Source organism: Liolophura sinensis, chromosome 1 (genome assembly GCF_032854445.1).
Source record: "Liolophura sinensis isolate JHLJ2023 chromosome 1, CUHK_Ljap_v2, whole genome shotgun sequence".
NCBI lineage: Eukaryota > Metazoa > Mollusca > Polyplacophora > Chitonida > Chitonidae > Liolophura > Liolophura sinensis.
In genome coordinates, this window is record NC_088295.1 from 54,765,811 (window position 1) to 54,837,899 (window position 72,089).

General features: G+C 39.7%; 3 protein-coding genes and 1 long non-coding RNA gene across 4 annotated transcripts in view; 3 read left to right on the top strand and 1 right to left on the bottom strand.

Moving 5' to 3' along the window:
* Positions 1 to 2,592: 2,592 nt before the first annotated feature.
* Positions 2,593 to 10,645, top strand: LOC135481965 (amidase-like). The gene is made up of 10 exons (XM_064761762.1): positions 2,593 to 2,722; positions 4,032 to 4,142; positions 4,611 to 4,737; positions 5,385 to 5,557; positions 5,993 to 6,132; positions 6,457 to 6,657; positions 7,380 to 7,454; positions 8,421 to 8,577; positions 10,028 to 10,090; positions 10,456 to 10,645. The coding sequence occupies exons 1-10, from the start codon at positions 2,707 to 2,709 to the stop codon at positions 10,584 to 10,586; spliced, it is 1,194 nt and encodes a 397-aa protein (XP_064617832.1). The 5' UTR covers positions 2,593 to 2,706; the 3' UTR covers positions 10,587 to 10,645.
* On the top strand, positions 10,640 to 12,155 carry LOC135481966 (uncharacterized). The gene is made up of 2 exons (XR_010446198.1): positions 10,640 to 10,748; positions 11,184 to 12,155. It is a non-coding gene; the product is annotated as an uncharacterized LOC135481966 (long non-coding RNA).
* Positions 12,156 to 18,356: 6,201 nt separating this feature from the next.
* LOC135462133 (amidase-like) lies at positions 18,357 to 27,305 on the top strand. The gene is made up of 11 exons (XM_064739505.1): positions 18,357 to 18,372; positions 19,152 to 19,262; positions 19,507 to 19,633; positions 20,286 to 20,458; positions 21,646 to 21,785; positions 22,352 to 22,552; positions 24,369 to 24,443; positions 25,323 to 25,479; positions 25,894 to 25,960; positions 26,672 to 26,961; positions 27,109 to 27,305. Exons 1-11 carry the CDS (start codon positions 18,357 to 18,359, stop codon positions 27,303 to 27,305), a joined length of 1,554 nt encoding a protein of 517 aa, XP_064595575.1.
* Positions 27,306 to 68,175: 40,870 nt separating this feature from the next.
* Positions 68,176 to 72,089, bottom strand: part of LOC135482317 (E3 ubiquitin-protein ligase parkin-like) — a 16,159-nt gene continuing 12,245 nt past the window's right edge. The window contains 3 exon segments of the mRNA XM_064762241.1: positions 68,176 to 68,279; positions 69,270 to 69,387; positions 69,630 to 69,710. Coding sequence (XP_064618311.1) covers positions 68,176 to 68,279; positions 69,270 to 69,387; positions 69,630 to 69,710 — 303 coding nt within the window.

Genomic DNA, 72,089 nt, shown 5'->3' on the forward strand with positions numbered 1-72,089 from the left:
TCGTACACAAAAGTGTAATATTACACTCTTCATTATATAGGGTCTCAGTGAGATCAAAGGGTCACAATGAATACAGAGTGTATTTCAATACGTTATCTCCAACCATAAAATTATAGACCATACCAGCCGCCAGAGTGAAGTTTTTTGTACGCCGCTAACACCAAACTTATGTCGACATTCTCCTTAAACAACATGGTGTAATATTTCACACAATATAATGTGTTAGTAACGCTTTACGTGGGCAGGAGTGCAATGCATTCCATCTCTCATTTATACTAGAACACCAGAGTTTGGTAGTGATACCCTGAAGAGGAAAACCAATTTTCGCAACTGATCGAACGAAACCAAAGAGTGTTTGTTTGCACTTTATTATGTCGTCTGACAATTTTCTTTGAAAATGTTCAGGCTCGAGAATGGGGAAAAGTCACCCTTCCGTCACAGTCTCAAACTGTGCTTCTATATGTGGCAGTGTGAAGTCACATTTGCAACTGCGGTAGAGGGGAGGCAACTGTGTAGTCCAAGTCGGGTTGGGCTTCACTCATTCTAACCCTTCTGGCCACAATCCACATTAAATCTGCCATTTATTTACATGTGAACATCTAGCCATACAAATCTATACCAGCGGGCCCCAAAGGTTCCGGGCCTGATAATCCTGAGACACCACTGTACTCAAACTCCTAGAGATAGGATTTGACGGATGAAGTTGACCAACAGCTTGTCCAAACGACTCCGCGTGAGGCTGGTAAAACGACTTATCACTTCTTTTGTCACGAGTCCATCCATTCCTGAAAAAAATATAAATTGTCTGTAATAAAACTTCGAAGCCTGTTCCACAAAATGATACCACTCAAGAAGTAAAGGCAATTAAAATGCAAAAGAAAACACAACTAAAAATTAATTTAATCTCGCTTGAAAATAGAACGTAAGTTCACATTTAAACAGCATTATCGTGCAATTGACTGGTCACATCAGAACGCAAAGACAATTGATTCAATAAAATTAATGTTTTTTTTGGTATTATCGTAATACTATCTCTCATTCTATATTCTGCTACACATTCTGCTTTCAGTATAATGGCTCGGGCGGGACGGCTTACTTGCCTTCAGTAAGGCTCTCAGTGAAGCAGCACTAGATAAAAGAGCGGTCCTGCAACATCGAGGCACATTACATTCTAAGGATTCCTTCGTCGTCATATAACTGAAAAGTTGTTAAGTACGACGTTAAACCCCAAGCACTCACTCACTCACCAAACCAGAACAGGCCAAGCGATACCTAGATCTCAGTCAGAAGATAGACACAGTGATGTCATATCTTGTGTATGGTGCGGAGAGAGATTAAATAAAGAGCTAAGGGAAAGCAAGTGTAAAAAGAAGATAAGCATGAGTAGAAAAAACACTGACAATCTATTTGAAAACTAATTTTACATTTTTCTCTTACTTTTCTAGTCTGTTAAATGCTGCCAAATGTGTTGATTGTTGTGAACAGCGTCTATATCTTTATTATAACTGATTCGGGACTGCCATTGCATCAGTGGTAGTTCATTCGGCAACGAACTTTACAGATCTCTCTATTTAAGTACAATTGTGTACAGAGTAATTCGGGGATTAGGTAATGTAACATAATTATGTATGGGCTATCCCCATTTTAGCGTTGCAAAGGCATCAACGGCCACCAACCGTGGCTGGCGACAGGCAGCCGACGCAAGTAAAAAACAATCATCCATAGAACACACGCATATATACGTAAGTTCAGACCAGACACCTTGATTGTAATATTTTGTAAATGCCATTGTTATAGATAATTTATAAGGTTAAACGGGCATGTCCATCTTCAGTGGCCAGCGCTGTAGGAGAAATTCTACTACTAATCACCACATGTGTCATGCCTTGATCTGACTTGCTCTACTTCCATTGCTTGTACGTCGGTATGGCCGCATAAGCTCTAAGGCCTATAAATACAAGTGGATCTGTTTTTTTTTAATTGTCGGAGAGCACCTAACTTTATTCCACCCTATAAATTTAACTTTTATAGAGATTATGTATCAACAAACGCCAACCGTTAATATAATATAATATTATATTATTATATTTTTGAATTTCCAAAGTGTCGAACACATTTTTACTTAAGCATGGCAATATTTATAGTTTCATATGTACTTTGGGTATTTGGTATTATTTTGTGCGTCGCCACGATAAGCCGATGTGGCTTAAAGCCATAAGCATTCATTCATTCATTACTTTATGCGAGGTTTGGCGTGAGTATAGAGTACAACGTGTGTGACGGGGCCTGGCGGGGAATTTGGGGAACCAGTAAAGTCCCAGCATTCCCTGTGCAAATAAATAAATCAATGCAATACAAATGTATAAATAGACCCGCTTGTAGCCACAGGGTATAGCTCTATAGCCTGGCCCACAGTGACTGTCGTGTATGAACCGAGAATATGCCTATACACAACCCTTACCTTGCGATTATTGGCTGGCCTGCATATTACAGGGTCGCTATTAAACCATATACAGTTATTTAGGTCAGAAACCAGAACAAAGTACAGCCTCTAGGTCAACATCAACAACTTTGTAACAGCCATAACGTTTACAGAATAACGCGACGGACTCAGCTTCTCGCTCAACATCGGCAAATCTCACTCGTTCCTGCGGGAATCTTACGCTTGGCTTCGGAGATCGGTGTTGCCTTGGTTTCACGTGTGAAATGGCGTCAGAAGAAGGTAAGTGTATACGCATGTATACAACGAAGGGAAAGAGATCTTCTGCGCATCAGAACGGCTCTGCCCGGTTTCCTACCACCATAATGCTGGCCGCCATCGTATACGTGAAGTATTCTGAGTATGGTGTAAAATTCATAGGGAGACGACTTGCCTGCCAACATTATGAAGCTCACACTTCGATTTTGCTGCGAGTGGAATTCTGTCATTCACCCGTGGCAAAGCTTGGCTGTTTATCAGTCACGCCTGTTTCCTCTGTCCAAAAAACTGACCACCTCCATGCATGTGCTTGAATTACTAACGAGTATGGGATTTGTCACGCACCTGTGGCTGTGAGTGTGGGGAGGACGGAGGTGTTACTCTGGTCTTAACCTAGGTTTGTTAAATAAACCTTAAGCGCGATAACGCATGGCCTGATTCACTGATACCCTAAGTCATCCGAAGTGTAGCTATGACACAGCTAGCATCAGTAGCCTAAATCGTCTTTTAAGAGTTCCGCTTCGGGAACGGTAGATCCAGGATCAATCCTGGATCGAGTCACACCTAAGACTATAAAAGAGGAAGTTGCAGCTTCCTCGCTTGGCGTTCAGCATGAAGGGGATAGTGCAACGACTGGTTGACCCGTATCAGTATAATGGCTCGAGCGGGACGCCTTACTTGCCTTCGGTAAGTCGTCTCAGTGAAGGAGCACTAGATAAAAGATCGGTGGAAATCCGTCCTGCTACAAGGAGGCACTTTAAATATAGCCTAAGGATTCCTTCGTAGTCATTAGGTTTTGAGGAAGAAAACGGATTCAATAAGCGATACGGCTGTGGGCAGGTTATGTAATCTCACAGTAGGTGCTATGAAATGCATAGTCCCAAGCCTCTGTTTTGTGTGGAGCTTGCTTGTACAGGTATCTCATCCTCACCAACAATTTCTTTTCAGAATGTCAAAATAAAAGATAGAGTCTTAGCATTTGACGCATTTGTTTGAAGGTGTCAAAATTTTAATATTTATTTAGTACTTTATTTATACCGTAGGCACTACAGAAACTATTGAATCGTGTTTTAAATTTTGTCTTCCAGTAGAAATGGTTTTATGAAATCGAACCCTGTTCCGTTTCAATGTATCCTTCACACTCGTGTTTCATTTTTCTGTATCCTTATATCTTGTTTTACTGGATTGTATTTTGAACACTCTTGTTTCAATTTGTTCTATTTTGAAGTGTTGCTTCAACTTGCTGTGTTTTGAACAGTCTTGCTTCAACTTGCTGTGTTTTGAACAGTCAACTTGCTGTGTTTTGAACAGTCTTGTTTCAAATTTCATTCAGAAAAACTATGGAAGGCTCCGGCGGTGCATCCCATGTCACGCGAACAGGTTCAAGCAATATCCGATCAGCTCAGACTGGAGTGTTCTACAGAAGAATTGGACACATATACGGGTAAGTTTTCTAACAGATCCACTTAAAATAAACAAAAATATTCGGTGCAGTCGGCGTGATAAACAAAAATGGGAGAAATAGATGGAATCATATCAGACTGTGGTACTAAGACTTTATGTGTATTCAGCTGGTTCTGGTAGAACTTTATAAAAGGCAGGTTTGTATCATGCTAGAGAACAGTGTATAAGAACAGTTTTGGAGAAACAGTCTGATTTCATTTGTAGCAAGCCACGAGTTTGAAATTAGATTTGGATATTATACTTAGAATATCATCTGCCTTCCATGCTTCACTGGGAGTGGACAACCACTTCTGACTTACATGGCACCAGCTTTATTTATTATTTATATATTTCGCCCTTTCATGGTTTACGAGTGGTAACGATTGTCAGACTTGACCCTTAGATTCAAAATGTTGGCTAAAATAGTCACTTTAAACCCATAACCACCAAAGTTTTTCTCCTATTGCAGAAAGTATTGTAGAAGTGTTGAAATCGTACCAGCGAATAAACGAACTGGTGGAACCAGCACTTCCGGTCAAGTATCCAAGAACCCCCGGCTACAGGCCACAGCCAGAAGAAAACCGTCTGAATGCATGGTATGATGAAAGAATTGAGAGACTAAATAATGTGCTCGCCTATAATTTAAAAATGATACTTGTTGCTGCGTCGCTTGGCGCTGAGCACTGAGAGGTTAGAGCAGGGACACAGGACTGGTTGGCCCGCTGCCATTGTAATGTGACCTGGTGGGGTGTCATGTCTGGTGTCTACCGCATGCTACTAGTACTTCAGTGGCGGCAGGACTTTGGCGGTATGGACTCGCCCTGCGACAAGAAGTCACAGTAAATGACTCACATCTAATGACTCCTCGTGGGCATATGACTGAAAAATTATTAAATACGACGTTCAACTATAAGCATACATACAAACTTACACACACATACATACATACATACATACATACATACATACATACATACATACATACATACATACATACACACACACACACATACACACTTACATACAATCTTTTACTACAAAGCATCTTCTTTGTTTCTAGTTTTTATGAGAGTTTGATAGCTAAGACCTGTATTTTTATCAGCTATCTCACCTTTATCAATTCTCTACGATTGACAAGTTTTTATATTCTATAATATTTCGACATATCTCTAATGTATATCGACGGCCTATACAGTGTTGTAGATAATTGTCGATATAATGTATAGCATTTATGTTTGTTAAGGTATTACCGCTGTGACATCAAAGGAGCGGATAAAGGTAAACTGGCAGGTAAAAAGATTGGCATCAAAGACAACACGGCGGTGGCAGGTGTCCCTATGATGAATGGTTCAAAGATAATGGAGGGTTATGTACCGGAGTATGACGCCACCGTGGTCACAAGGATTCTCGACGCAGGTAGATTTAAAGCCATTTAAGGAATCCTCTGGTCTGTATACGTATGAGTAAGAAAATCTGGATGTTCAACTAGTATAAGACTGATATACAATGCTGGGGAATCATTTATTTTGTGCATGATGGATAAATGATTTAAACGAATAAGACTTTCGTAGAGCAACAAGCGGACTTTGATGTCGTACACTGAAGAATACGTGTTTCAAATGTTCTTCTATGATACGAGCCATGTGAGTAATAAGTATCACGCTGCAGTCGATTGAACACGGTTCAATTTGTCATCTGTTTAATCCAACTTCAATAAACTATTTTGATCTCAACATCTTGAAGCCAGAGGATCAAACCAGTCAAAGAATAAAAATCAACACATGTTTTTTTTGTATCAATCGCTTATCCACAACAAGTATAACTTGCTTTTGACCTTCTGTAATTCTTCAGGTGGGCATATTGTCGGGAAAGCTGCTTGCGAAGACATGTGCATCAGCGGAGGCGGATTTAACAACTCCATTTCTCCGGTTTTGAACCCAGTCAACACGGAACACGTGCCTGGGGCTTCCAGTTCGGGCAGTGCGGCTTTGGTAAGCTGTCATAAACTTAAAAAATGCTTTGGATTTGAAATTGAAAGTCATTAGAGTAATTATCATGTGAATGCCAATGAATGTTGTCGCTATTCCTCTCTGTTTTGACGTCTTCAATTCATCCAGGTGACATACATGATGTATGGAGCAGGTGTTCCCTCAAAAGAAAGTACTTTCGCAAAACACTTGTTTCATACGGTTTCAGAAACGCTTTAATTGGCGTTAATGTTCATTGTTAAGTGAATTAAAATTATACGTGTTTTAAAAGGGGTTGTGTTGATTCTTCAAGACAGTTGTAATACCGCCTAACTTCTGTCTTTTTAGCTGGCTGCTGGCGAGATAGATTTGGCCACAGGTGGTGACCAAGGCGGCTCTATCCGCATCCCCGCCTGCTGGTGTGGTGTGGTCGGACTGAAGCCCACTTTCGGCCTTGTCCCTTACACGGGCTGTGTGCCTATTGAGATGACCCTAGACCATTGCGGACCCATGGCCAGGACCGTCCGCGACTGTGCTCTCTTCCTGGAGGTAAAAAAATGGATGTTGTCTTACATTTAGGCGTATCGTAAAGTGAATGGTCCGTGGTAAATGATAGAATGTCAAACAAACTGTCTGGCAGAATGAATTATTGGGTTAAATATAAAGTTTTATATTAAAGCAACGACCGGTTGACCCGTATTAGTATAATCGCTCGGGCGGGGAGGCTTGCTTGCTCTCAGTGTGTCGTCTGAGTGAAGCAGCACTAGATAAAAGAGCGGTGGAAATCCGTCCTGCGACAAGGAGGCACATTACATACACTCTAAGGACTCCTTCGTCGTCATATGACTGAAAAGTTGTTAAGTACAACATTAAACCCCAAGCACTTTCTCACTCAACACAAGGTAGTTTGCGACATGTATGACAATGTTTGTGACAGTCGATTAGCAATACAGCGATGCTGTTATATTAATTTACAGAATCCACATGTGGAAATCATGAAAAGCTAACCAGGCAGTTCAAGTGCATGTAATTGCCCAGTTATTGTCCGAGTCTACGTTAAATGAATGGGCTTAATTTCTATTTCTGAAATAGGTGGTCTTTTAAACACTTCTGGCGAGAAAACTATTAATCGCAGCTGAACCGTATTCAGGTACCACGGAAAGTGCATAGCTTATGAGATTATGACTTTTTCCAGTGAGCAGATAATGACTTGTATCCAATGTTTGAGCTGCACTTAATTAACGCATTTGTCTGTTTTTCTGATTGTTTAGGTGCTTGCCGGTTATGATGATGGTAGTGACCCAAGGCAGCCCCCGAACATTCAGGTCCCGGAATACAGTAAAATGGTTTGTACTGTAATGTACGCTATATTTATACGTTCTGTTTGCTCCTTAATGATGGTGTTGGATATACAGGTGTATTAGTCAATCCAGACGCCTTATTTATTGACGGACACCATATGGTGTTGAAAAAACAACGTGATATCACCAGCCTATATAACCATGTAAAGCATGTGTACTTTGTATTTTAACTCCTAATTTAATAAATTTATTTATTTATTTACATATTTGATCGGTGTTTTATACGCCGTACCCAAGAATATTTCAATTATATTACGGAGGCCAGGCTTAAGGTGGGAGGAACCCACGACCATCCACAGGTTGCTGAAAGACCTTCCCATGTACGGCCGGAGAGGTAACCAGCATGAGCTGGGCTTGAACTCACAGTGACCGCATTGGTGAGAGGCTCCTGGGTCATGCCCCGCGCTGGCACGCTAACCGCTTCGGTAACGGAGGTCCACCTGGGCGAAATACAAAGTAACCATATGTACCTTATTAGTAGTACCGTCTCATTACGCCTTTTCGCATGGGAAGTGTGAACACAATTAATCCTTATCATCTTGATGTGAATAGGGCTTTTAATTCCCCGTGCATTCAGCTTGATGTGAATAGGGCTTTTAATTCCCCGTGCATTCAGCTTGATGTGAATGGGGCTCTTAATTCCACGTGCATTCCCCTGGAAAGCTTTGCCGACGTCGCTTCAGTGAACATATTCTAGAATAAGTACTAAATAGTTGTAAATAAAAGATAGAACTAAAAAGATACAGTTGTAAAAGCGCTTTTAGTAACCAGCTCTTAAAATGAAACACTGTCCAATGTTTTGTACCTTTTTTCCTGAACTCAAGCAAGGCTTTTTCCCCTTCCTTTGGCACTCCAAGGTTTCATGTCACCCTGCACACAAACACAAAAGTTGTTGTTATCCTGTTTCTTGATTTTAGGTCTTGTGCTGATAACCTTGAACTTTTCTTTTAGCTGCCAGAAAAACTGGAAGGAAAGCGTATAGCGCTGTTACAGGAAGGATTTGAGAACTGTGACAAGGACGTGGTAGATATGGTGAAAGCTGCGGCTCATAAACTCAAGCAAAGAGGGGCGGTGGTCAGTGAGATCAGCTTACCCTGCCATAAAGACGGTAGGTGGAATCTGACAAGTGGAACCAACCTGATTTGCTGCAATCTTCACTAGTGCACGTGCGCTTGTAAAGCGCAGAGTCTCTCCTCACTGACAAACTCTCAACTTACAGAACTGCGTTTTGAATGTAATTCTGAGTGTCACCGTGTGAGTTAGCTTTTAGGTTACTCATTTATTTTCCTTACTATATACGAGGTAAACTTCAACCTCAAAAATATATATCCCCTAACTTTCGCGTGATACAATGCCATACTACCCACATGGAGCTTGCATTTTTCTCTACAAAAATATCCAAAAATCATTGTAGCATGAACACTGTTTTTTGAGCTGTGGTTGCTGGAAGTGAAGTCATAGTATTTTGTTACATTGATAGAAGGGTAGGAAGTAACACTGGCAAAAGTTCGCAGTTCTATGCAAAACTGGCAAGAGTTCGCAGTTCTATGCAAAACAGACAAAATTCGGATGTATTTCAAGTAGGTGCCAAAAAAGTGCTGAAATTTATAGTGCATCAACAACATAAAGTGTCTTTGTGTCAGTGTTACCCAACTAGTGCCCCTTCACTCTTCATTTCGGAGGTAAATCTTGGATCCCATTGCCTGAATTGCGCATGTGTAACCTTTACCACATTACGTCTTCCGTGGACTCTACAAACTGAGAAGATTACGACCTAGACAAGCTTGACGTAATATCAGACTAACGTAGAGTTTTCCCGCGTGGGACCCTTGAACAGAATAGGCCCTTCAACCGTGAACAAGAATAGGCCCTTCCTGAACAGAATAAGCCCATCGTGAACAGAATAAGCCCTTTGAGAGCAGAATTGGCCCTTTGTGAGCAGAATAAGCCTTTTTGAGCAGAATTGGCCCCTTTTTGAGCAGAATTGGCTCTTTGTGAGCAAAGTAAGCTTTTTGTGAGCAGAATAAGCCCTTTGTGAGCAAAATTGGCCCTTTGTGAGCAGAATAGGCCCCCTCGTGAAGAGAATACGCCCTTTGTGAGCAGAAATGGCCCTTTGTAAGCAGAATAGGGCCCTTTGTGAGCAGAACTGGCCCCTTTAGGAACAGAATGGGCCCCCACGTGAGCAGAATTGGCCCTTCGGGGTCTTGGGAGATGCAGCATTAAACATTCAAATGGATATTTTTAGACATTTTAGGGTATTGTATACAAGATATATGATTTTCGATTTATAAATGATTTCTGAATTTGTTATTGTTTTTGTAGCTGATTTTAAAAAAGTCTTGTTTCCTGTCTGTTCGGATTATCATTGTCATGAAGGAAGATGTTTTCTGATTTCAAAGTTCAGTTTCTTTATTGTTTTAAGATTATGACGAGCTATCTACCAATAAAACATTCACAATCGTTGTATCAGTCAAATAATATGTTAAATACGACATAAAAAAGACATGTTACTCGTCTCTTCCCTACGCTTATATGTTTTTCGTTCTTTTGTTTGACAGCATATCACATCTGGTCTCCAATTATTATAGAGGGCATGCATCAGACAATGGTCAAGGACAGCGGTGAGTCGTGTGTAGTTGGTGACCTGTATGGCGTCTGGATGAGGTGCACGATGTGATGACGCAGTGTACGGCATCACTGTTTTGCCTTTATTCACACAGTTTATGGGCTCCATGGTATATTTTGCTCTCCTTGTAAATCCCTAAGACTGTAAGAAACACTCTACTCCATTAATGATCTCAGTGAACACTGTGTGTTCCTATTGGTTTTGTTTCAGTTATCAAAGAAGCTTTTAGCATCAAAATATATTTCAATAAAATTTCGAATTCCGCAGGTATTATAATCAATATGAAATCTTTCCTCTGCTATTATTGCTTTCAGTCAGAAATCTTATAACAGCTGTTTTTTTTTTTATATTTTGTTTCAGGTCATACTGTGGGGTGGAAGGGCCAGCATTTCCCCTCCATGTTAGACAAATTGGGCCAAGGTTACGCCAGCCGTCACCTTGGACATTTCAGAGGTCATCCGGCTGTTCATGATTGTAGGGGAATACGCTAAGACGTCTTACCATGGCCGCTTTTACGCTAAAGGGCTCAGAATCTCGCGAGATCCCCTCACCAGAAAAGTACGATGATGCGCTAAAGGACCATGACGTCATCATCATGCCCACGCTGCCGTTCAAGGCCCTGAAAATCCCCAAGGCGAATAGTACAGTCGCTGGTATGTCATAATTTTAGGGGTCATGAGTTGGTTTATCTTTAGCCTTCTTTTTCCAAATTGTTGAATTGACTAAAATCCGTCAGACGACCGTTGGCGAATAAATTATGGGTGAGGTCGATGGTTCAAATCCCACCGGTTCCGCTGTGTTCTTTTCCCTGGGGAAGATGTCACGTATAATTATATTTCTATATACAAATGAATAAATGAATCAGGTGAATATGATGGTTGTTGTGGCATGTAACGTGACACAAAAGTTCAACTTGTCTATTCAGAAACGTTTAAATGTTTTGTTTCCCATTTTGAGAACGAAGAAATAATATCTATCGATTATATACTTTGTGATAGGTCTTTGATATCCTTTACCTGAAGAAAAGTGAAATGTTAGACAAATAAATTTTGGGGCATCACCTGCATTCTTCTCACTCTGTGTTGTAGAGAGAATCAAAACAGCTATATCCATGGTTCAAAACACAGCGCCGTTTGACGTCACAGGTCACCCCTCTCTGTCCATCAGCGTGGGAAAGTCTGAGGGACTTCCGATCGGGATGCAGATCACTGGGAACTGTTTGACGATCTCACTGTTCTCCAAGTGGCTTCATGTCTTCGAAAGTACTCGAGGATCAGAAGTAAAATGGGTGAGAACGATGTTTCACAGAATATTACAGTACTTTTTATGCATAAACATTATTGAAAAGGTCAATATCTACACTGAGTAGCCATCACGTTGTGTAGGTCATTTTACTTAATACCAAATATAGGTTGTAGTTAAGTACATTGGTGTAAATAAGCGTAACTTTTTTTGGACTTACCTGAAATATTGTAGAATTAATTCTTAGAAACTGGAGAACGATATTTCATAGAATATGACAGTACTTGTACCCTGTTAATGGACTTTTTACCCTGTTACTGTTAATAATGGACTTTTCTCTTTGTATGGTGTTGTTTGGTGTCACAAGTAATTTTTTAGAAAAGGTTTGTTAAAATGTACAACATCCTTTTGTGTGGTTAGAAAATTTGATATCAAGGTAAATCATAAAATATGAGTTAGTTCAATTTTATCCGGGAAAGCCACATATACCGAAAGTATTCCCAGACTTGGTAATTATCCATCTGTGTTATTTCTTCTTAGAAAAGACCAAATGTCTGGTTTTAAGACTTTGTTTTTGTGTAGTTGATCATCTTCTCTGTACAGTTTTTATAAGCCTTTGGCTGGCATTATTGCGAAACTGGCGTTAAGCCATTATCATTATCATCCATTCGTTCATTTTTAAAAGCTTTTGAAATAATAATGTCGACTTAGTTCAATGTGAGATCTGTTTTTGTGTAGGATAGAATGCTAAGACATACTCAAGAATATTGTTTTGATTCAAAAGACCTATAAAATTCGTTCTAATGAAATTTTCCAAACTGGCCTTATATTTTTTTATTTATTACCCATCAGTGAAATCCCTGTATTCCCCTCACTGATACAAATGATACCTTCACTAGTTAGATATCAGTTTTGTTATTACATTTAGCTATTACACTGCTGGAGACCTTGACCCATGACATCATGCATCACAAGGCCGTGCACTTCCGCGCAATATATAGTTCGCCAAACAAGAGGTAGAAATTCTTCATGTGCTTAATTTACGTAAATCCCTATATTGCATTTGCATTAAGCACCTTTGTAAAATGTGTAATTACTTACAGGCAGCATTTAAAACTGTAAAAAGGCTTTGTGAGCGAAATTGCAGCGCGTATTTATAGAATCAGAAATACGACGAAGATGGCACATTGTTTATTTTTTCACGCATGCAACAGATAAACTGATACGCATTTATATACATGTAGAGAAAATGTCACGATATAAATACTAAATAGAATATTGCACAGTGAATGATGAATACAATAAATATTGTTCTTGTGAAAGGTAGAAATGATAACCACTGACTCGAACAATATTTATGGTATTCATCATTCACTGTGCAATATCCTCTATTTACTTTACTTGGCGGCGTTCAAGTTTATGGGTCTCAGGTACTTTTCGTCAGTTTCCTGACAAACATCCGGGTATTCGTATCAAGACATTAAAATATTGAACTCATGGAATTCTTAACTTTTTCCACAAATTTTTATTTGCACTCTCGACTTTGGCATAGTTTACTTTATACACCTACTTTCACATGTCTGCATTCCTAAAGTAGGAGCTAAATACAAAAGTTAAATTGCTTCCAGATGAAAATTGAATGAATTTGTATGTTTTTGCGCCTGAACTTTTCCTCATGATTAACATCGAAAAGTAAAATTTATTTATTTCATTGGTGTTTTAAACCGTACTAAGAAAAGCACAAACATTCTTGGACCCAGTCTTTTCGTTTGATAGACTGGTATTTCAGAGTCTTTAATTTCGTTTAACTTCTTATCTATTATATACATTGGCAATCCTTACCTGCTCTTAACTTGTGGCATAGATTACATATGTTGACAATTCCGATATACCTACGTCATATGTAGTGCTGGCTATAACCTTCAATACATGATATTTTATGGAGAAAACGTCCCACTGACCTTTCCAATTCACACAGATATTCTTTTCACGCTAGGAATCAGCACTAACCACAGCCTATATTGACGCCTGTATATTACTCTTGGAAAGAAGAGCGAGTATTTCACCACGGTAATGAGATGATCAATATGATCACAAACATAACGTAATGTTATTCGACAGTGAATTATGGAAATTCAAAAGAAAAGTTTTCTGATGTCTCAGTGGATGAATGTGCACAGTTTTGTTCTTAAACACAGAAAACAGATCCAAAAGAATGTAAGATCTTTTTAATTTCCTCAGCTCGTGTCATATTTACATTGGGCCGGGGGGGGGGGGGGGGGGGGGCGCTCGGAGAGGAGGACTTTACTTCAAATGTTTACGCAAACTTGACAATATTTATTCATTAATTTGATTGCTGTTTCACGCCGAACTTAAGAATATTGCATTTACACGACATCGGCCATCATTATGGTGGGAAGAACCGCTCAGAGCTCCGAGTAAACACGCGATCATCTGCATGTTGCTGGCAGACATTCCAACGTACATTCAAAGAAGAAGTGAGCAGGCGCTACATTTGAACTCACTCACTTACAGGAGGGCGGCGAATGCCCTTTATCGGTTTCTGCACCTGAACTCTTCTTCCAACATACTTATGAATTTTTAATTTCGGTAGATTGTATGAAATAATCACCACAGCATATAAAGTTAACTACTGTTAACTAGCTACTGGTGTTAACTACTGTTTTCTGTGGGTTTTGGGACTGTATTGTGAAGAACCATGCAGAGTAATGGCGTAATATTGGTACAGAGGAGCAGAGTCATGTCGGCCCAACTCTGTCCGAGTTAATGGACACTTACGAGGTCATTTCGAAATCCAAATCTAAAGAATTTAACTGGTGTATATACTGATGAGGAAATAAGTGCAATGATAAAACAATATTATTATATATTTGATGTGTATTATATACCTGGTGTGTATTATAACCTTACACTGTGAAAGGTAAAGTAACACGAAGACCAACTATTTTTATTTTGACTGTTTTAATGACACAAAATAAATGGTTCGCTTATATTAGTTAAAAATAACACATATGTTCAACATAAATTCAACATAAAAATTCCAATAAACAAACAGGACATCATGTTGAATATAACACATATGTTCGACATAAATTCAACACAAAAATTCCAATAAACAAACAGGACATCATGTTGAATATAACACATATGTTCGACATAAATTCAACACAAAAATTCCAATAAACAAACAGGACATCATGTTGAATATAACACATATGTTCGACATAAATTCAACACAAAAATTCCAATAAACAAACAGGACATCATGTTGAATATAACACATATGTTCGACATAAATTCAACACAAAAATTCCAATAAACAAACAGGACATCATGTTGAATATAACACATATGTTCGACATAAATTCAACATAAAAATTCCAATAAACAAACAGGACATCATGTTGAATATAACACATATGTTCGACATAAATTCAACACAAAAATTCCAATAAACAAACAGGACATCATGTTGAATATAACACAGTATTATGTCATAATAACAGATTATACACTATAGTATCACTCAGGCAAGAGACTTCCTCTTAAAATTAACAGATTAATTCTTTTCAGTGTAGTAAATAAATGGAAAACGTTTTGTATTCGATAACAAGAAAAAAAATCATTAAGCTATATTTTAGTAACATGAGCAGAGTCCCAAACAACAAAGAGTTTGACTACGCTCATAGTAACACAGCAGATAAACCATCGTAAATACTGGTTTTAGATGCATGTGATATTGCTCAGAGTTACGAACTGAAATTTATTGATTATTGGGTTGATAGTATGCTTTTGTGTTCTTTTCTTCAACCTTTTATGGGGGGGGGGGGGGGGTGCTGCATATTTGAGGATTTTTTTTTACTTAAAAGTAAAGGATTAAACATATGTATCTCATCTTGTAAAGGCAGCACTCAACGATCATTGAATCACGATAATTGCGCGCTTCCACCTTATTCCCCTATGTGTTTAATCAAGTGTACCGAATTCTCCATGATGATATAGCTTTCTTGAGTTGGTTCAAAAATAACTGAAGCCAAATCTGGAGATTTTACAATAACAGATCACACTGTGACAATCACATTGGGCATTGTCCTCATTAGACCTGATTTTATGATCTGATGAAAGTGATGTACGGTTATACTTACGCCTACGTGACAATGCATTTCACGACATTTGAACCTTATCTAGAGGGTTCAGATTTCGACCTTACTTCGAAAGATGTAGGTCAGTAAGGTCAACGGACAGCCAGATTTGCATCATACTCCACGAACTAGCTGATTTTTATTGTACTGGACATTACTTCACCTGTCCAGCTAATATCTGTGGTAAGATTTATGTCAGTCTTCGACATATGCTCTGCATCTAGTTAAAAAACAGAGTGTACAAGAACACTGAAACATACCTTTAGAGACCTTTTCAATGAAGCTGCTTTTTCTGACTGCCCCGGACCGCTTTCTACTGGTATTGAAACACAGTCCCGTCCATCTGCATGGACACTCTGAAATCACCAGGGGTTTTTGGATTTTCGTCACCTATAGAATCAACGTCTAAGATGAACTGCGGGGGAGGTAAATACATAATTACTATGGTATTTTGGTAAGTGGGAAGGTCTTCCAGCAACCTGCGGATGGTCGTGGGTTTCCTCCGGACTTCGCCCAGTTTCCTCCCACCATAATGCTGGCCGCCATCGTATAAGTGAAATATTTTTGAATACGGCGTAAAACACCAATCAAATAAATAAATCTATGGTGTTTTGTACCCTATTCACTTCATGAAGTGAAGTAGTGCCGCGTTTTATTCAACCTATATATTAATTTGTCCTATATATATAAAGTATAACGGTAATTTTTGATGTATGTAAATCTTAAATAGCCATGACATGCGATGGAGCTTTCGCGTTGAATTACTATTAGCTTTACATAGCTATTACATAGCTTTTTCGCAATAGCCTTTTCGTCATTTCCACAGTACAACGTTCGCTGCAGGCCCCTTGCCCACTAGCAATATGGTATGAATATCTCTACGTGACTGTGGCGGGAAAGTTCTTCACTAAATTGTCAAAGGGCTGCTTACCCTGGGCATTTTCACTTTCATTCACATGAAACTGACCCATACTGTAAAACTGAAAACGTCTTGAGAATGGCGTTAAACAACAATGAAATAAACAAACGAATTTGTCACTGGGAGAGTTAAGACATTATAAAACTGATTTATGGTGTCATTTCACATCCATGAGGTTGTTCAGCTATATTCCACATCCATGAGGTTGTTCAGCTATATTCCACATCCATGACATTCTTCAGCTATATTCCAACTATTCGTTTCAGGGATATATTTAGGTTAACAACTTAGTGGATCGCACATTATAGCATGCTAATTGTAACGAATTCCAAATTCAGCGCAAAATTTCAGTTTTTTTATATTTAATGACATTTTGATGTATAAAATTTAATTAAATTATATATTACATCCCAGGTAATGGATTGCTCACCCAAAAATGTGGCCATTTCGTAGCTATTGTGTGATGGTTTAAAAAATATGCCGTTTTACAAAATTTCGCCAAAACTCCAAAATGGCCCCCCAAAATACTCATGTGACAATATTTTGAGTCGAGAACATCAAAATTTGCAATAAGATGTTTTATTTAAAACATGTTCAAAAATGGTTTCCTCCCACGTTGAAAAAAACCATAAGATTAATTTAAATTTCACTGTCTCGCCAGTCAAGTTGTGTATCTTGTGGATGTCACCTGCTCTGCCTCTGCCCCTCACTTTGTAGCTGAACTACTTAAAGAGCATGCTGGAGACTCTTGGTATATTTTATTTACTATTATACCATGGGACAGGTACAGCTGTGATAAAAGAGTTAAGAGTAAACTCGTCTTAAAAAACATACTACCAAATAGAGAGAGTGAGTGAGTGAGTGAGTGCGTGGGGTTTAACGTCGTACTCAATTTTTCAGTCAATTGACGACGAAGGTATCCTTAGGGTGCATGTAATGTGCCTCCTTGTAGCAGGACGGATTTCCACCGCTATTTTATCTATTGCTGCCTCACCGAGACGACTTACCGAAGGCAAGTACGCTGCCCGCCCGAGCCATTATACTGATTCGGGTCAACCAGTCGTTGCACTAGCCCCTTCATGCTGAACGCCCAAATAGAGAGAGGCTTGGAGAGAGGGTTTTGTTCCTTGACATAAGCACCTGTGAGATCCCCTATATTGTCTGTCCCTATAACCCTATTTGTGAATTATCCTTGCCAGTTCCGAGAATCTGATTGTCAAATGGTCTCAGACAGCAATGTCTACTTCAACGCGGCTAAAAGTACACTCATTACCTGAATTAATCACTTATCTGACGGATTCATCTCTCGATCACACTACGAAATGTCACGCGACGAACAAAACCCATGCCTAAAATAATGGTACCGCAAGAGTTTCACATCTCCAAATCCATGCCAGCCAGAAACCAATCATTGTTCTTCACACCTCCGATATTACCGCCATTATCTGGCAGCAGGGCTAATGTTTGTCGTCTCCGCCACTGTCTGTCAGCTCCGCCATTATTGGTCAACTCTACCATTGTCTGTCAGCTTCTTCATTTTCTTTCAGCTCCGCCATAGTCACACGCCACCAATCATCCTCCTCCACCAGGAGGGCGCGACGAGCCATGACCAACCATGACCAACCCTAAACAATAGCCCCTACTTAGCCTATGTTGCACCGTCCGCTCATATATATGCTAATCTGGCTACGCCCGCACAACTGCAGACAGTTATGTAACGTATAACTGGGGGCTATTTACAGTGTCCAGTTATTTAGGTCAGCCATTCAGCATAATTGTATGGCCTCCATCCAAGTCCAGAGGGCAAAAGGTTGGTACCATAGGCGGCGATAGCCTTCTCATAACTGCTCGTCTGATCGATCTGCTCTCTCAATAGTGCATGAGCAAATCTTACGCTTATCGTCTTAACCCCTCGTAGCCTTGGTTCAACGTGCACAATGGCGTCAGGAGAAAGTAAGTGTAAAGATGGAGCACAGGGGGTCACTTGCACAAGGCTTTTTGAAAATGAAGGCAAACTTCGATAGACATAACTTATAATCAGAAATTACAACCCTGTTGTCAATATTTAGTCACCGCTAACATGATATTAAACCCGGTACAAACTCTTGATGAACTTAGATGAACTGGTAGCTAATAATTTTCGCAAGAATGTGCAGTTTAATTGCCTCAAAAAGATACTACGTACAACAGCTTCTTCGCAGGTTGTTGTTATCTGATGAAATCACTTCAATGTAGAACTCTTTAGAAAATGAAGGCATGGAACGCTTATCCCTTGTACAGTGTCAATTAATACAGACCACATTTATGTACCGGTTCGAATGAAGTTTGGTCTACGATCACAACTCCGAATTATAAATGCTCTTGTTTTTAATAGTCTTGTTTCATCTCTCTGTATTTTAAATATTCTTATTTCCATTTTCGGGGCCTCCGTGGCCGAAGTAGTTAGTCTGCCAACACGGCGCAATGACCCAAGAGCCTCTCACCAATTGGGTAGTTGTGAGTTCAAGCCCATCTCATGCTGGCTTCCTCTCCGGCCGCACGTGGGAAGGTCCACCACGACCTTGTGGATGGTCGTGGGTTTCTTTTCTTCCGAGATCTGCCCGGTTTCCTCCCACCTTAATGCTGGCCGCCGTGGTATAAGTGAAATATTCTTGTATACGACATAAAACACCACTTAAGAAAAAAAATAAATAAATAAATAAATAAATAAATAAATTTCCACTTTCTTGAAGATGACCTGTGGAAGGCACCGGCGGTGCATCCCATATCACGTGAACAGGTTCAGGCAATATCCGATCAGCTCAGACTGGAGTGTTCTGCCGAAGATGTCGACTCATATACGGGCAAGTTTTCTAACAGATTCACTTACAATAAACAAATATATACGCTGCAGTTGGTCAACACAATGAGAGAAATTATATCTGATTGTTCCGACCAAGACTTGTTTGTATTTTTTCGATTTTGGTTGACTAGACCTAAGTAATGAAGTGAATGTATAATTAAGCAAACAAGGCATTGAAGCTGCCTGACTTCAAAATGTTTATCACAAGACTATAATCGCCAAATGTTTTTTTTTTCCTATTGCAGAAAGTATCGCAGGAGTGTTAAAATCCTACCAACGAATTAACGAGATGGTGGAGCCAGCACTTCCGGTGAAGTATCCCAGAACCCCAGGCTACAGGCCACAGCCAGAAGAAAACCTTTTAAATGCATGGTAAGATGAAAAGGTTGTCAAAATATAGGTACTCGGTGAAAGAGAACTTCTTACATTCTTTAACGTCAACTATATATATATATTATAAATACATCTGAAATCAATGTCCTCGTTGAAAACGCGACGTTGGTTGATGTGTTTGCGAATCAACCAACTCCGTATTCTCGGTATCCAAGCAAGAATAGTTCTTTGCCCAGGTTGTTCTCTGAGATTTAACTAATACGCTTGAGAATTGATTCCTGGATGTACGACGATAACTTGAGAGGCTCAGAAAGTTCAGCTCGATTTAAATATCACAACAAACATATCTGAATTTATAAATTAAAATTTGACTAAGATATTAGAAATATTATGATAGGCCTATACTGTTAGTTCTGCGGAACAACTGTGTTGTTTCTAATTAGAAGTCGTGTCGAGAAAATGTTATTTTGGTCATTTTAGCTCAATATACACTTCACTTCATGTAAAGGCTTGTTTTTAATTTTATTACTCTTTTGAAAGCGAAACCTAGAACAGATTGTTAAGCCTACTTTACCTGCTGTCTGTCCCCACATCTTCATACGAAACAAAAAACTTCAAAAAAATGTGAAATAATCTGCAATCTTTTGGTATTTGTATTTTTTTCTTTCTGTAACATTTGCCTTTCATTAAGGTATTACCGCTGTGACATCAAAGGCGCAGCGACAGGTAAACTGGCAGGTAAGAAGGTTGGCATAAAAGACAACACGGCGGTGGCAGGTGTCCCGATGATGAACGGCTCTAAGATAATGGAGGGATATGTACCGGAGTTTGACGCTACCGTGGTAACACGAATTCTGGATGAAGGTAAAACCAAATATGACTTTTTGTGGGTAAAACACATGTTTCTGTTATTGTGACAACATTGCCACAAACACATGAAGGAAGATAATTGACGGGGGAAGGGGGCACGGTACTGACTAACGGTAAGCTGGTTGGCAATGGTGCGGCCTTTTTTTTTTTACCTGTAGAATCAAACCAAGTTCTTTTGTTTTCCAAATGTTTCTCCTGTGCACTAAACAGTGGCCAGTCACCACAATACGAAAACAAGCTCACGGTTTACGAACTAATATAAAGCTGTGTACTCATCAACTTTTTTTAAACCGGATAACCATAACTGTTGTGCCACTTAGTGTTATTGACCAAAGTAGTACGGTATTCAAACAAGGGACGGTATTCAAACAAGGGACCAAGCAACAAATTTTTATATAAGCAGTGTTCATTGATGTAAGTTTGGCCTCGCGTCATTACATTACAGACAACGTCAGCTTTTAAATTTATTAGACATTAGTCCCTCCTTACCATGAGAAAGAGTCGGAATTCCTTCTTCGCTGTGTTATTCTTTAATGGCTTTAAAAGACAATTACCATTTAATAATTTGTTACAATTTTCTTCTTTTGTTTTGCCCAGATGTTAAAAAGAGAAGCTATATAACATGGCAAGTCACGGCTACGTCTTTTAGAGCTACGTGTTGAAAACGTCTGGAATTCTGTGGAGATCGAAATGTACATATTCTGTGTTAAGGAGACTATTACGGAGATTTTTGGCAAAAAATCCATCAGCGTAAATTCAATACAGTTTCTGCTATTATTAAAAAATAACCCCAAAAATTACTTTTCATAAAGTATTAACCTCGTTTGTGGACGTGTTCCTGTTCAAAATACCGAGACAATTTCACTTATACGATGGAGGCCAACATTGTGGTGGGAGAAAACCAGGCAAAACCCGGGAGAAACGGAAGACCATCCGCAGGCGGCAGGCAGATCTTCCTACGTACGACCGGAGAGGAAGACAGCATGATAGAATAAATAAATACTATAGGTATGAGTCTGATATTTACTGAAAGGCGATAATTTGGGTTATTATTGATAAATACTCAAAATTCGATATAGTTAGAGAATTTGTATTTTTGCGAAAAATCTCCTGTATTTGTCTCTCAAAATTCTGTCCCTATTTCACGCTTTGATCTGACGCACATTTCTCTGTCTCTCAAGGTGGTCAGATTGTTGGAAAGACGGCCTGTGTAAACATGTGTCTGGGCGGGGCGGGATTTAACAACGCTCTGGCCCCCGTGCTGAACCCTGTGAAGAAAGATCACGTCCCCGGAGGATCCAGTTCGGGAAGCGGGGCTCTTGTAAATGACCTATCATATCATACCAATATATGTATGTAGCAGGAACAAGCAGACCTAACGCTGATTATTCCCAACTGCTGTCTAGATGACATGCCTCAGTGAAGAAAATATTCAACCATCTGTGCTTTCAGGATACATGAAAAGTTGTTACGAAAGCGAAAGATGAAGGAAAATTAAGAGAGACAGATCAAACAATTAGAATAAAGTCATTCTTGAGGCGTGTTTTATATGTCTTAATAACCTCTCTATTTTATGAATAAATTCCGTTAATAATCGAAAATACTTTCGTTAATATTCGGAAATGAACTCACTGAGAACGCACGACCAGCTTAGCAAGAAAGGGTTCTCCCCCAACAAAATGACGTCAGCACAGCAGGCTACATGATTTCAGGAGTGACCGCTAGGAAAACTGTAGTTTAAAGCTATTTTTATGCACCATGAAGATAGTGGAGAGGTTTTTTTACTTTTATGCATTAGGCCATATATCATACACTCCGTATTAAGAAATAAAAACCATGCTTTTCATGTTACGTAGCTTAATGTTAAATCTTGTTCTTTTTTTTCAGCTGGCCGCTGGTGAGATCGACCTGGCTACAGGTGGTGACCAAGGTGGTTCTATCCGGATCCCCGCCTGCTGGTGTGGTGTCGTCGGACTGAAGCCCACTTTTGGTCTTGTTCCTTACACGGGCTGTGTGCCTATAGACATGACACTGGATCATTGCGGACCGATGGCCAGGACGGTCCGCGACTGTGCTCTCTTCCTGGAGGTAGGTTTTCATTAACCATAACATTATCATTAAAGGTAAAAATGGTTTTTGATGATAAAATTTATGACATTTTTTCGAAAAAAAAATTTCACTGTTACAGAAAGTACTAACGATATTGTAGTTATTACTTTTAAATAATTATCTTAATTTGTTGAAAAATAACTCCTGTAGTAAAATTTGATCGGGCATAATTTTGCCACGTACAAGCGTTATGCAGGCTGATAACAAGGTCCCACAAAGAAACCAAGGTGTCTGGAGTTCAAAATGGATGCAGTAGTGAATTTTGTTATCATGACGTAGATTGGGGATTTATACCAGCTGGTGGGTGGCCTTCAGTTCGACAGGTAATGAGACCAAACCGATAATTTTGTTCGTTTAGAATCATCAAAGTACTTGTCCATACTTACATAGACTCAAAAAAAGAAACCCGTATGTATATTTTCACAAGATAAATCTACTTTAGATTAAAGTAGTAAAATTAATTTAATACAACGTAATTTTAAGCCAAAGTTACACCGTGAGGAAGTCAGAGATTTAGTGATGACAAAATAAGCAACACAGAGAAAAAACACTTGTGTTAAAATCTAACTCAACAACTTCTGTTGCTTTCATGCAACACAGAAATGTGTTACCTCAACACAAAAATGTATTAGATAAATGTGACGTACACATTTTTGTGTTTAATAATATAAAAACACAACTTTACCAAAATGAAGTAATGTATGCATACCAAACTAACTTGTGTTGGTACAACAAATATTGTGTATAACATCTAACACATCTGTGTTGAATTCTTGTGTCAGGTTTTCACTATAATCTTGCTTAACAACGTTAATGGCGTAAAGGTTCACCAGAAACAAGTTGACCAAATACAGGCTAGTGCTCTTGGATTCTTTAAATTACACTGCTTTTGTTGTGAAATTCGTGTAAGCAGAAATGACACTTTTAAGTGAGATTTGCATGTTATCAGACTAACTGATATTCACGTATGAGTCATATAAAGATATTCGCTTTATATGAACTGTTCTACCTGTCACTCGGGAGTGATAGCAGACAGATAACCGACGCACACCAACTGGTGGATAAAGTTCACTTTCTTTATTCTCATGTACAAAGGGTACATCTCGCAATAAGCCGTAATGGTTGCACAAGATGTGGTTTGATGTGATGTATGGTAAATGGCTGTAACAAATGAAATAATTGTATATCTAAAGGGAGATAAAACTGAGACAAAAACACATGAACTTTTTCTGGGAGTTGTCTCCCCTGAATGGTTTACTTTGGCGGGACGATTATGAATAAAATAACTCGCTAGCATATAGCTTGCTATACTGCTTTGTCCAAAAAGAACTTAGTTTTACTGTTATGATTACTTAACATTATGATGAACACTAAAACAAGCTAACAACACCTTATCAATGAATTACAGTACAGCTACGATTTGATGGTGCTGTTGTTGTAAAAGGTCACAGTTCAAATCATCGACCGTCCATGTCGTATAACTTGGCTATTTTTACACTGTCGGCCAAGTACACAACAATGTTTATGAAGTTGCACGATAGTAGCTCACAGTTCAGCTCAACATTTAAATGACGAAACGGAAATGCTTGCTAGCAAATTCTCCATGTGATCAAGGTCCGATCAGGTGTCCAGCAGCTACAAAATTCACCTCCAAACAGAAAAGTTCCAAAGAAACGTATTTGCGATGCACTACATGAACTGTATCTAATGCCCTGGGACCACATAAGGTGAAAATGGTAACTTGATACATTGTGCTCTACATGTTTGGTTACTTAATCCACAATATCGATGGCAGGTTCTGGCCGGATATGACGACGGCAATGACCCCAGACAACCCCCAAACATCCAGGTTCCGGAATACAGTAACATGGTGCGTCGTCATTTATCTCTCTATTTTCAGGTGTTGAGTGTAAATTTTCGGTGGAACCTTTGTGGTTCAGTTGGTTAGCGCTCTAGCGTAGCGTAATGACCCAGGAGTCTCTCACCAATGCGGTCGCTGTGAGTTCAAGTCCAGCTCAAGCTTCCTCTCCGGCCGTACGTGGGAAGGTCTTTCAGCAACCTGCGGATGGTTGTGGGTTTCCTCCCATCATAATGCTGGCCGCTGTTGTATAAATGAAATACTCTTGAGTACGACGTAAAACACCAATCAAATAAATAAATAAATAAATAAATCTTCGGTTGATTTGAGAGAACATTTTAAAATCTTTACGTTTTGTTTTAGATATGTAATTGTAATTTTAAATATGTAATTGGTATATGGGCACATAGCTAAGCGTCCATGTGTAATGAAACTACAGGGAACTAGTTTAACTAGGAACCTGTGCTATCACAAACGTGAAAAGGAAAGACAAAAAATAAGGAATAGAGGGTAACCCAAGGAAGGCCAATGCTTGTTCTGTTCAAAACTATATACACTATATGTTGTCTTGTTAATGTTACCCACTCGGACGCTTTGTAATGAATACTGCTTACAGGACGCTGATACATGTACCTCACTCCCTCCCTCCCTCCCTCCTTCCCTGCCTCGCACTATACAATGGAGATATGTGTCTAATTTACACGGGTTCCGCGTGGATGGAAATAGGTTATTATATTATATTTTGTCCTCAATAGATGTCATAGTAGTTCACCTGTTGTCTTTGCATCCATATGTTATACATTTTTCCGCAAGAGGTAGACCGCTTTACAGGCGGGTTATGCTCCCCTTTTGTCGTCAAGAATTCTTCAAAGCTATTAATTTTTATGCAAGCTGACAGAAACCCTGGAAGGCAAACGTATAGCTCTGTTACGGGAAGGGTTTGAGATCTGTGAGAAGGATGTGGCGGACATGGTGAAAACTGCGGCCCATAAACTGGAACAGAAAGGGGCGGTCGTCACTGAGATCAGCTTACCTGGCCACAAAGACGGTGGGTAGTTATTCATCAATAACCTCATTCCATCTCACGGTATTTTTATGCAGACTGTCCGTTAAACGCACCATGAGTGAATTTTGATTGGGTTTCTGTTCCACATGAGGATCCCATTGGAGTGACATATATACTGTGCGTGGCTCAATGCCATGCGCCTATCGATAATGTCGCTGTAAGTTCAAATTCACGTCATGCATGCTTCCTCTGCAGTCGTTCGTGGAAGGTCGGCCCGAAAGAGAGAGAGAGAGATTACTTCGATTTTTAGGAATTTTGTTAGGATACCTCTTGGGTTGAAAAGTTGAAAACGCTTTATTCCAAATTTCGACATTCTTATATAGTTTATCAGGTTTACTACCTTACTTTCATATCCACACGCAAATTATTTAATATCAGTGTAATGCTCATCTTCAGGATTCCGCATTTCTTCTGCAATCGGTATAGAGGGATTCTACCAAACAGTGATGGCAGGCAGTGGTAAGTAGGTAAAATATGACCCAAGCATATTAGCCATCACTGTTTTTTTTTTCGTGCAGTGATGTGTTAATTAAGACGGTTGGATATGTCGACCCGTTCTGTAATGGAACGGAAAAATGTCATGCTTGTTAACGTCTACATAAATTGATCTGCATATTTCATAAGGTACAAGTAGTCATGTTTACGCACGTGTTTTCACAACATTCTTGCCAACCTCTGCGTGTGAACATGATTTAATTAACTATTGATTTGTTGATTTCTAATTGATTATTGATTTCTAAAGAGTAAATAATTAATTTTATATTTGAATAGTTGCTAATAGTCTATCTTGAGATTCGGTCGCGTATTTACGTCAGGCGTCACTCTAATATATAAATATTAGAGTCATCTAATGCATTTGTTATGAAATTGTGTCAAACTGTCCGTGGCATGAATGTTCCCGTTAACATTTTTTCTTGTTACTCTTGATCTTTCCTCGATGGTTAATAGAAACCGATGTATACAACAAAGATGTATAAAACCAAATGGATTAACTGAACAAAAAAAAATTTTTTTTCAAAATTTAACTATTTCTCACAAATGTAGTTATTTTTATTTTAACCAGCTGTATTAAAGGCATGACAAGTCAAAGCCTTACATAAATATCCGATGTCAGATCAGAAAGAGACGTAACGTAACTCAGTTTGCAGTCTAGTAAAATAATGTTATCTTCCAGGTCACACCGTGGGCTGGAAAGGCAGTACTTTCCCTCGATGTTAGACCACTTGGGCCAGGCTTGTTCGAACCGATCAAGGGATTTCTCTGATGTCGCTCGCATGTACTTGATCGCTGGACACTACCTGAAGATGTCCTATCATGGCCGCTTTTACGCCAAGGCCCAGAACCTCGGCCGATCCCTCAAAAAGATGTACGATGACGCTCTGATGGACCATGACGTTATCATCATGCCCACACTGCCTTCAAAGCACCCAAGATTCCCAAGGCAGACAGCACTTTCCCGGGCAAGTATCGAGTTATGGGATATGTTCTTTTACGAATTCACGAATTTCATTGGTGTTCTTGAGTTTTTAATTTCAATGTTTATGAATGGCCGATAGATAATTTTGGCAATCTGCCTACAATTGTTTCATGTTTCTCCTTTACCTTTTACAGAGCGAATCGCATTACTAAGAGGGATCACTCCAAATACCAGCCCCTTTAACGTAACTGGCCACCCATCCTTGTCCATCAGCGTGGGGAAATCTGAAGGACTTCCGGTTGGGATGCAAATAACTGGGAAATTGTTTGACGACCTGACGGTTCTCCAAGTGGCTCATGTGTATGAGAGTATGAGAGGAGAGACCGCGTGAATCCAAAACAGAAATAATATTTCTGATAATGCACTTCGTACGTGACAATATGTGGCATGTCGTAAGCTCACCACAAAGACACTAAAGCAGAGTACATTGCCTAATGCGCAGTATTGTTTGGAACAGTGGATTTTCATTGGATGACGCTCCCTGTGTAAAAATCCGGATGTATTCCATTTTACTTTGACAACATTGTTTCAGGTGGCCGATCATTAAATTATCCCGAGGTGCCAGTAGGGAACGATCACATTTTTGTGTACACACCAACAATCCACACTAAAATACTAGCTGGTTCAACTCTGCGGAGCGGCTACTAGATCGTTATCTAGTTATCACAGGCCAGTACAGAGAGCGTCTACTAAATCACTCTAGACGTTTAGCCACAAGTCAGTACAAAGAGCGGCTACTAGATCACCACATAGTGTGCCACACCCCAGTATAGGGAGCGGATACTAGTTCACTATAGCCATTTAGCCACAAGCCAGTATAGAGAGCGGTTACTAGATCACCATAGCCATTTAGCCACAAGTCAGTATAGAGAGCGGTTACTAGATCACTATAGCCATTTAACCACAAGCCAGTATAGAGAGCGGTTACTAGATCACCATAGCCATTTAGCCACAAGTCAGTATAGAGAGCGGTTACTAGATCACTATAGCCATTTAACCACAAGTCAGTATAGAGAGCGGTTACTAGATCACTATAGCCATTTAACCACAAGTCAGTATAGATAGCGGATACTAGTTCACTATAGCCATTTAGCCACAAGTCAGTATAAAGAGCGGTTACTAGATCACCATAGCCATTTAGCCACAAGTCAGTATAGAGAGCGGTTACTAGATCACCATAGCCATTTAGCCACAAGTCAGTATAGAGAGCGGTTACTAGATCACTATAGCCATTTAACCACAAGCCAGTATAGAGAGCGGTTACTAGATCACCATAGCCATTTAGCCACAAGTCAGTATAGAGAGCGGTTACTAGATCACTATAGCCATTTAACCACAAGTCAGTATAGAGAGCGGTTACTAGATCACTATAGCCATTTAACCACAAGTCAGTATAGATAGCGGATACTAGTTCACTATAGCCATTTAGCCACAAGTCAGTATAAAGAGCGGTTACTAGATCACCATAGCCATTTAGCCACAAGTCAGTATAGAGAGCGGTTACTAGATCACCATAGCCATTTAGCCACAAGTCAGTATAGAGAGCGGTTACTAGATCACTATAGCCATTTAGCCACAAGCCAGTATAGAGAGCGGTTACTAGATCACTATAGCCATTTAGCCACAAGCCAGTATAGAGAGCGGTTACTAGATCACTATAGCCATTTAGCCACAAGTCAGTATAGATAGCGGTTACTAGATCACTATATCCATTTGGCCACAAGTCAGTATAGAGAGCGGTTACCAGATCACTATAGCCATTTAGCCACAAGCCAGTATAGAGAGCGGTTACTAGATCACTATAGCCATTTAGCCACAAGCCAGTATAGAGAGCGGTTACGAGATCACTATAGCCATTTAGCCACAAGCCAGTATAGAGAGCGGTTACTAGATCACTATAGCCATTTAACCACAGGTCAGTATAGAGAGCGGTTACTAGATCACCATAGCCATTTAGCCACAAGTCAGTATAGAGAGCGGTTACTAGATCACCATAGACATTTAGCCACAAGCCAGTATAGAGAGCGGTTACTAGATCACTATAGCCATTTAGCCACATGCCAGTATAGAGAGCGGTTACTAGATCACTATAGCCATTTAACCACAAGTCAGTATAGAGAGCGGTTACTAGATCACTATAGCCATTTAGCCACAAGCCAGTATAGAGAACGGTTACTAGATCACTATGACCATTTAACCACAAGTCAGTATAGAGAGCGGTTACGAGATCACTATAACCATTTAGCCACAAGCCAGTATAGAGAACGGTTACTAGATCACTATGACCATTTAACCACAAGCCAGTATAGAGAGCGGTTACTAGATCACTATGACCATTTAACCACAAGTCAGTATAGAGAGCGGTTACTAGATCACTATAACCATTTAGCCACAACCCAGTATAGTGAGCGGTTACTAGATCACTATGACCATTTAGCCACAAGTCAGTATAGAGAGCGGTTACTAGATCACTATAGCCATTTAGCCACAAGTCAGTATAGAGAACGGTTACTAGATCACTATAACCATTTAGCCACAAGCCAGTATAGAGAGCGGTTACTAGATCACTATAGCCGTTTACCGACAAGTCAGTATAAAGAGCGGTTACTTGATCACTATAGCCATTTACCGACAAGCCAGTGTAGAGAGCGGTTACTCGATCACTATAGTCATTTAGACACAAGCAAGTAGTGAGCAGTTACTAGACCACTATATCCATTTAGCAACAAGCCGGTATAGAGAGCGGCCACTAGATCACAATAGCTATGTAGCCACAAGCCACTACACTATGTGGGAAGGTCTATCAGCAACCTGCGGATGGTCGTGGGTTTCCCCCGGAGTCTGCCAGGTTTCCACCCATCATAATGCTGGCCGCCGTCGTATAAGTGAAATGTTCTTGGGTACGGCGTAAAACACCAATCAAATAAAAAAATAAATAAATAAATAAGCCACTATAGAGCGGCCACTAGATCACAATAGCCATTTAGCCATAAGCCAGTACAGAGACCAGTTACTGTAGTTTCGTTTAACATATGGCCTATATTCAGCTACCTGTAAAATCAATGATACTGGCTACCAAACTTGCCTTTCATTAGTGACACGTAACACCACAAGTTCTACACATTGATATTCTGGAAACCCGTATTACTTTAAATAAAATGAAGTTATGAAACTCCTATTTCATAATGGTAAACTCCATAAGCTACGTTTCGATACTCAACACCCATTGCCTCGGAAGATGCAATTATTCAATAAGAAGTGGCATGCTGGGTAGTGGGAGTGAACCATACTGCGGTGAGATCGTAAAGTACAAGAGATAAAATAAATTTCATCTATTAAGGAGGTTATATTATATTTCAAAGTGTAAACAATTTCAAATATAGCTGTGTCAGAAACAGGTTTTAGAGTAAAGTCGATAACAGCTTCAGTAACTGATTCCGTTCTCCGTTAAAATACACTGGGTGTATTCGAATCTCTCTCTACTTGCGTTGATCCCACACGAGAACAAGGTTTCGAATGCAAAAATGTCACTAAATCACTGTTCGCGAACGAGATTTTCATTTCCATTTCTCCGGGTGTGAACGCCGTGCCACAAGAACGATATTGAAGTAAAGCGGTGTCTGTGATCTTTTTACCAAATCGCAAGGGGTGCATCTGTTTTTTTTTCTTCCCTTTTTTACTTAAAACATCAAACTTTAATCCCTAAGTATAGTGCTTTAGTTACACACTTATGTGATTGGGCCTAAATTGCAACGACAACAAGTAGGCCTACCGGTAAATAGATAGGGAAGTGTTTAAATGAAGTATTCTCTTCGCTTGATATTCTGTCGTCACTTTTTGTGGTTTACTGGATTAATAACTGCGTTATATCATGATTGGAATCAGGAAAATGTAACTCACAAAGACTTATTTGTGGACATTTTTGCTACTGCTGTGACACACTGATGTAAATCTCACCAATGTCAGATGTAGTAACCACCTGTTATACGGACTTGAGGTTTTTTTTTTTTTTTTGATTGGTGTTTTACGCCGTACTCAAGAATATTTCACTTATACGACGGCGGCCAGCATTATGGTGGGTGGAAACCGGGCACAGCCCGGGGGAAACCCACGACCACTTCCGGCTTAGGGCCGGAGAGGAAGCCAGCATGAGCTGGACTTGAACTCACAGCGACCGCGTTGGTGAGAGGCTCCTGGGTCATTACGCTGCGCTAGCGCGCTAACCGACTGAGCCACGGAGGCCCCGACTTGAGGTTAATCAGACATGAAATAACATGTCTGCACTAATAAGAGACGTCGTTCAAGATACGACGAAGAAAAGTGAGAAGTGAAAGTGAGAGAAGTGAAAGTAAGCTGCCGACTTTTGTTTCCAAAGCGCGGAAGCAAGGATGCTTCGTTGGACGATCAACGATCGAGCTGGTTTAATATATGTGGCTTCACATATAAATAAATAATAACATGTCAGTATGTGGAACAGCAACAAGATCAGGCTTAGGGAGGTTGAAAGCAATGTTAACAGATCCATATATAGCTCTGCTGCTTTACTAGAAGGCCAGAAGACGCAAATTGACTTGTGGAATCCACAACTCTGAAATAACAGGCGTTGAAGCTCAAGGCTGGTATAAATTATTCCTTCCATGAATTTGCAAAGACAGTCATATGCTTAAAAAGTCATGGCCGAGTCGTTAATGGTGCGTGCCGTTCAGTGGCTAGGAGTCACGAGGTACGGGTTCAAACCCGGCCTTGGACTAGGAAATTCCTCTGCTCCTACTGTTCGAGCACTCTTGAAACAAAACGGTCGACAGGGCCGTTTGCCCTTTGATGGTCTATTTTCACAACTTTGTCTGTGTCTGTGTTATGTTTTAATTGAAGTATACGACAGTAAGCTATATTCACCCATTATTTGAAAGACTTGACACTTCAACTACAAGTCTTGGCAAGCTACCAAAATGTGTATCCCGACTTGTTTAAGCCTGGTTTTTATACAACTGGCGGATGATGCCGCCTATCGAGTCCTCCGGGACGAGCAACTCATACACCCGGCAGAAACCACCGGCGGTCGAGTCCGCCGGAACTAGCGACTCTCATAAACCCGGCGGAAGCCACCGGTGGTCGAGTCCTTCAGGACCAGCGATTCTCGTGACGTTGCATACCGGTAGAGATGGCAAAGTTGAACATTCTTTTAACTTCACTGGTGCCGACCGGCGGTAAATTATCGGCAGTGGCCATGCTCTCATACATCAGTGAGGACCGTCGGTGAGGGAAGCAGGCTTCACATGGTGTCTGTCTGTCCAATTCTTTCCAGGCTGAATAATCAACACAGCTCTTCATTCACTGTCCAAGTGCATTTTTCACAGCCAGCTGAAAAATAAAAAATTCAGACGAAGGCGTCAACGGCGCACATCGACTGGTTTTCTATCGTCGCTGCAGACCATTGGCGGGCAAGCAGACGACACAGTACAGAGTGACGTAACACGTGCAAACGGAAATAACTTGCATGCGCAGGGGTGTGTGATATAACTTGCATTGGGTGTAGCACGGCTTTAGGGAGTATGACACGACAATAAACACTAATCGGGCTGAGATACTTCTACGTCCTAGACCAACATACTACATATGCAAACCTGTATGTATCAAAAGTAAACAAATGATAATCAGAGGTGTAACATATTGAATATTGATATTGAAGTGTTCCATCATCATATTAGCCCTGCACTGTTTTTGTGGTTTCGGCTCATACGAGATATGACTACTTTTAATAATCTGTTTTTCTGCCACATCTTCACAGTTTATTCTTCATTTGTCTACAAGTAGAAAAAAGGGTCTGATTAGGGGCCAGAAAGTTTTACGAATCTGCCATACAACAGCCACCGTTGTCCAGTGATGTTCTGAAGTCCACAAAGCTATCTGGTCCATCGATTAAGGAAGACAGTGACCGTCTAACAGAGGAATTGCGGTTACACCAAGAACAAAGTATACCCGCGAATATGCCTCAGGAATGGGATAAATATGAAAACATAGTTTGGAACAGAGTTGATTTCTATTGCGCAAAGTCTTTGAACTGTAGAGCGCTATAGGGGCCTATAGATTGACAAGACTTATATGTTTAGAAAATATGTAACAATTCTATTGGCAATTATGATGTGGAACGGGCGTTTACCATTATTGACTAAATCGTTACAAGAGACAAGTGTTTCTTGTGCGAGGTGAGGTGCACTTTTCAATCAGTCCGGCCATCATGGCAAGAGATCATTTTTGTTTTTGCTGTGAATAAAAATGCCGTTAAGTCTGTAGGGGGTGGTGGGGCAGTATAATCATTGTGTTTGGGTATTTCTTTGCTTTCCATTCCAGCTATAAATGATCCTAATTTTTCCAAAAATTAAACCTATTTTTTATTTTTTGGGAATATAAAATGTTTGTATTTCCTGCATGTTTTTGTCCAAAGTTGACTGGTAGCCTATCCTGTGTTCACGTTCGTAAAGTTCTTTCAAACTTTACGACATGCAAAACGACATACGTTACGCGTAGGTCGACTTTGACAAGACGGCTTCGACGCCTAAAATGTAGTCTTTTCACACAATCTGCACGATTTCGACAAGCGACACTGCATTGTAAACTGGTCCAATTACCAAGACAATCAATACGTGCCATGGAAAACAATATCTTTTAAATTATGTCCGTTTTCTCACAAGAAAAAAAAAAAAAAAACACGGTCTTCATAATCTAAAATTAAGCCTTCACTCGTGAGAAAAAAGTTTCCGCATGTAAGGAGTTTTTGGCGGGCTTTAAACTACTGTCCCAGATTTCAACAAATGCTACACGTGTTGTCGAATGCGCAGCAACACGGAAGGAGGGTTCGTTGTCATCGGTTGACCAATGTAGCTGTTAGGCCCAGCAGATGTTGTAGAGAGAATATCAATATAGACGTTAAGTAGAGCAATATGCAGCATTATCAAGCAAACAGTGGCCAGTTTACCCAAAGTTTTGGTGTGGGTAATAGAAGGGAGCGCAAAACGCATCTAAATGTAAGTCCAACTTGCAGGAAGCCATCACTGGTTTTAAACTCGAGGTTTACGTTGGCATATTTTGCACGGGTCAGTTCCATATGCGCATTTCCTTTATCATTATTAAACGCCGTTATGGCTGTAAGGTATAAGATAAATGTACCCCGCAATCCAAACAAGTCGAGTCTTCATTACTTCTTAAGTTGATTCAAAGAAACTGGACAAAGCGCCCGGTAATACGACCCGGTTAAACACGCTGTTGAAAGATTTCTCAGCAAATTCTTCACCTTACACACTCGAACGCAGAGGTTAGGCCTTAAATTACCTTACGTAAGTATTTTTTGATGTAACTTAATAAGAATAGATTAACAGTAATAGCACAACTTCACACAATACCGGTAGTCACACTGACGGAGATGTGTTGTAAAGACCTTTAGATGTGTGCTGTAAGTGACAATGACTGAAACTGAAAGGCAGCATTACAAGACAGAAAAAAGCACGCCATCACAGACACAGAGTTATCTCCCTTGGGAAAAAGTGAAATCATGATGGCAATAAATCACGAAGGAGATGTCTAATATGTATCTATAAAACGCATCATTTGTCTTGGATGTTCACCATCTATCAGTTCCTGATGAAAGATATTATTTTTGAGCAGGATTTCCTCAAAAAGAGTTAAATAAAAGTGACGCCTTCATCCACAACTGTCACTGGTAACAATAGGCCATCTTTGAATGAGAAAGTGACTTAAAGAAAAGCTTTCTCACTGTCATTTGGGCACATTTCAATAACTAGTCCAACTGCAAATATATGCCCGTCTGCAACTCACAGGTAGTGTTGTATGTTGTGAATCTAGGTTGATGCTATAGTAGCTTAACTTACGGAAGGGGAGCAAGGTCATGGTGAAATGGTAGGCCATTTAAACACTGCATTTTGGCTGTTAAACTATTAAATCAGAAAGTTAGGTTACCTCCAGATGGTCCCCCAGACAGTATACCCTCTAGTAACCTTTGTGACTCGACAATGAAATGAAGTTGTTAAAAGAGTTTGAAATATATACATACTGAAAGTGAAAGTAAAACATCTAAAGTTTTAGCTCGCCTCTACAAAGTACATATGGGTGCAGCTGATATCATACCCCCAAGCATCCAATAAGATTGAAAGTTATAGGTGTGGTATGTTAAAAAGTAGGCACCACCTGCAGAAAAGGTTTCTGCATACTTGAATAAAGCACAATAACACAAGAGGGATTTGCTATATGTATATTAATTATTATAAATTACCAAATTCATGACTTGGCATCTTCTGTGTGGGAATAAATAGTAAATGTAACGGCACATGGTATCTTAAAAAGCACTGCATGTATTAAGCTTAGGTTTTCCATACATGCAAAGCATAGTAAATGGATGGATTTTTCCATCGTTGATATTCTGTGTTGGATTAAAGGATACCTAGAAAGGAGCTCTATAATAAAGATTATGGTTTTATAGGAAATTTAGAGGGGAAAGAAAAAAAAACATCCTGTTTTGAGGAATATTTTATATACATATTTTAATAACCTCTCTGTTTTATACCTACTTTTTGTCAGCATTCGGAAATGGCATCTGGGAGCTTCTTCAGAATGCGAGACCAACTTAATGATCCCAATTTCGCGTCCTTCCTCCCACAGCCTATAATGTGTTCACATGCAGGTTTTATCGTTGACAATACAACTGGAGGCTACATTCAGACTGACCCTTGGGGATTTAGGAAAACTGTGGAGCGAGTTCCCCTTGCGAGTTTTTAGCCCAAAGAAGAAAGCAGAGAAAGTTTTTTTGTACTTATATGTGTTAGGACACACCCTAAATGCACATAAGAGATAAAAACCAAGTTTGTAATGCATCTTTTAGTTACCATAAATTATATAACTCATAACTTATAACAAAATAAATGTTTTAGGTACATCTCAAAACAACTGTATGTTTTCAGGATTTGCATACAAGTAAAACACAATAACACAAGGGGGATGTTCTATTTTTAATGCCCTGCATGTATGTTAATTTCCAAATTAGTGGCCTTCAAATTATTGACCCTTTCATGGATTAGACACCATGTCTAAAGTTCAAGTACTTCATGTATTGAGCGTAAATTTCTGAAGGTAACCTTGCTACGTTTTATTCCATGGGGGCCCAATTTAAAATCTTCCATTTCACCCTGAACTGTTGTTCATTTATTTCTAGCTTGCCTGTGTAAAGTACAGGTGTAGCTTATGTCATACCCTGATCATCAGGGGTGGTGTCTCAAAAAGTATTGCAGGTATTGAGCCCATGATTTGAACACATATAAAGCACAGTAGCACAAGGGGGATATTCCATCGTTGATTGAATATGTTCGTATTAAGTACCGTAAATTACTGAATTCCTGACTTAGTGTATTGTGTATTAGAATCAGTGTTAATGTTAGGGTTGGTATTATAAAAGGTATTGTATCTATTTACCTGAAGTTTTGCATGTATATAAAGCACAATGACACACGGGATGTTCTGTGAGCATATTACTTACTGTAAATTTCCAAATTCACAATTTCAGTTCTTTACGCACTGAGTTTTGCATGCATGTCTGCCTCACACAGGTTAGCTCTTTGGTAGCCTTGCTACCAATTCTAAGTTATCTACTTATATTGTACCTGCAATGTTAGTAGCAGACCGATACCTTGAGAATTACCTAATAATCATTTCATTGCCTCACTCTTTTATTATTCATGGGGTCTTGGTGACAATGAGTGTTTGACGAAGCTTGCGTCGCCATTGGTGCTGCGTAATGAAGGTTGTTGAAGACCACTTATCTCCCACCAATGCGGTGTGCATATCTGTTTGTCACATGTGGGAAAGTTCATCAGTAACTTGTCAAAGGTAGATGGTTTACTTCAGGGAGGTTCCATAATTCTGACCACCGTTGTATAAGGTTATTCTTGAGATTCTCGAAATATTCTTGATTTCAGTTGTGACTTTGTTCTTTAGGATGGTGGTAATGATGAAGAGATGACTTTGAGGTCACATGGTAGAAAGGTATGTCTGAGTTATGAGACCGGGGTGAAAAGGAAGAAGTCTCCAGAAGAATCAAATTCTGCTGTAAGGTGTGGTGGAAGGGATTCCAGATCCTCCAGCATGGACCATCAGGAATCTACAGAAGGGAGGTCAGCTGGACAGCGGAGAAAGCTCAGAATACAGGCTGCAAAGATCATTGGATCACGTGTTGTTATAGATCAACCAGGGCAGGAAGTGGTGAGTTGACTGGGACCTTAGTGTCAGCTTAGGGCTTTATGTTAGCCCATTTTCATGACTGCTATTCCAAGCATTCTCAAGTGTTACATATTTTGCAACACACTGGATGGATACACAGATACTCTGATATGCTCGCCATGATTATGTGTCCGGGGACTTAGGGGAGACAGCAGATGAAGTCCATACCCATTACTTACTGTTATCAATCCAGAACATACATTTGTACCAGCTTCCACTTACACTTTTTAGGAAAGGAGTGCCTGACATCCTGTAGTATGGTCCAAAAACATGTTCTGCCATTGTCATTCAACATGAGTAATCAAGAAATATTTTGTCATTGAGTATTAAGCCAACATTGCCTGATTCAGTCAAACAAATGCATGAATTACCTTAAGGGAATGACCATGTACCATGTTTGGAAGCCTTCCAGTTTTTGTTGTGTGTATTTGTACATGTATGAATGGTTGAATATGGGTAAATATAGTTAGAACCTAGGAGCTACAACAGGAGAACTCGCCATTTTCTGTGAATGAGGGTCAGAGTTTCAAAGGTCCTGTTATGTGGTTGATCTGTGTTTATTTTACAGAGAGGACATACGATTGGAGGAATGAGATTGAGGTCAGATCCCAAAAAGACAAATCCCTTTGACTATCAGGCTGTAACGACAAGACAGAGAGCCTCAGTATCGGAGTTAAATTCTGCTGTAAGCTGTAATGGAAGTGATTCCAGCTCCTCCAGCAAGGGACGTCAGGAATCTACACAGCGGAGATCAGCCAGACAGTCAAGAAGTTCAAGAGTACAGGCTGCAAAGAACCCTGGATCACAGGTTATGACAAATCAACCAGGAAACGGATTGGTAAGTTGACTGAGAATGTGCTGTGGTGTAAATGTCAGTTGATTACCCATGTAATGAATGCTACTGTTCGATTATTATATGGCCGAAACTGATAATGTGTAAAGGCGAATGTGTTCTGATGCAAACAAACTGGGGAAAAATGGATTGTCTGCTTACTCCATCAAGAACAAGCCAATAATGCTGAACATACTTTTGGTTAAACTGGACAAAAAAAAAAAAAACTTAGTAAAAACCCTCAGATTGCCTGATAAAGTTTTAAGTTAGCCCAATTTTTGTGGGTTGGTTGGTTTATCAACAAAGAAGAATTTTTTAATGAATGACTTAGCCCAATTTCATGGCTGCCATTCCAAGTTTTCACAGATAAAACAAATAGTGTGCAACACTGACTGGATAGATACACTTTACTGGATACACTCTGATGTGTTTGCCATCATTGTGTGTCCACAGGCAGACTAAGGGGAGACAACCTATCCTATAGTCATGACTTCATACTGTCCTCTAGCCATAACAGTGATTGAGAATTCTAGTTTAAACAGTAAGTCATTGTGTAGTTCAGGAGTTCTGCAGTTCAGTACAACTGGATCAGTTTGTGTTTATAGATGATCTTGATGATGATTCCAAAGCAACCTAAACATTATACAGTCCACAAGCTTAGATAAAAAAAAAACAGTGACGTTAAATGCCTTGTTAACTGTATTAATGCATACAGCTTGAAAGTAACTGTGAAAATATGTCAAAGCCACATCCAACATGCCAAGGCGACATGGCATGTTGAGAGTCAATGTAAAAAAACTTGGTCAGTTTCGTGAATAAATTCCAAGTGGTTAGTCCAGGACATCTAGCTGTAACATACATTTGTGCTTTCTTCTGTTTAATATATACCTTTCAATGTGGCAGTATTGTCAAAAATTTAATGTAACCATTCTGTCATTTGCCTTTTAACGTATGTGCTAAAGACATGTTGGATGAGTAGAATTGACCAATGTTCCTTGATTCATTCAACATTTCTAGAAACCAGTTAAAAAAACTGGCCATATAAATGATAATTTTTAGTCCAATAATATAATTTTGAATCCATCGCCACTTTGTTGTGTGTTTTTGTGCTGGTAGAGATGATTGTGTGTAGATGCAGTAGGAACTTAGAAGCCTTTTCACAACCCACCGTTTTGTTGTGAATGATGGTCAAAGTTTCAAAGGTCTTTTTATGTGGTAGATCTGTGTTTATTTGGTAGAGAGGACATGTGATTGGAGGAGCGAGATTGAGGTCAGATCCAAAAAAGACAAGTCACTTTGACTATCAGGCCATAGCTACATGTAAAAGACCGAGGACCTCAGAAGAAGAGTTACATTCTGCTGTAAGCTGTGGTGGAAGTCATTCCAGCTCCTCCTACATGGACCATCAGGAATCTACAGATGGGAGGTCGGCTGGACACCGGAGAAAGTTCAGAATACAGGAAACAAAGATCCCTGGATCACAGATTGTGACAGATCAGTCACCAGTGCAGGTAATGGTGAGTTGACTGAGAATGTACTGTGGTATAAATGTCAGCCATGCTCATGACCGCTATTATAAGCTCTCCCAAGTGCAACACATTTTGTGACACACAGGGTGGATACACTTTGCTGGACACACTCAGGTGTTCTTGCCATCAGCATGTGTTCACAGGCACGTGCACTGACACAGGGGAGACAACCCATCCAGCGATGTCTTGTATGTACTGTTATCTATTTGATTCCACTCATACATTCATACGCATGGCATTTACAAACTGATATTCAGTTCGTAAAAATGAGATAGAAACTGTCTTTTTGGGTAGAAACTAAATATTGTTGTAAAAAATTCAGTTTCATCAATAGAAATATTTATACTGAACTTTTGAGTGTCTAAAACTGTATTTTGAGACTGACACACTGTTTCACTCTTCACTGTTCATGTTGTTGCTGTATTGAAAACGGGAAGTTATACATCTGCCTCATTCTGAGATTATACTAGCTCAGTTGTCTGTGAATGTTATGAAAAACATATGTAATGCTAATATTGTAATACTATTGGTAAGAAAACTTCTAATGCGATGACCGGCCCGGATAGCACAGTTGGTAGAGCGTCCGCTTCAGGACCGGTAGATCCAGGATCAATCCTTGATCGAGTCAAACCTAAGACTTTAAAAGAGGAAGTTGTAACTTCCTCGCTTGGCGTTCAGCATGAAGGGGAAGCCTTTGGTAAGTCGTCTTAGTGAAGCAGCACTAAATAAAAGAGCGGTGGAAATCCATCCTGCAACAAGGACGCACATTACACGTACATGCACCCTAAGGATTCCTTCGTCTTCATATGACTGAAATATTGTTGAGTATGACGTTAAACCCCAAGCACTCACTCACTCTAATGCAATGAATGTTTCAGATGTACAGTCAAAAGTCTCATTGTTGTGTGTGTAATGCGTGCCTGTCGCCATGTTGTGTGTGTCAGGCATGCCCGTCATCACGTTGTGTGTGTCAGGCATGCCTGTCGCCGTGTTGTGTGTGTCATGTATGCCTGTCGCCATGTTTTGTGTGTCATGCATGCCTGTCGCCTTGTTGTGTGTGTCATGTATGCCTGTTGCCGTGTTGTGTGTGTCATGTATGCCTGTCGCCGTGTTGTGTGTGTCATGCATGCCTGTTGCCGTGTTGTGTGTGTCAAGCATGCCTGTCACCATGTTGTATGTGTCATGCATGCCTGTCGCCTTGTTGTGTGTGTCATGTATGCCTGTTGCCATGTTGTGTGTCATGCATGCCTGTCGCCATTTTTAGCCCGTTTGGCTCAGTTTCTGCTTCACTCTGACCAGACTGTGGACTGTCGAAGGAAACACCTCACACTAAAATTGGAGATTTTATCAACCACATTGTGTCAACATTTGGAAAAATGCAGCTGACTTATGTAAGATGTATTATTTGTGGCAAGGAGTTGTACAATGTTTCTCGTGACATGATTGAAGCCGTTTTTTTACTAGACAGAATTCACATCCAAGAAGCAAATGATTATCTTTCTGCTGCTGTTATGGCCACCCTACATGGAAGGGCAGGACTTCATGCCCGATATTCCAGAAAATGATGTTCTGCTGTGATGAGTGATAGAACAATACATCTGCACAATATTATCATTTATTCTCAGCCACATTAGTGAAGAACTTTTCCATTATGTTGCCAGTTGGATGTGCGTGGCACTGTGGACAGCAGTTCTAAAGATTATACCCATTCTGCCATACAGATTGAATATTGGAAACCCGGCGTATGAATTTACCTGTGCTGCCTTATGGTCACCATATGGTAGAGAACATTTCTACACGGATGATATTCAAACAGATGGCTTACTGCCTGGCAAAACTGTACCTGTCCTTAGGGCTGTAGCCCCTAGAGTAAAGGAAGATGACTGGTTACGTAAAAATAATCTCCCTCTTTGCTTTGAACTTTGCAATCTACGTGAAATCCAGACAAAATGATGATGGAATGATGATGGAACTCAGAAGTTGTCCAATGCCAAAGCTTGTCACACCTTCGTCTTCTCCAGTAACAGCTGTAGAGCTAGTATCTGGCAAGTTACATGTGTACCCAACATATTCTGATGTCCCTGACATGAACTTAACCAAACATGACCACTCCAGTCCTTCACAGAGTTTTTGCTCAGACTAAAGTACCAGTCACAGAGGAAGAAAGTTCATGAAACACAGACCATGGTATGGAACCAAATGTTCAGTGAATATGAGATGCTGACTGTCAATATTTTGACAGGGGACATTGATAGAAACTGTATAACTGGCTGTATCTAAATATGGCTTCAGGGATGGGGGTGGGGGGGTGGGGTGGGGGGCTACCTTATATGCAAAGTGTGTGAACTACATATTTGGTACACCTGGAAAAGGGCAGCATTTTAAGTAGATCAGGCAGTCTCTCCAAAACCTTGGATGTCACGCGGGAAGGCTGCTGTCATCCCACCAAATCTCCCTGAAGCATAACATGGCACTTGTCAAAGAAGAAATGATATCCTCTTGAAAGTCTGAACATCACAGCAAGTCTAACTCAAGCAAAAGAAAAAAAAATAAGTGAACAACAGAAGCAAGTTCAAGACCAAGGTAGTTGTTAATCTTCTAAAGAGTGTTGAATTCATGATAAAGGAAGAAATGGGCTTTGACCAAAAACTTCTAGGAAATGGTTCACTTTGTATCTGAAAACCCGTAAGAGAAACGTTGAGATCTCCTTGAATTTGTGAGTAAGTGTGCTGAAAATGGACATCATGACAACATCACAGGCTGCCTTAAAAGTAGGTCACTCAAACAACCTGTTTAAGACCAAGGTAGTTATTAATCTTCTAAAGATTGTTGAATTCATGATAAAGGAAGAAATAGGCTTTGACCAAAAACTTTCAGGAAATGGTTCATTTGTATGTGAAAACCTGTAAGAGAAACGTTGGGATCTCCTTGAATTTGTGACTAAGTGTGCCAAAAATGGACATCATGACGACATCACAGGTTGCCTTAAAAGTAGGTCACTTCACCGCAAGTCAACAATCCACTTAATAACAATAATAATAATGGTCGGCATTATATAGAAACAGAGAGGAAAGTCGATTTTGCCTGACTTCAGGCATAGTTGGAAGATGGTTGGCCTGAGGACTTGAGTGGACTGAATTTGTGCCGTATACCCAGAGAATTTCTCACAACCTTCAAACAGAGTTACATGTACTTTGGCTAGCAAAACAATCAAATTCTATGGAAACCTGCAGAGATTGGGGCAGACAGCATCTTTCCCTAAAGTAAGTTGAAGCACATGCTGAGTTTTGCTAATGTATTTAAAACAATTTCATATCAGACAGATGAATGCCATGCGGCTGAAGAAAACGAATTCAAGAAGCTGGTTGAAACTGGCAGAAAAAATGTAAACTTGTGAATCAAGTGAAGAAAATAAATGGAAAACTACAAGAAGCTGATTGAGGCATCATAATTTGGAACTTCCGGCATTCTGCAAAAATGGGAAAAGAGTGTCCAGAAAGATGTGCTGAAGCAGTTTCCAACATTATCATGGCTGTCAGCCTTGGTGCGTGGGTCTGTGTCCGAAGGTGAAGGGAGTTGGAGTGCGTGAAACTAATCAGCACTTTTCTGTGCAATAGTCTAAGATCAGAGAATTTGGAAAAGGATAATGAAAATATGTCTTGTCCAAGTGAAATTTAGTTATGAAGAAATCCTTCAGATTTGGATGGAGTATCCAGGACAAGTTGACCCTGATGATAAAATGACCTTGAATTGGACGGAATTCGTGGAAGTGTGGTCACTTCTGCATGTACAATTGTGAAAACCTGTTCGTATGACCCTGTTCATGATTATAAGCTTCTTTTCAGGTGATCACACTTACCTTGACCCTGTTCATGATTATAAGCTTCTTTTCAGGTGATCACACTTACCTTGACCCTGTTCATGATTATAAGCTTCTTTTCAGGTGATCACACTTACCTTGACCCTGTTCATGATTATAAGCTTCTTTTCAGGTGATCACACTTACCTTGACCCTGTTCATGTCTGAATTCAAGCCTGAAATAACAATAACTGCAATGTATGCCAATTTTCAATTCGCAGTATTCCTTAAAAGATCGTCTTTTGTCTATGTGATAGACATAAGATGATATATTACTTCTATGGAAACGTGCAAAATCATTAAATATTAATACCTCAAATTGTCAGTCAAAAAGAAAAAAACTCAATTTCAGTAAAAAAAAAAAAAACATCAATTTCCTCCTGAGAACAGTTGTTTTTTTTATATGATTGATTTGTGTTTATTTTGTAGAGAGGAGATAACACTGGAGGAACAAGATTGAGGTCAGATCCAAAAAAGACAAGTCACTTTGACTATCAGGCCTTAGCTACATGTAAAAGACAGAGGACCTCAGAAGAAGAGATAAGTTCTGCTGTAAGCTGTGGTGGAAGTCATTCCAGCTCCTCCTACATGGACCTTCAGGAATCTACAGGAGGGAGGTCGGCTGGACAGTGGAGAAAGTTCAGAATACAGCCTGCAAAGAACCCTGGATCACGGGTTGTGATAGATCAACCAGGGCAGGTATAGCTGAGTTGACTGAGAATGTTCCGTCATGACTGGGCTAAATGTTAATAGCTAGCTGATCATTTTATGTCAGCCCATTTTCATGGCTGATATTCCAGGACTTATTTCTTGGACAGGAATCTGGTGATCACAATCCCAAAGTAATTTTTTTTCTTCTGAGTTTCCAGATAGACTCAACAGTAACAAAATGATTAATTAAGATGATAAGTATAATGATTAATTGCCTTCATGAAGAACTAAATCTTTATATCAGGTACAGCTTGCATTCGTCCACTTATTTGTCTTGAGAAAAGGGATTGAAGAACATTTTTAGTGTACAGGAATCTAAATTTGAATGTACAGGAATCCGAATCTAAAAATTGGATGTTCACAGATTCCTGTAAGACAAAGCTAAGCAGGAATTCAGGTGTAACACATTGATGCGCTGAATAGATGCATCCTCTGGATATTTTGTATCTATAGGCAGCTTTAAATGCCCATAGTGGCAAGATACAATTGGACTCTCTCTCTCTCTGGTGGCTCTTGCTGGCTCCGACAATCAAAGTGCTGCCTTGTTATGACTGTCTTGCCCTGGACCAACAAGTCATGAATGAATCTGGCGGCTGTGTACATAATTTGGCCAGGTAAGAGGTTGGTGGGTTACTCCCAGCAGTCAGATTTCCTCTCCTCAACCAACCTAACCCATGTCACATAGATGAATATTTTGGTATACGACATTAAACACCAATGAGATACATGTAAATCACCACCGTTGTTACTGTTCTCATTGGCTTTGTCAGCAATTAGCAGCTGACAGTGGTGATCGAGCCATTCATGGAACCCATTCTGGGTGTAAAAAAATGTGCCTCTCATCTTGGAAAATTCGTTAGTTTATACTGTGTTTTTTTCCAGATCTTGGCCAGTTTCCATAAGCTATGAAACTTTGACCCGGTTTCCTCCCTATATAATTCTGGCTGCCATTGTATAAGCGACATATTCTTTAGTACGGCATAAAACACCAATCAAATAAATAATTAAATAAATAAATGTGAAACTTTGATCATCAGTTCATTAGTGAAACATTCTTGTGTATGGAATGACACTCAGCAATCATTCAGTCAGCCTGTGATGACAGTGAGATGAACATCCACATGTACTGTCTGGCAAATTAAGGAACCTGGTCACACAGTATATAGATAAACAGCCTGACCTACATGTATATCCAGAGGTAGTTTTGTGTATACCTGTAATAATTATTTCCTTTGTAGGACGACCCATTTTTGGGTCGTGTTGTGTGGGCCAAACTGACTTCCTATCGACCATGGCCTGCCATGCTGGTGAAGGGTTCTTTGTTCAAGAAGGATCTTCCTGCCCCTGGCAATTGTTGGGTCTTCTGGTTTGGGGATCACAAAGTCTCTGAGGTCTGTATTAAAGCGTCTGTGATTTCTGGTTTGGGGTTCACAAAGACTTCAAGGTCTGCATTAAAACATCTGTAATTTCTGGTTTGGGGATCACAAAGGCTCTGGGGTCTGCATTAAAGCATCTGTAATTTCTGGTTTGGGGATCATAAAGTCTCTGAGATCTGCATTAAAGCATCTGTAATTTCTGGTTTGGGGATCATAAAGTCTCTGAGATCTGCATTAAAGCATCTGTAATTTCTGGTTTGGGGATCGTAAAGTCTCTGAGGTCTGCATTAAAGTGTATGTTGTTTGTGAAATTAGGTTTACTCAGAAAATAATCAGTATTGATAGATGCACGCATGACAAGAAATGTTCTCCAAAGTTTTGAGCTTGCTAAAAGTACACACAGTGTAGGAAGTTAGCTGTGAGAGCCATTTAACTGCTGGTGTTTTGTCCCAAAGTAACCCTTGATGCTCTTTCTGAGGTCAAGGGTTCAAATTTAGTTCAGATTATATGAGTGAAATATGTAGTTGGACAAGACTAAATGCATGAAGTATTACATGTGTGTATTAATCAAGATATATTACTTAGAAAGCTCTTTCCAACTTCAAACACTTCTACAGTTGTAGAAGGTAGTAATTGTCTTCACGCAGTCCCAGTGCCCAAACTGATCACACCAGTCAGTTGAAAACTTCTGGTTGGAAAATCTCAGTCTCAGTCGGTAGCTATTAATTACCATGTACATTACTTAAAACTAATCCCTCCAGTGTCAGGGTCCCACCAGTGTCAGTGTCAGTCTCCCATCAGTGTCAGTGTCCCACAAGTGTCAGTGTCCCAAAAGTGTCAGTGTCCTGTCAGTGTCAGTGTCTCGTCAGTGTCAGTGTCTCGTCAGTGCCAGTGTCCCACCAGTGTCTAGTGTCCCACCAGTGCCTGTGTCCCACCAGTGCCATTGTCCCGTCAGTGTCAGTGTCCTGTTAGTGTCAGTGTCCCACAAGCGTCAATGGCCTACCAGTGTCTAGTGTCCCACCAATGTCAGTGTCCCATCGGTGTCAGTGTCCTGTCAGTGTCTAGTGTCCTGTCAATGTCAGTGTCCTGTTAGTGTCAGTGTCCGTGTCCCGTCGGTGCCAGTGTCCCGTCAGTGTCCTGTTAGTGTCAGTGTCCCACCAGTGTCCGTGTCCCATCAGTGTCAGTGTCCCATCAGTATCTAGTGTCCTGTTAGTGTCAGTGTCCCACCATTGTCTGGGTCCCATCAGTGTCTAGTGTCCCGTCAGTGCCAGTGTCCTGTCAGTGTCAGTGTCCCACCAATGTCAATGTCCTACAAGTGTCTAGTGTCCCACCAGTGTCAGTGTCCTACCAGTGTCAGTGTCCCATCATTGTGAGTGTCCCACCAGTGCCTGGGTCCCACCAGTGTCTAGTGTCCCACCAATGTCAGTGTCATTGTCGCGTCGGTGTCCCACCAGTGTCTAGTGCCCCATCATTGTGAGTGCCCCACCAGTGCCTGGGTCCCACCAGTGCCAGTGTCCCACCAGAATCAGTAGGCACACCAAACACTAGATGAGCATCGATGCATGACAAATTATCATGGTGACTACTTGCTGTCACCCAAGGTTAATTATGATCAGTGAGAGTGTGGTAAATCTATGAATTCCAATTGTAGGGATCAGTTATAAGGTGCTGTCTTAATGAAAGGTATGTGATAAGGGGACTTCATTTGTCCTGTCTCAGTGCCCTCCCTGACACTGGCCTTGCATGTTGCTGTTGTATCATATCATGACCTGACCTTTCTCCCTAGATTGCCTTGTCTCAGACTAAGACGATCACAACAGACTTTACCCAGAAATACAACAATCCTAAACCTGGCAAACTGTTAACAGCTGCTGTCTTAGAAGCACTAAAGGTATTAAAATGTGTTCACAATATGTGATTAAATAACTTAAAAGTGAAAGAAAAAGATGTGTAAGTGAATATGTGAGCTTCACTGGAAAAGATCAATGAAATCTTCATTGGTTACTAAAAGCATTTATCTACTGAATTAATTTTTTTTAAATATTGTTGTACTATGAAGTCCTGAGTAATTAATCTCTGATTATAATCTGTTGTCTTAATTTTTTGCACTGCATCTTTAAGCTCTTCTAGTTTTTATGATCCTAGTATCAAAGCAGCATTGTACCATATGACATCAACATGCTTTTGAATATATTCATGTATTCTCAGCTTAACCGCTTCAGTGACCTAGTGGTTAGAGTATCTGCCTCCAAGCTGTGAGGCCCCAGGATCAAACCCAGGTTGGGTCATACCAAAGACTTTGTACTTACTGCTGCTTCGCGTGGTGCTGAGCACTAAGAATTTAGAATAAGGAAACCTGACTGTTTTACCCGGTGTCAGTATAATGTGACTAGGTGGGGTGTCATTTTTAGTGTCTTTGGCATGATACCTCATTGGTGGCAGCACTTTGGACTCGCCCTGCCACAAGAAGACACGATATGTGCACACACACCTATTGACTCCTCGCCATCATATGAGTGAAAAATTGTTAAATACGTTAAACCCAAAGCGTACATACATACACACATACATACATACATACAAACATACATACATACATACATACATACATATTCTCAAGTTTATTTGGCTTGGTTAGGTGTCAAACAGTCATATGTACTTTTTGGTTACGTGATTAATGGAGAACATGCTGTTTGTGGTGGTGTAATTCAGGTTTGTGCAGAGCGATGTCATCCACTGCTGTGGGATGGGGATGATGACTGCGCCCTTTTGGACTGGGCCCTCTCAGATTTTCCCACGGAGTCCTTGGAGGCACGTGAACAGCTCTGCTCTGGTACAATTTTCATTCTATTTGTGGCTCTAAATGGAGATCTTATGCAGCCTAATGTTAGTCTGCCCAAAGCTGTGTAGTCTATTGTCCATCCCTGCCTTTATGATGACAATGTTTGAACTAGCTGGTAACATAGTACTTATATAGTTATACACAGGAACAATGGACTATCTGGCTTCATGAATTCAAGTCTCCATTTCTCAGGAAGTTATCACATTGGTAAACTGGCCTATTGATTGATGTTTTATTTATTTATTTATTTATTTATTTGATTGGTGTTTTACGCCAAACTGATGAATATTTCACTGATACGGTGGCGGTCTGTGTTATGGTAACAGGAAACCAGGCAGAGCCCGAGGGGAAGCCCATGACCATCCACAGGCTGCTGGCAGATCTTCCAAATGCGACCGGAGAGGAAGCCAACATCAGCTGGTCTTGAACTCACGGTAGCTACATTTCATGGAGAGAGCCCTAGGCACCTGGGTTATTGTTCTGCACTAGCATGCTAACCACTAGGCCACAAAGACCCCTTAATCTTATCTACCTGTGTGTGTAATGGAAGCAGTAGTTGGCAGGGCATATAATAGCAGTAGAACGTGGAAATTACAACCTGTGCCAGTTTATAGATTGCTGTACTTTGGAAGTGGAGATCCAAATCCCTGTGTGATACACAGAGGAAATCCTTCAGCAATATGGTACAGTATGCTGCTGCGACCGAACAGGTTCCAGGAAGAATACGGTAAACCGGTACAGGTTTGATAAGCTGGTTGTATCGCATATACACTCCCACAATGAAATTATTGTGGGGGTAAAATTCATGGAATAACCCTGTCCATCTGTCTGTCTGTCTGTCAGTGTATAGACAAGATTTTGTCCATGTAAAAGTTAACTTACAAAAAAAGTTCTATGTCGGAGAATAGCAATATGAAATCGCAAATTCTCAAAAAATTTGAACAAAACTGAATTGATGACTGCGGCCTAATTGAGGATTTACCATATGAGCTGAGGTGGTGTGTTATCTCATGATACATCCCAACACTGCACTGCCAATGACTGACTGCTTTAACAGCCCATGTGATGTCAACATTTGGATGGTGAACTTGTACATGTTTGGTCTTAGGTACCAGAAGTTCATTTCACCTGGAGTGTATTTGTGCATGTAACAAAAGGAAAACTTACATTCTCCTTTCATCCTGACAAATACTTGTATATTTTTGAAGGTGGCCAGCTCCCCAGCTTTGTCCTTCAACATTTGATGAGGATTGGCGAAAAGATTGAAGCATTACAAGAAGAGCAGGATCATCAGCGTGAAGTTACCCCCCGTCGTGAATGTGTGAAAGATAAAGGTACGTCTTGGAGAGTCACACTGCACAATTGAACTAGGTGGCCATTTACAATTGTGTACACAACGTTAAAGTAGCGAAACTGAATTGACAGACCATTTACATAGAACTCTCTTTGTGCAATTCTTTAGGTGTACAATTTTAGGCAAGAAATTGAAATTCTAAGACTGCCTTTAAAAACATGCTTTAATTGATCCTTGAGAATGATATGTAGGCATCTAGTACATGTGGCCCCTACCCATGTATATTCATGTACCCTGTTAATGGCCAGTCATTCAAAAGACCATTTGTGAGTCTTCATGGTCTAACAGTAATATGTAATTTAATATTTGCTGTGAAGCGAAGGAAAGAGTTCTGAAAAATATTAATTTCTTTGAAATAATTAGCCCAACAGAAAACAATTTTGTCTCCATTACTAGTAGATCTTGTCAAATTGCTATGGACTATGAACCCCTGCACTGAAATCAAGACCATTGTTAAAGTGAAAGACAGCACCTGACTGATGCTTATGTCCACTGAAAGAAGAATACCATTCAAAGTATCTTAAAGCGGCATTGAATATTTTTTTAGATTTTTTCAACACGGTAAAAGTTCAGGGAAACTTCACCTTGTCACAGCTTCAGCGCGTCTCTATTATCGACAGGAAGGTGACATCACGTTGACTCTAGCTCTCTAACATCCAACGTATTTCCTGTATAATAGTCTAAGCTGTAGCCTACAGTGTATGATAGATTAAAGTTGTGAAATTCAGCAATGAAGGACCAAGTAATAAATAGCTTTCTCAGAAATTGAACATACTGGAAGGATATTTCTTCCACTGCTTGGACTGTTCATAGGGTAGGCCTACTATATCGTTTATACAATTTATGAGTAGCCTGTAGATGCATGGCCAGGGTTTAGGTTGTAGCTCCCGGAAAGGTTCTGCTGGTACCAGTAATTCTGACGCCTATTAAACGTTTTAAAATTACAGTAGGATTGTTGTACAACTGGATTCACACTCAATTCTGACACAAATGGAAATAAATCTGAACACCACTGAGGGATTCAACTGTCGCTGGATTTTAGGCTTCAGTTTTGCAGTGGCGGCTTCTAAGATGAGAGCAGTGCTGACCAAGTTATTACAGATGTCAGACAAAGCACATAGGCTTAAACAGGGCGTTTCAATAATTTGACTGTATTTTATGAAAGAAACAGAAAAAAAATCTCATGCATGCAAGAAAGACAAATGGCAAAATTTAAATTCTTCAATTCTAATAAATTCAGAGAGAAAAAATTGTATCATAAGGTTTAATTAATTTTAAGCATTGTCGGAAAAGATGCCGTCTTCTCATTTCCATGAAGCTTCGGTATCCCTAGTGAATTTTTCACTGACTGATATTTGTTATTTAGCAACTGCATGCTAACTAAACGCTAACATTAACGACAAAAAATGTATTTGTATAATTTGAACGTGTCTAAGTAGGCCTAAGGTCTACTGGGGAGTTGAATGTGATTTGGGCTGAGACGGTATGCTGCTGTCTGACATAATTTGTGATACCATCGTTGAATATTACACGGCTTGTAAATCAACTGATTTTATGTTTGTGGTGGTCCGTAAATGATGTCTTATGCAGTAGTTCCATGTTATCGTATGTCACTTCATGGAGTGAATAGGTAAGGCTATGTCACAGCTTAGACTGCGCAATCTGATAGCAACGCGTTTGATTGGATAAAATTCTCAAGATGGCTGCCTCAATTCACACCAGCCATTTATGCAGTATTGTCATTTTTGTTCTATATGTTATTCGGTGAAATCTCAGTAACGTAATAAAGTATGATACTTTGTAAAAAGCTGGATTATTTTGTTTTTGAATGAAATATGTTGTAGTCAGTTGCTGTATTTGCCTTTAATACTTTGATACTAACCATACTGTTCAGCCTTAAGTTGAACAAGTGAACCAGAAAGCTAGAGAAAGCTTGCCAAACATTGCTGTTGAGTTGGTTGTTTTTACAGAAGCCCTCTTGGCACCTGTCAGAAATGGAGACATGAAAATTGAAGGTAATAGTCTGCATTTTAGAGATATATGAATGATTACCAAGATTGCACGTTTTAATTCCCCGCTTACTTACTGGATAGTGAGTACTATTAGATGGTCTGTCAGATACCTGATGACGTGCCCAACCAGCTTACTCCACACCACTACACTCATTCAAGCCACCTTGAAGTCTCCTTCAATCCACCCAGGAGTCATCCTCATAATATTGTGGAGGAGACTCCAACCCACCAACACTCAGAAGTCTCCCTTCACTCTGGAGTGAACCTCCACCCTGGTGTCCTCCACTCTGAAGTTTCCCACTCCCTGGTGCCCCCTTCATCCTGAAGTCTCTCTCACCATGGAGTTTCCTCCACCCTAAAGTCACCTCCTTACAACCTTAGTCTCCACCCTCTGGAGTACCCACACCCCTCCTGCAGTGTCATATGCAATACCAGTGAACTTAATGATTGGTTATGGTTAGTGTCCGAATCTGTCACATTGATTACAAACAAACCGTGATTCTCGTTGCTAATTAGGGTTTGTTCTCCTCTCTGATTGGCTGTTACTGACTTGGCTGCAGCTTTAGGCTAGGAGATTTCCCAGTGTTCAGTGTGGTGAAAAGCTGTCAGTAGTGTTTGACTCTAGTTTCTGGTTTCTACACATATAACCCTGACCACCATTTTCTCACATACGGTGTTTAAAGTCAATAAAAATAAACACATGCAAAGGAAAATAATCAAACAGCAACAATAGGCATCATTTTACCTATCAAGTAAATCTTCTTTATGAATTAAAGGAGTAGAGAGATGTACCAATCTTCATGGTTTGATGAGCTATGTCTTTGTTTGTGTTGTAGATGTGTGCCTGGCCTGTGATGAGCTGAACACAGAGGTCTGCGTCCAACATCCATTGTTTAGGGGTGGACTCTGTACACCTTGCAAGGTAATTCCTCTACTAATGGCTCACCCTGCAAACCAGTTCTTCAACTTGCTATTCACCTGGCAAGTCAATCCTTCTACTTACTGTACCCTGTCTACAGTAATTCCTCTACTTGTCTGTACACCCTGCAAGGTAATTCCCCTACTTAGCTGTCCACTCTGCAAGGTAATTCCTCTACCTGTCTGTACACTCCATAAGGTAATTTCTCTACTTAGCTGTATGCCCTATTAGGTAATTTCTCTACTTAGCAGTACACCCTATAAGGTAATTTCTCTACTTAGCTGTACACCCTATAAGGTAATTCCTCTACCTGTCTGTACACCCTGCAAGGTACTTCCTCTACTTACATATAGCTGTACACCCTCCAATTTGTAATTTCTTCCTGTGATCAAATGCTAAAATTGTCACCCTTATGACGTCTAGCCACTAATAATCCCCACTAATCCCATTAAAACCACGGTATATATTTCTTCCTGACAGGAGGATTTGATGGACTCCATGTTTGCAATTGAGTCAGATGGCAATAGGGTGAGTATTAAAGTTTGTGGGATTTGAGCTTCATGCATCACGTTATATATTTATTTATTTATTTATTGGATTGGTGTTTTACGCTGTACAAAAGAAAATTTCTCTCATACAACGGCGGCCAACATTATGATGGTCGCTTTATATACCATACATCACTACTTTCACCTGGCTCTATTACTCTTTGAACAGAAACTTGCAATTTATTAAGTTCTATAGCTTTTCATTGTCTCAGGTGTAAATAGTGTATACTGTTGTACAGGTTTACTGTGCTGTATGTGGAAATGGAGGGGAACAGTTCCTGTGTGACACTCCAGACTGTGGCAGGTAAGGTCATTTAAGTAAATGACCTAAAAATTACACAATATAAGCATTGGAAAGTTCATTGAAATATTTTTAAGTTTTAACCTGGAATAGGCAGATAAGGGAACATTAAAAAAAGTCGAATAAATAAATTAGTAAAATGCTATAGAACAGTGCCCGTGCTTTTAGCGTGCTTGATTGCCTACACTAGATGAAAGCACAGATGACATATATCTTTTAACATTACAAAACTTGCAGTGTATACATTGTGCTGTATTGTAGAGTGTACTGTGTAGGCTGTGTGGAGATCCTGGCTGGATTGACTGCTGCTAAACAGGTAAACTACACTTACACGAGGACTGCGTGGAATCCATGCGGTATGTCCTGGTACGCACATTTCTTACATGAATAAATGAGGGCATAGTTCTTGATAGTTATTAATCATAAAATAGCACACAGGAAGCACATACTGGGTGGGCTGATACCCAGGAGCATTGTGGATTTCTGCCAATTCCCAGTGCAGCAGAGTAGTAGAGATGACAGAATCATCGATGTTACCCATTTGACAACTGTTTTTCAGTCAGTGAAGCACATGCAATTTCAAAAGTGCCTACCTCCTGTAATAAGTTGGCACAGGGGCTGAAAGACACCATGTCCGTGGTAACAAAATGAGCTCCCAACATGGGAAAATTTGAAGAATCATCCAATGTAGTTTACCAGCAGATCTCTCTAGTGATAAGGAAGATGACATTGTAAAAGTGATGTTTATTTGTCATGTCTGCATAACAGTGTATATACATGTAATGACTTTCCACATGTACACTGGAATCTGGGATGCATGTTTATCACTGATTTCTGAAGGCTTTACGTAGAATTTAAAAATTTACTTTTCCAAGGACAACAGTACTATGTATTTAACAGTGAATCAGTTTATTTATTTATTTTTTTATTTGATTGCTGCTTTATGCTGTACTCAAGAATATTTCACTTATGCAACGACAGCCAGCATTATGGTGGGAGAAAACAGAGCAGTAGCCCGGGGGAAACCCATGACCATCCGTAGATAGAACTTCCCTCTTACGGCCCGAAAGGAGGCCAGCATGAGCTGGACTTGAACTCACAGCGACTGCATTGGTGAGAGGCTCCTGGGTCATTACTCTGCCCTTGAGCGCTAACCAACTGCGCCACGGAGGCGCCCAACAGTGAATTAACATCCACCAAATAGCTCTCTTAATAATATGTATAATCCACTTCACTGACAAGCATCTACTTGTATCTGTGATTGTACAGAGTCAAAGTGAAACATAGTTCATTGAATTTTATTTCATTATTATAAAATGTAAATTGTAACAGATTCGTGAGAAGGATGTCTGGATGTGTTTCCTCTGCTCAGAGCATTCCCCTGAAACCCATGGCCTATTGGAGGGCAAGCCAGACTGGAAAAACAACATAATGAATCTCTTTCACTATATGCTACCGGTAAGCTAGCCATAATGTAGGTCTTTTTTGGTCAGTAGGCACAAATTAATTTTGTGAACTTTTTTTTGAAACGATTTGTGATATTAAATCAAAATTTGGTACATGGCTTTACCATGACATGCAGCAGATCATTCATTTTCCCCAAAATTATGGTCATTTTTGTACCTTGGCAGGTTTAGAGACTTTTTTTTGAAAACCTTTTGTCATACCAAATCTTAGTTTATAAATATAGCTGGTATATGTTATAGATCAAGACAGTTTCAGGGCTGTTCCTTCATATCCGCTTAAGTTTGGCACAACACTGCGGCCTTTTTTGTCTTACTTCAGACTTCAACAATTCCCTGTATTTTTTCCAAGAAGAGAAATATTGAAACTAATTGGAATTTTGTATGTGCTTCAAGACAAAATATAGTCCATTTTGAGTCGTTTCATCCCTTGTGAACTTTGATATATAAATTTATGATAATTCTGAAGGTTCAAGGATGTCAAACCCACAGGAGACATGAATTGTGCTTGGAATACTTCCAGAACCTTTGTTTAAATTTAAATACAACGTACAATATGGTCATTGCAAAGAGATACAATTCTGAATGCTCTGTCTGAAATATCTACTTTTTTTTATAACATTGTTGAATAGAATATAATGCTTTGAAATTCTTCACTTTTGAAGTTCATTTTTGTAGATGATATTGAGAACTGTGAGGATAGATTCTTATACATGTATGTATATTGGTACACATGATGTGATTCACTAATATACACAAGGACTATGTTAGAGTATGCGATGCTAAAACTTGAAGTCAAATAAATGAAGAAAATCAAGACAGTGTTCCAAAAATAAATCAGTGTTTTTTGTGTTTTTTTTTCAGATTCAGTTTTCAGTGTAGGCATCTCACGTTGATGATTACACAGGTTTCAGAGTTGACTTTTAATAAATTTGCAGCTTGTCATCAAAATGTTCCCAGAAATCAAGGTTAAGAAAAACTGAATGTGTTCATGGACAGCCAGTCAAATGTTGACGATCAATGCTATGGTTTCCTAACAGGAGTTCTCAATGAGATTTGTATATGTGTGTGGTTTTAGGTCTCCTATCCCGAGAAGAAAGGCCCTATCAGAGTTCTGTCTTTATTTGATGGGATAGGAACAGGTATGTATATACACTAATTATAATCGTTGTCAATGTATTCTTCTCTGTGACTGAGAATACTACCTGTGGCGTTATGTCAGCTAGAAGTCAGTTAAGTCAGGAAGAGTTCACGGGACTGCATGGTGGCCTCCTCGAGGCTTATCGTGGTTTTCTGCAACAGTATAAAATTTAATGTTCTAACAAAAGTGGATATTCATTTATGATACAGTATAAAGCACTTGGAAGTGAATTATTTATTTATTTATTTATTTATTTATTTATTTGGTTGGTGTTTTACACTGAACTGATACATATTTCATTTACCTGACAGCAGCGGTGGTGAAATAAGAAATAAGTGAATCTAAAATTTTTTTGGAACCTTTAAAAAGCTGATAAAAGTTTTGATAGTTTTATGAAGTTTTTGAGTACATATGTATGGATTTTTTGTAGATAAAAAAAAATTTAACTGTGGCTATGGTAGTTATACTTCAGTAATACAGTTATATGGAAACAGCCTGGTTTTTTCCCACCATAGTGCTGGCCGCTGTGGTATAAGTGAAATATTCTTGAGTACGTCGTAAAACACCAATCAAATAAATAAATAAATAACGGTGTGTCAAAACAGTTTTTATATTTTTTGACTTAATTGTTAATATTTATACACATTTTCATCATTCAGGAAAATATGTGCTTGATTTACTGGGTATTGACGTAGAGGTGTATTACGCCAGCGAGATAGATGAATGTGCTATTGCAGTAACGAAAAGTAACTTGACTGGGAACATCATCCAGCTCGGAAATGTAAGAGACATTACAATGGAAAAGGTAGGCGGACTGCAGGCAGACTTTTCTCCATTATCCAGCTCATGCTGGCTTCCTCTCCGGCCGTAAGTGGGAAGGTCTGTCAGCAACCTGCAGATGGTCGTGGGTTTCCCCGGGCTCTGCCCGGTTTCCTCCCACCATAATGCTGGCCGCCGTCGTATAAGTGAAATATTCTTGAGTACGGCGTAAAACACCAATCAAATAAATAAATAAAAATTTCTCCATTATACAGAGATAGTAGGGAAGCTACAGTTCTTCCTGTTAACACATCAGTTGTGACTTTTGGTCAGTTGATTTAATCTTGAGACCTGATAGTGATTTTCTGCCAACTTAAAGATTATTACTTTTTAGTGACACCAAATATAGATGTTAACTTGTGTTAACGTGCAAGTTCTATGGTTGTTGATTTAGCTGCAGTTTTGATTTAGATGGAAAGATTCACTATCTTGAGAATCAATTCATTGATAGCCATATGTTCTTGTTTATACAGTGTGACATTTGAAAGTTCACTTGCACTTACAGCTTAAGTCTCTCGGCCACATTGACTTGCTGGTAGGTGGTTCTCCCTGCAATGACCTGTCCCTCTGTAACCCAGGACGTAAAGGCCTGTATAGTAAGAACAACTCAAATATCTGTCGGTAACTATACTGTAAATTCCTATATACAAATAAATATGTAATGTATAATACATTTATCAAGATTTTTATCTGTTACTGGTTTTCGAAACTTAACAGACTTGGGACCATGTCATGTTTTCAGATGGAACCAATTCACTATTATATCTTATTTATTATGTTTTTATTTGATTGGAGTTTTATGCAGTTCTCAAGAATATTTCACTTCTATGATGGGAGCCAGTATTATGGTGGGAGGAAACAAGACAGATCTTGGGAGAAACCCACAACCATTCCCAGGATGCTGTCAGACCTTCCTATGTATGACCGGAGTGGAAGCCAGCATGAGCTGCATGAACTTCAACTCACCGTGATCACATTGGTGAGAGACTTCTGAGTCACATTATATTTTCAGACGGAACAGGTCCGCTGTTTTTCCAGTTCCTTCGAATACGAAACCTTCTTGTTAAGATGAACAATGGCAGCTTCTTCTGGCTGTTTGAAAACGTTGCCTCCATGCCATGCGTTGTCAAGGAGCATATATCATCAACTTTCAAGGTATTAAAACATGCCCAGTATTATGTTAGTGGGGTTTACCACCATACCTACCCAAGAGGTGACATTTTGAATCTAGATTCTAGTAAAACATACACTTACGTTCAATGTGCAGAATTGATACTGATTTGCCAACACAATGTCTGTTCTGTGGAGAGGTCTAAGGAATATGTATTTGTACAAATTTTCGTCGTAATATTTCTGTGTGTTTACATGTATATGTTGTTTAGAGATTGTATGACACATTAAAATGGCCACAGCTGTATATACACATATTGGAATGCAAGTTCAAAGCCAAAACCATCCAAGTTGTCATGGGTGTGAAAATATCATTGTCTTCCAAACCTCTTGAGTTTCAGTCAAGCTCCCATTTCCTTCTTGTCCTTGAGCAGGCGGCACACAGAACTACCGAGTAATGTTACCTTTCTGCTGAACTGTACGTTGAGGTCATGGCTTCATTAGCTGTTTAAATTTCCGTGATGTTGTAGGTTCGTCCGGGGTTATGGGATGCCAAGTACTTCTCTGCCCAGAAAAGGGCACGGTATTTCTGGGGCAATATTCCAGGCCTTCAGTGGTGAGAGATACACGTTAATAACTTACACACACTGCTGTTTTAAAACTAAGTCAGTCAGATTCCCAGACACAGCATTTTTACCAATATATGTCAGGCATGAAGCTATTCCTGTATTTTTGTGTACTTTGCCGATGGCATGAAGCTATTCCTGTATTTTTGTGTACTTTGCTGATGGCATGAAGCTATTCCAGTATTTTTGTGTACTTTGCCGATGGCATGAAGCTATTCCAGTATTTTTGTGTACTTTGCCGATGGCATGAAGCTATTCCTGTATTTTTGTGTACTTTGCTGATGGCCAAGGGGTGTGCATTGTATGGTATTTTTGTACTTACACAGTGTTGATTGGCCTCTGTTATGACATGCCTTGTCAACATCATGCTTTATGTACCTGGGTAACGTTCATTTCTTGGCTTTACTTTTGATTGACAGCTCTGATCACTGATCAGTAATAATTAACCCTGATGTACATGTCTCATGCTTTATACGGTACTGTGAAGTGCCTTAATGTCCTCATGATAAATCCTAGACATATCCTGTACCCATCTTGTGGTGTGATGCATCATACATGTCACACAGCCATGATGCAGCATAAATGCCTTACCCATCTGCCTGATTCAACGTCATACAGGGAATATTATCATGTCACACTAGGAAAATTTTACGGACACAGCCGAAGATTTTGTTTTTCAAGGAATCTTCAGTTATATGGGTTAAATAGTGTTATTCATCAAAATCCTATTGAAACATGGTGTTAGGCTTACTCCGGTAGGTTTTCTTTCATATCACTGTAATATTTCTATGCAATTTGTATTCTGACCAGAGTGGCACTTTAACCAAAACAAATTTGTTGCACTCATGAGGAAACAGGATCTTTCAAAGCATTGACCGTCAGCAGCATACACCTTTTTCATGCACTCATTGAAGTGCTGTAAATATTAAGGCTGATATCTCATGGAGGTGACCGGCCCGGATAGCACAGTTGGTAGAGCGTCCGCTTCGGGACCGGTAGATCCAGGATCAATCCTTGGTCGAGTCACACCTAAGACTTTAAAAGAGGAAGTTGTAACTTCCTCGCTTGGCGTTCAGTGCAACGACTGGTTGACCCGTATCAGTATAATGGCTCGGGCGGGCGGCTTACTTGCCTTCGGTAGTCGTCTCAGTGATGCAGCACTAAATAAAAGAGCGGTGGAAATCCGTCCTGCCACAAGGAGGCACATTACACGTGCATGCATCCTAATGATTCCTTCGTCGTCATATGACTGAAAAAATTGTTGAGTACGACGTTAAACCCCAAGCACTCACTCACTCTCATGGAGGTTCCCTGCTCTTCTTGGAATGTAAGATATGCTTGTAAAATCCTGTTCAGCAGATGGTGGTTGGAGCCTTTACCGTCATCTTCCACTGACACCGTATTGGCTGTATGATGAGCCTGTGATGTCAACATCTTCCTCCAGTATTACAACCACTCTGGGGCTCAGTTGGTTAGCGCGCTAGCACAGCTTAATGAACCAGGAGTCTCTCACCAATGCGGTCACTGTGAGTTCAAGTCCTGCTCATGCTGGCTTCCTCTCCGGCTGTATGTGGGAAGGTCTGCCAGCAACCCACGGATTGTCGTGGGTTTCCCCAGGTCTCTGCCCAGTTTCCACCCACCATAATGCTGGGCGCCGTCGTATAAGTGAAATATTTTTGAGTATGGCGTAAAAAAGAAATGAAATAAATAAATAAATACAGCCATTCCACCACAGTGATCGGATCCACATCTGTTTACAAGATACACACTATTATGAGTGAGGGTAGTAATCTAGCATACATTACTCTTGATGCCACTGATGTTATAATTCAGGACGTTGTGGTCTGGCCTGTGTATATGCTAGTAAGCTCTGGTTTGTTTCTGTTCCAGCCAGCCCCCGGCTCCAGACACAGATACAGACCCCACTTTACAGCTCATGCTCACACCAAACTTCAACCGAACAGCTCTGGTGAGTTATATCTATGTATATGTATGCTTGATGATTTCTGAAGACACCAGACATGACACCTTATCCACGCACATTATACTGACACTGGGACGAACCAGTCCTGTTTCCTTGCTCTAACCTCTATTGCTGTGTGCCAGGCGAGGCAGCAGCAAGGACTATTTTTAAAGTCTGACCGTATGACCAGGCCCGGGTTTGATCCCACATCTACACCGACTATAAGACCGGACACTCTAGCCATTAGGCTACTGAGGCAGTCTCATGAGTTATAGTTGATTAATTCATTCATTTATTTTTATTTCGTGTTTTACGCTGTACTCAAGAATGTTTCAGTCCAACGGCAGCCAGCATTATGGTGGGAGGAAACCCGTTGGTAGCAGGTGGGGGGGTGGGGGTTGTTCAGGATTTTAGTTGATATATTCTGAATATGTATAACAAGCTTTATTTGCATGTACCAGATGTGTGATGTTAATGGACAGAGAATTTGCTTCTCCCTTCTAGGTGGACAAGATAAGAACAGTTACAACAAAGAGCAATTCGTTACTGCAGCACAAGGATAGGGCCTTCCCAGTAGAGATGAATTCTATGGGTGACACAATCTGGATACAGGAGCTGGAAAGGTAGAAAACATATCCCTCCATATTAATGTTTATTAAATGATTACTATTTCTCTCACAAAAGTATGTCAAATGTCTCTAGTTTTTAATGCAAGTGTTTAGATAATTTAAGCATTGTTGAGAAAAAATTGTTAGAGTGCTACTTCAGACAAAGGAGAAACCAAGTGGAAATATTAAAATATGAAGGATACCATATGGAATATAGCTAACACCATGGTTCAAAAAAAATCTCCAATGATTAACGCTATTTACCCCTAGAAGTAAGGAGTAGTCAAAAACAAAATCCTGGACAGTTTCGGTAAAATTTTCCTGATGTGACGAGGAATCTGGCAGACATGATGTCGAGTAAACCATTTATGCCGTAATGACGTTATGCACATCATTTGGGGTCATACATCAGTGATGAGTGAGGTCACGTGTACTTGCATGACGTCACACCAGACAAAATTGGAAACGACACTAAAATTTTGTTTTCATATTATTGAGTCCTCCTGTTGAACTGTGGCTTTAATACAAGGCATTTATTCTGCATTTTAAGATAGCATTTCTGACCGTCCTGATTCTCATCATTTAACCTTGCTTTTATGACATACAAGTCTTGACACTAGAAAGCTCTTTAAGCTTTAATATACACACAGCATCTGTATTTTACATGTATGTCTGCATGTACTGCATAAACAAAGCTTGCATGCAAAAAAAACTTGAATATAAACTTGCTAGATAGCACAGAATAATGACTGACATACACAGAATAAAATCGTACATGCAATGAAGATTACATGTATTTGCCCCAAAATACGCATGTCAAGGTCCCATGAACATTGATTTACAAAACATAAGCTACAAATCAAACATTGAAGAATTACATGTATATCGGTCATAGCAAACGTATAGTATGCCGCCTGAGTGATCATGTGCTAGGGTATAATATCGTACTTAACAGTTCTACAGTCACATGACAACGAAGGAGTCCTTAGAGTGCATGTCATTTGCCTCCTTCCTGCAGGGCAGATTTCCACCGCTCTTTTATCTGGCGCTGCTTCACTGAAACGACTTACAGAAGGCAAGTAACCTGGCCCACCCGAGCCATTGTACTGATACGGGTCAACCACTTGTTGCACCATACCTTAAAGCTGAAGGCCAAGCAAGAAAGCTACAACTTCCTCTTTTAAGGTTTTAGTTGTGACCCGACCAAGGCTTGACCCTGGATCTACTGCACCTGAAGTGGATGCTCTTCTAACTGAGCCATCAGGGCCAGTAATAGGCAATCTGAGAAAAAGTGATAAATGTATACTTGCATACAGCTGTATGTTTTCACAGTATATGCTAGTGTGTGTTATTTCCTTGGCAGGATATTTGGCTTTCCTGAGCATTACACAGATGTGTGTAACTTCACCCCAACCAAACGACAGCAGCTTTTGGGAAAGTCTTGGAGTGTTCAAGTAGTAAAGTACTTGTTGTCTCCCCTTAAGGATTTCTTCTCTTGCACACCCAAGTCATGAAGATCTTAAAATTGCTTGGTGATTGCCGACAATATCATAGATAAAGAGTGCTTAAGAGTCTGAAATAGTCTATTTTGTTCTTAGCAGAAAGCAGATGTCAATAATACATACCTGTACTGTGTAGCCTGATAGGTATGATAGGTACGCTATAATAGTATGTTTTCATTCTATTCTAAACTATTTTCTGAACTCTGTCTAAACATTGGCATTCCATCTATGTGTGTGATATGCTTTGTTTTGTTTTCTTTTATAATTTTCCAATGAAGACTTTTTATATATATAAATATATACAGTTTGTTTTGAGGAATCTTGGTCATTTTTTTAGTTTTAAGTTCTGGTTTCTGAAGACTAATGAGTAAGTTTTACATTTAATATATTTACATCATAGTAATGGTGTAACAGACAGTAGTATACATTTTGCAATATGCAATTTGTGTTCTGTGCAACTTTGTACGTTTCTTTCAGTTATTCAAAATTCTGGCTTCTCAAGCTTACTGAAAAAAGTGTGATTTTTTTTTTCCAAGGTTTAGATTTGTTCATACTTTTAATAAATACCCTACAGTATAGGCAGTGATTAAATCAGGAAAAAAATTTTTGTTTTACTTACTGTTAGGTGTCCTTACTTATACACATGATAAGGAATCTTGTTTTGATAAGCTTTTACATTGTTAAATTTAACAGTTTTTTGCTTTCATAAATATATTCCTTTTATGTTTTGTTGTTTTAACCCGTCAGATTTTCAGTGTTTTACCCATATAGGTCAACTCCAGTTTCAGTTTTGTATGTCAGGCTACATCTGATAAACATGTCAGGTTTCAAATATGCAGTACTGTTATCATTTGTCACCATTTCCAGTCTTGTGCATCTACATGTAGCCACATCTGGTCAACCAGCACTTCGACTTGTAACCAGTTTCAGCTTCAAGTTACAGGGTCAAACTGTCAGGTTTGAAACTAGTACTGGACTTCTGACCATTTTCAGTTTTGTATGTAAAGGTAAATAAAATCAGCTTGTCGTTTACATTAAGACTAATATTTTCATTCGATTTGAATCATTTATATATTGATCTTCTCTGTTTTGTTTAGTTTGTTTGTTTGTGTTTTTAGTTTGAGGCCGCATTCACCAAACTTTGCCCCGGATTATAGAATCGTAAGATGTGTGACTTGCGTGAAATGTTTTGTATTCTTTATTGACATTGTGGTTTTATCAAGAGCGCAGATTCGTCTTGTTTTGTTTGCTTGAGTTGAGCGTAATTTTGCATTACAGCGATGTATTATTGCGCTAGGCTGGTCTAAATCCCACCATATTTAACCTGCTGGAGTGGCATGCTGCAGACACCATACGTGACACTGTGGCATAGTCATTACACTGACACTATGCTGACAAACAGTGCTGAGTAACCAAAAGAGAAGTTCATGTGACAAGACTGTCAATGATAGAACATATGAGCTAACTCAGGATTGAACATGAAGCTAATAAAGTGATGATTACAGCTTAATGCTCTTACAACTCTTGCTGCCTTTGACAATTAACGATTTCAAATCCCTTGTAACTGACCACTAAGGTTAATCCAGCAGTAACTGCTGCAGCTTTTAGATCAGCAGAGTTGACAAATAGCAGAAAAAGTTAAGTGCACAACTTTAAAAATTCATTACTCTGAAGTCGGCCTTCCTATACACAAAGAACTTGATCAAGACCAAGCCCCCCCCCCCCCCACCCCCTTCACACTTGGTTAATATTCATCTGTTCCAAAAGAATGTGAAATGTGATTGGAACCAATGGCTTTGCAAGAGTGGTTCCAGAGTGAGTTGTGGTGAAGCAATGGTTGAAATTACTCAATAAAAATGTCATCCCTTAAAGTGTTTTACATCAATATCGGGTGTACACATGCCATGGGTCTGAATTACAGCCTGAACCCTTGTCCTCATACATGTCGTACCACCTGTCAGCCTCCTGATTCCCTGACAGGGAAGTTGCTGATAATATAATGTAATGTATGCGAGTTAAAAATTTATTTAATTCAGCATCAAATACCATTCACTTCAACAATAATGTGGAGATATTTGAGAATATTAAACAAGTATTTATACCTGGAATTTCAGGAAAAGATTCAGGCTGGCCGAGAACACACAAATTCTTCCTTGTGCGCACACAGGATCAGGGGAAGTGGTTTTATGTTATATTTAAACAAGCAGTAGGGCCTGCCCATTAATCAGTGCTCTCCTTATCTGAGATACCACATTTGGGATACAGATTTAGTGCTGCGGAGGACAAAGACAAATTTAGGTTTAGATATAATGTTTTGTTTTAACATCATACTTCGATCAAAATTGAATGGATGAAAAACATTCAGAGAATTTATATCCCAAACTAACTATGCAAAACTTATGATTTTCGAACTTAATCCCAGGTATGTGGCACAAAGTGAACCTGCTTGCTGATTTATATCAAAATTGGACAATCTTTAGGGCAGTTCCTGCGTAGAAAACAATGACCATTGACAACATCACAGAATGAATAAAATACTTGTGCACGGAGTGGGCTGGTTTTCAAATTAAAAACAAATCATGACACACATATATACAAATTAATACCCCTTGATTTATGTAAAAACATGGCATAGTAATAAAAAAAATTTTTTTTTATTTATTCGTGTTTAACATCCATAAGTTCTAATATATCACCGGCAGCCAGGTTTATAGATGGAAAAAAACAAAGTAAACGTGGTAAACTACCCACCTTCATGATGTCTAACAGTTACATAAAATGGTACACAGGAAAAGGATAAAATGGTACACATGAAAAGGATAAAATGGTACACATGAAAAGGATGAAATGGTACACATGAAAGGGATAAAATGGTACACATGAAAAGGATAAAACTATGAAATAGTTCATTGGATAATGAACAATCCGATTTTTTCAGAACAGGTTGGTGAACAACAGAACAGAACAGGTTGGTGAACAACAGAACAGAACAGGTTGCCCACAAACATACAAACACAAATTCATTATGAATTCATCACAATGTAGAAAAGTTTTTCCTGAGTAAATGGGACTGTCGGGTCAGGCTTTCAGGCATTGTGGTTAATTATTGCTACTACAAACGGCTTCAATGCCTGAGATTACTAAAAAAAAACAGGAAAGCATTCCTGAATATTAACAAATTGCCGTTAAAAACAAAAAACAGCTAGAACTTGCAGTTGAGGCTAGGCTGAGTATAGCAGTGCTGAACATACAGGTAAATGTAAAACCAAATTAAAGAACATTTTTATCGTCGAAGAACTACACATGCATGTCTAGTTTTACGTGTGTGAACTAAACGTAACAAGTGGAAGATAAAACTTGCATGAAGCGGTTCAACAATATATATGTTACCCTGAACATGTAACTAGGACAAGGTTTTAAAAATTCCATATATATGTGAGAGTCTTCAACAGATAAATAGTGAAACACAAACGGCACATGCCGTACAATTAGTATTGTCCTGAACATACGCAGTGTGTAAGCAGCACATACAAAACTAGTGCAAAATATGAAATTCTATAATACTCGCACTGCTCTTTCAGAGTCCTTCATTATTAATTATCTGATTGGTGTTGAACATCACCCAGAATTGCTTAACCTGTATATGTAGGACAGCAATCTGGTTTGTGGACAGAGGTACTCTCCCCTGGCACAGGACCCCATAAACAATAGGGTTATTTGGCCTGCCATACAGAGGGTGGAGTGGAGGAAAACAGAGCAACTCCCTGACAGCCAGGTTTTCATGCACACCTCTCAGGCTATTAACAGGAATTCGTATGTGGGAAGGTCTGTCAGCAACCTGCAGATGGTTGTGGGTTTTCCACAGGCTCTGCCCGGTTTCCTCCCACCATAATGCTGGGAGCTGTCCTATAAGTGAAATATTCATGAGTACGGCGTAAAACACAAATGAAGTAAATAAATAAATAAATGAACAGGAATTCTGATACGTCTGGGACCTCCTGGCAACGGCAAGACCACCACATTGGCCCAATCAGCATCTTCGTAATTAAATTTATACATCACACATAAATTTCTACCATATGCACCATTACATGAATTTTCAATTTTCTTCACAATAATTCAAATGTCATTGAAAATATACCATAATATTATAAATTAAGACATTAAAGTTGGTTGACTAAAAGGCACTACCTGGGTCATTGGAAGTTAAAGGAACACACATTTTGTGTGATAATCCTCTCTGTGATCCAAATATTTTGTCTATTAGTTCAATAATACAACTTTCACTGAAAACATATTGGTATTCAGTTAAAACAGTCAACAGGTAGCTGTTGTCAAGTAAATAATCTTTATTCTGACATTTCCTGAAGTTACTAATAGATTCTCAAGAAGCCTCGGACTGCAACTACCAAGGATAAAGTGAACCATCAGTTTGATAAGGCTGATTACAATGGTCATATACTGAAGGTGAAGTGACTCAAGGACATCAGTCTAATGAGGCTGATTATAATTGCCATATACTGCGGGTGAAGTTACTCAAGAACCTCAGTCAGATGAGGCTGATAAATCATACTGAGGGTGAAGTGGCTCCTTCCCAGGCTCTGCCCCTTTCCTCACTCCATAATGCTGGCAGCCGTATAAGTGCAATATTCTTGAGTACAACGTATAACGGCAATCAAATAAATAAATTATTAAATAAATGCAGTGACTCAAGAGCTCTCAGTCTGATGACGCTGACCACAAATGTCATATACTGAGAGTGAAGTGACTCGAGAAGCCTCAGCCTGATGAGGGTGAAGTGATTCAAGAACCCTTTGCTTGTCAGCCTGATGAGGGTGAAATGACTCAGAATCGTCAGCCTGATGAGGGTGAAGTGATTCAAGAACCCTCGGTCTGCTCAGGTTGACTATGGTGGTCATGTCACACTGAGGCTGAAATGACTCGAAAAACCTCTATCTGATGAATGAATGCATGATTATGGCTTAACATCACACAGGCAATATTTCAGCCATACTGTGGGGACTCTCTATGATGAGGCGGACTACAAGAGTGAAGCAACTCAAGAGCCCTAGTTCTGATGAGGCAGACTACAATGGTCATATACAAAGCGTGAAGTGACTCCGAACCATCAGTCAGAAAAGGCTGACAATAATGACCAGATCATGTTGAAGTGACTCAAGAACAACTGGTCAGTCAAACCAATGAGAGCCCGGACAGTCCATGTAGATGATGGTCAGCCAAATTAATGAGCTCCAACAATGCCTGAAGATGTTGGTCGGTCAAACCAATCGGAGCCCCGAGAGTCCATACAGATGCTGGTCAGCCAATGAGAACCCCGCAAGTCCACGCAGATGCTGGTCAGCCAAACCAATGAGAGCCCCGAGAGTCCATACAGATGCTGGTCAGCCAAACCAATGAGAGCCCTGACAATCCAAGTTCCAGTCTTTGGCGCAAATCCAACACCACTGAAATTTACACTGGGGGCAAGTCATGTGCATGCAACCACCTGGAACGACAAGAGTTTACACATTTACTTAACCTTTACATCTGTGCACTAATCTTTAAAAGTGAACTGCACAGCCTTCAATTTTGGTAAAATTATTGTTTGAAAGCAGGTTTCATTGTGACAACAATTCATTAATATTTGATTTAAGTAATTATTTGCATTTGTGCTCTATAAAGTTAATACAGGTTAAACATACATGTATACTGCCTATCTCTCTTCATTTTCAGAACAGTGGTGGTCTCAAGAATAGCATCTTGGGCTGTCAGTTATATTTATCCAGGACTCTCTCTAACAGGACTTCACAAATCAACTTCTTCACAATAGTGTTGCCTCCTGGCACTACTGTAACTTATATGGACAGCGTCAAATGCGAAAACTTTACGAAAAATCTAAGTTAGGAAGTTCTGTGAAAGTTCGTCCACTACAATGTTATGATGTTCAAAGATCATGGAAGATGTAGAGCTTATACAACACTATCAGTTTACAGTATCCCAACAGCTGTACATGTTACACAGTCTAGTTGCTGTTTTAACACTAAATGTGACTAGCCCTGGATGACAATGCTGGAAAGGCCTCGCGTAGTCAAGGTTCAGTCCCCTTCAGCCCATTAGGATGAATTGTAAAATTTCGGAAAACAGTTGATTACTAAGCTACCTCGCCCATCCAACCACTCCTTAACAATGTTTAGGGTCCTAGGGCACCTGGCTGTTAAAATCCCAAGATGTCGATCTTCCCAAAGGTAAATATCCATCTATATTTATCCCTCAGTCCCAAAGGCTGCTGACTTCTCATTTACGAAATGACCACTATCAACACGGCGAGCAAGCCCGAGGACCCTAAGCACTGGAAAGGAGTGGCTGGATGGGCGAGGGATGTTAGAAATCAACTGTCTTCCGAAATTTTATAATTATCCTATCGGGCTGAAGGGGATTGATCCATGACTACCTGAGGCATTACAAACGTCATCATCCAGGGCTAAATGTGACAAACCTGAATGTTCAGTCTTGGTTTTACACTTTGGGCACGGCTTGGTGGTTCTCTGTATCACATCTCGGGTTTCTGCCTCCCACCGGGACCTCTCTGCTAACTCCTCATCCACAGCTATATCCTGTTCATGGATAGACCATCAATATATATTTGTACTGTATACATACTCAAACCATTATACTCTCACTCAAGAGAATGGTTCACTAAAGTTATCCCTAGACTATAATATTTTAAAAATCAAGTATTACAAGTGATGTAAAATGTAATGTAAATATCCACAAAGCTACATGAAGAGATATACTGTCATTCATGTTTCTGCTGGACTTTGCTGTTTGTTTTAGTTAGTATCAGTCAATGACTCACATCGGTCAGAGGAGGCTGAACTGGTACCATTCCACATTCCCCTTCATGGAACTCTTCTAGGCACTGTTTACAGAACAGATACTGTAAACAGAAGACAAATGTATGTAACTACAAAAAGTTACTGTAAATATTCAACCTTTTCAATCACTAAAGCATTTTCTTTAATGGAATTTATGCATACAGTTATTCAAGAAAATGACACCAAAAAATGATATTTCTGTGTCGCATAAGATGCAACCTTCATAAAATTATGCAAAGTATTTTAATCTCTACACCTGCTAGTTCTCTCAGAATGTTGCAAAATATTGGTCGCAGTGATGGCTGAAAAGGTTGAAGAATTAGGGTCAAATTACATTAAAAATTAATAAGTAACTCGCCTTGGAATTATGATACTCCCATTGACCTAAAATTTTGAACATGATTTATGATATTTAAAGTTTCTACTCCATTTGCCTGATTCTGTGAGTTCTTGTTTCAGAAGACAGGGTGATATCCTACTCATATCTCACAAGTTTCTACTCCATTTGCCCGATTCTGGGAGTTCTTGTTTCAGAAGACAGGATGATATCCTACTCATATCTCACAAGTTTCTACTCCATTTGCCCGATTCTGGGAGTTCTTGTTTCAGAAGACAGGATGATATCCTACTCATATCTCACAAGTTTCTACTCCATTTGCCCGATTCTGGGAGTTCTTGCTTCAGAAGACAGGATGATATCCTACTCATATCTCACAAGTTTCTACTCCATTTGCCCGATTCTGGGAGTTCTTGTTTCAGAAGACAGGATGATATCCTACTCATATCTCACAAGTTTCTACTCCATTTGCCCGATTCTGGGAGTTCTTGTTTCAGAAGACAGGATGATATCCTACTCATATCTCAGAAGTTTCTACTCCATTTGCCCGATTCTGGGAGTTCTTGCTTCAGAAGACAGGATGATATCCTACTCATATCTCACAAGTTTCTACTCCATTTGCCCGATTCTGGGAGTTCTTGCTTCAGAAGACAGGATGATATCCTACTCATATCTCACGTTTCTACTCCATTTGCCTGATTCTGTGAGTTCTTGCTTCAGAAGACAGGATGATATCCTACTCATATCTCACAACTTTCTACTCCATTTGCCCGATTCTGGGAGTTCTTGCTTGAGAAGACAGGATGATATCCTACTCATATCTCACGTTTCTACTCCATTTGCCCGATTCTGGGAGTTCTTGCTTCAGAAGACAGGATGATATCCTACTCATATCTCACAAGTTTCTACTCCATTTGCCCGATTCTGGGAGTTCTTGCTTCAGAAGACAGGATGATATCCTACTCATATCTCACGTTTCTACTCCATTTGCCCGATTCTGGGAGTTCTTGCTTCAGAAGACAGGATGATATCCAACTCATATTTTACAAGTTTCTACCCCATTTGCCAGATTCTGGGAGTTCTTGCTTCAGAAGACAGGATGATATCCTACTCATATTTTACAAGTTTCTACTCCATTTGCCCGATTCTGGGAGTTCTTGCTTCAGAAGACAGGATGATATCCTACTCATATTTTACAAGTTTTTACTCCATTTGCCTGATTCTGGGTGTTCTTGTTTCAAAACAAGAGTATCCTACTCATATCCATAAGTTTCAGCACCAACAGTAATATTTTAGCACCTTTATTTGTTTTTCTTTTAAGAAAGTATAGTAATTAGCATTTGCCATAAGTGTGCAGCGCTATGGTCAAGGTGCTTCAAAGACAACATCACAATATAAACTGCAACGTATAAACTGAGAATGTACATGTATGTCAAAGATCATCTGCACTCACCACAGTTTAATCTAATCCAGGGGACACTCCACTGAGTCTCAGTATAGACTTGGAAATTACAATGAGCTAACAAGCCCAATATAAAACTATGAAAGTAGGTCCAACTTTCTCAACAGGAGCTATTAAGTTCATTCAACTTCTTAAATGTATGTATGAAATCCTTTCACAAATGTTTGGGGGTAAAAGGCAGACTGCCCACGAATCACAACAATATCATTTGATTAAAATTGGTGAGTGAGTGAGTGAGTGCTTGGGGTTTAACGTCGTACTCAACAATTTTTCAGTCACATGACGACGAAGGAATCATTAGGGTGCATGTACGTGTAATGTGCCTCCTTGTTGCAGGACGAATTTCCACCGCTCTTTTATTTAGTGCTGCTTCACTGAAACGACTTACCGAAGGTAAGTAAGTCGCCCCAGCCGAGCCATTATACTGATACAAGTCAACCAGTCGTTGCACTATCCCCTTCATGCTGAACGCCAAGCGAGGAAGTTACAACTTCCTCTTTTTTAAAGTCTTAGGTGTGACTCGATCAAGGATTGATCCTGGATCTACCGGTCCCGAAGCGGACGCTCTACCAGATTAAAATTGGCAACATGGGTGAATATTTATTATCATGATTGCTGTTTTACACTCTCAAGAATATTTCA

Bases quoted from the DNA above. Each gene is read 5' to 3' on its own strand.
- LOC135462133 (XM_064739505.1), top strand. The intron at 22,553-24,368 runs GTAGGTTTTCAT...TATCGATGGCAG, and splicing joins ACTGTGCTCTCTTCCTGGAG to GTTCTGGCCGGATATGACGA. The intron at 24,444-25,322 runs GTGCGTCGTCAT...TTTTTATGCAAG, and splicing joins TTCCGGAATACAGTAACATG to CTGACAGAAACCCTGGAAGG.
- LOC135481965 (XM_064761762.1), top strand. The intron at 6,658-7,379 runs GTAAAAAAATGG...CTGATTGTTTAG, and splicing joins ACTGTGCTCTCTTCCTGGAG to GTGCTTGCCGGTTATGATGA. The intron at 8,578-10,027 runs GTAGGTGGAATC...TTTGTTTGACAG, and splicing joins CTTACCCTGCCATAAAGACG to CATATCACATCTGGTCTCCA.